Source organism: Streptopelia decaocto (assembly GCF_964273445.1).
Source record: "Streptopelia decaocto genome assembly, chromosome: 5".
Classification (NCBI taxonomy): domain Eukaryota; kingdom Metazoa; phylum Chordata; class Aves; order Columbiformes; family Columbidae; genus Streptopelia; species Streptopelia decaocto.
Genome location: NC_138659.1, coordinates 72203455 through 72273993, shown reverse-complemented (window position 1 = coordinate 72273993; position 70539 = coordinate 72203455). Strand labels below are relative to the sequence as shown.

The following is a 70539-nucleotide window of genomic DNA, read 5'->3' as shown; positions in this document are numbered from 1 at the left end:
CATCACTGCCCCAAACCCAGGGCTCCTCACTCCCCCCCATCACTGCCCCAAACCCAGGGCTCCTCACTCCCCCCCATCGCTGCCCCAAACCCAGGGCTCCTCACTCCCCCCCATCGCTGCCCCAAACCCAGGGCTCCCCACTGCCCCCATCACTGCCCCAAACCCAGGGCTCCTCACTCCCCCCCATCACTGCCCCAAACCCAGGGCTCCTCACTCCCCCCCATCGCTGCCCCAAACCCAGGGCTCCCCACTGCCCCCATCACTGCTCCAAACCCAGGGCTCCCCACTGCCCCCATCACTGCTCCAAACCCAGGGCTCCTCACTGCCCCCATCACTGCCCCAAACCCAGGGCTCCCCACTGCCCCCATCACTGCTCCAAACCCAGGGCTCCCCACTGCCCCCATCACTGCTCCAAACCCAGGGCTCCCCACTGCCCCCATCACTGCTCCAAACCCAGGGCTCCCCACTGCCCCCATCACTGCCCCAAACCCAGGGCTCCCCACTGCCCCCATCACTGCCCCAAACTCAGGGCTCCTCACTGCCCCCATCACTGCCCCAAACCCAGGGCTCCCCACTGCCCCCATCGCTGCCCCAAACCCAGGGCTCCTTACTCCCCCCCATCGCTGCCCCAAACCCAGGGCTCCCCACTGCCCCCATCACTGCCCCAAACCCAGGGCTCCCCACTGCCCCCATCACTGCCCCAAACCCAGGGCTCCCCACTGCCCCCATCACTGCCCCAAACCCAGGGCTCCCCACTGCCCCCATCACTGCCCCAAACCCAGGGCTCCCCACTGCCCCCATCGCTGCCCCAAACCCAGGGCTCCCCACTGCCCCCATCACTGCCCCAAACCCAGGGCTCCACACTTCCCCCCATCTTTGTCCCCAACCCCAGGGCTCCCCGCTTTCCCACACCACAGCTCCCGGCTCCCCGCTCTCATCACCTGGCCTGGTTCAGTTCAGCTGCAGGTGCAAATCTGATTTTCTGTGTTTTAGGGACACAGCTGCACCGTGGCCAGGATGGAAACGCTGCTCTTTGCATACGCGTTTACATTTCACAAGTGAAACACAGCCCCAGAATAGCTGCGCAGGTTGTGCTCCAAATAGGAAGCGGCCATTTTGGGGAAAATGTTACCTCATTTGACATTTTCAGCCCACAGCTGCAATTTAATTGCTTAATACCCACAGCAAGCCATTTTCTTGTAAATTAATAGCATGAAATATATTAAGAAATTAAAATAGCTTTTTTGGCACTTATGTTTTTGTGACTCTTTACTTTCCTGGTATATTTTTAGACCAGTAGATGTTATTGCTCAGGATCTCATAAAAAGGATTTATAATAGCTAATAATTAGCGTATTAATGCACCAGGCTGCAGCAAAATCAATACATGCTTTGTCTGCCTGGGCTTTATCCATCACGACACACTGCAGCACAAAATCAGGCCCAAAAGCAGTGGCTGATGTCCCAGGAAAAGTGAGCTCATGGGGGGCTGGCACAGAGCAGCCCCCGGCACCCCGGACCAGCCCGAGCAGCCGGGGCCGCACGTCACCGGGGACAGCGGTGAGGATGCTCTGACCACCATGGCTGGTGAGGATGGTGGTGCTGAAGGGACTGAGGGACAAATGCTGAACAACGACCAGGTTACACAGAAATCACCTGGATAACTCAATTCTGCTGTGGCACCGCACAGCGAGGACCAGGGGAAAGGGACATGGCCTCGGTGGAGCATCACCAGCACCTGTCCCCACAGGGTGTCCCCGGGGACACCCCGCTTGTGCCTGCGTGTCCAGGGGATGCTCTGAGCGGGGAGGTGGTTCTGCTTCAGCTGGGAAATCAGACGCGGTGATTGACCGCCCTCCGCAGCCCCGGTGCTCGGGGCTCTGCCTGCACGGTCCCGGCTCCTCTCGGGAAGGGGGAGCTGTTTTGGGGCGGAAGCAGAGGGTTTGTCCTGCCCCGCTGGCCCAGCAGCCGGGCTGAGAGCCCCGTGGCAGCGCAGCTCCCTGTGCTGGGCCAAAGCTGCAGGGTCTCCGGGGCTGGGGGGAAATCCGGGGCACAGACTGGCTGCTCTGAGCTGCCTCCATGCCCGGACCCTGCCCGGTGGTGCTTGGCACCGCTGCTGTCTCACTACAAGGTCACACTAACACTGTTCCAAACCCCTTCCCCTGCAGAAGCGCTTATCCCAGAGCTCACAGCACGAGCCGATCCCAGGATCTGTTCTAGGGATCCCAGGCTCACTGCAGCACAGGGTTATTTGTCCTGCCTGTGCTGTTCCCCCATCCACTTCCATCTGCACCGGCACCAAAACCATTGCAACTGAACAGCTCTTAAGCCAAAATCTTTGGCATTCATGTTCACTGCTGGGAGCACTTTGGTGTATGGGTTTGAGATGCTTTATAATCACCTTGGGCGGAACCACGACTCTCAGAATAGTACATATCTGAGCACAGAGTTGGCTTCTAACGAGCACTTGGAGCAGAGCAGCATTTCAGCAGCCGCTGCAGGTGCAACGCAGCCCGAGCGCAGCGGAACCCGCGCCCAGAGGGACCAGAGCTGAAACCCGAGGGACCACCGAGGTCCCCACGGGAGCTACGCTGCTGCGGCAGCTCCACAGCCCTGCTCATCGACCCGCGGAACAGCGGAGTCAGGCAGCTTCGCATCTCCGAGCCCGCTGGGGCCGTTTCGGCAGCCGGGCACCTGAAACGCTTGATTTAAGCCTCAGGTCAAACCTGGAGCTGACCAGCCCCCTGGTTGCAGCACCGCGAAGAGCCCACGCAGCATCAACCAGCTTCTCGCAGCCGCGCAGCGCCCGGGCAGGCTGGAAACCCCCTGTGAACAGGCTGAAAGGACTAACAGGATGTTTTCCTGCACCGGGAGCCTCTTACCCACCCAAATCAGCTCTGGGAAATCGTGACGGTGATGGCGTGGCCGATGGGGCTGAAGGAATTTGTAATGCGTTTCTTGATAAAGGGCCTGTTGATATATTTAGCGTTTTACTGTGCCACAATGCAGAGGGAGCACATTTTGATCCGGGTTTTCATCCCGAGGGCTGACCCTTCCTTCCCCCACAACAGCTCAGTGATCAAAGTCCTGTAACAATCAGCTGCGTCCCTTTGTCACAGTTACGTGATTTCAGACGTTGTCGGAAGATGAACAGCAGCAGAACACGTAGTGAAGAGGCAGAGTTCCTCCCTCTGCTGTGAAAATGCAGCCTGGTGTCATTTCCTCGCTCCTTTTACAGCAGGGCTGTCAGACTCATTTCCACCGGGGCCACATTGGCCTCGCAGTTGCCTTCAAAGGGCCAAATGTCATTTTAGGGCTGTGTAAATGTAACTGCTCCTACCACTAGCGCTGTTTTACCAACAGCTGCCCATACATTTTTTTTTGCCTGCTTGTTTTCCTCCCTCCAACGTGTCTCCATGCCCTCATAAGAACTAAAGTGCCAGGACCCACTGACGGTCACTGTCAGTATTGCACAGCAGCGCAGAGTTGTCCCAGCGCTAAGGGGAGATGGTGTTTGCTGCTCGGGAGCCGAGCAGGGGACATCTGGGTCACACAGACACGCGGCCGCTCGCTGGGAAACCGGCCAGACCTTCTGATCAAGCGCTTTCCAGCTCATCAGCACATTTTGGGTTTTCCCCTGACAGGAGGACGTGCAGACAGCAGCACTTCAGCCCCAGCGCTGCGGGCTGGGCAGGGCGCAGCGGCGGCTGCGGCGCCGAGGTGCTGCGGATGCGGGGCAGCACCGCTCCTGGGCCCAAACGGCCACACGAACCGGGCACTGGCCACACGAACCGGGCACCGGCCACATGAACCGGGCATCAGCCACACAAACCAGGCACCGGCCACACGAACCGGGCACTGGCCACACGAACCGGGCACCGGCCACACGAACCGGGCACCGGCCACACGAACCGGGCATCAGCCACACAAACCGGGCACCGGCCACACGAACCGGGCATCAGCCACACAAACCAGGCATTGCCCACGCAAACCCAGCATTGCCCACACAAACCCAGCATTGCCCACGCAAACCCGGCATTGCCCACACAAACCGGGCATTGCCCACACAAACCAGGCATTGCCCACACAAACCGGGCATTGCCCACACAAACCCAGCATTGCCCACACAAACCCAGCATTGCCCACACAAACCAGGCATTGCCCACACAGACCCAGCATTGCCCACACAAACCGGGCATTGCCCACACAAACCCAGCATTGCCCACACAAACCCAGCATTGCCCACACAAACCGGGCATTGCCCACACAAACCCAGCATTGCCCACACAAACCAGGCATTGCCCACGCAAACCGGGCATTGCCCACGCAAACCGGGCATTGCCCACACAAACCGGGCATTGCCCACACAAACCCAGCATTGCCCACACAAACCCAGCATTGCCCACACAAACCGGGCATTGCCCACACAAACCCAGCATTGCCCACACAAACCCAGCATTGCCCACACAAACCGGGCATTGCCCACACAAACCCAGCATTGCCCACACAAACCAGGCATTGCCCACGCAAACCGGGCATTGCCCACGCAAACCGGGCATTGCCCACACAAACCGGGCATTGCCCACACAAACCGGGCATTGCCCACACAAACCGGGCATTGCCCACACCAGCACGGCATCAGCCACACAAACCGGGCATCAGCCACACAAACTGGGCATCGGTCACACAAACCCAGCATTGCCCACACAAACCCAGCATTGGCCACACAAACCGGGCATTGCCCACACAAACCAGGCATTGCCCATACAAAGCGGGCATCGCCACACAAGCCCAGCACTGGGACACGCCACGGAGCTGTGCCGGCCGGTCTTGGGACGGTCACAGCGCAGGTCAGCGCAGCCGCCAGGGCGGCACGGAGCCCGGGACAAGCTCTGCGGATCACCGACCGGCTCCTCGGCAGCTGGCGGGTGCGGAGCAGCTCCGCGGCCGTGTGTCCATCCGCAGGGTCCCACACTGTCCCGTCCCCGGCTCCCGACACCTCCCGGCGGTTCTGCCAGCAGGGAAAGGCACCAAAGCCACGGAGAGGGTGCACAGGGGACCCCGCTTGTCCTCGGCAGAGCTGGCACTGAGCGGTGACACTGAGAGCCGTGCACACGGCTCTGCTGGAGCTTTGGAAAAGTATGTATTAGGTAAATTCAGTCTTCCAGTGGAAAACCAGCAAGCACAGGAACAAAGTAAAATGTGATGGCCACATCCACAACAGCTGCCCAGCGCCCGTACCAAAGCCTGCCTGGGCAGGGCCCCGTATCCTGCCTTTTTGCTCTCCTATTTTCAGGAAATAGTTTAAATGTTATTAAGTAATTAACTTTCAGAAATCAGTACAGCCATTCATATGAAGGTTCAGTATGTTAATAATAAGCCAGACAGAGGAAACCCAGTAACAACCCCTCTCTGTGTCATAAATTCATCTGGAGTAGAGCTCACAAGTTACGTTTCACCCGAATCACAGAACACACGCACACTTTACCACTTGAGCCTGAGCCTTGTTTTAAGAGGTGGTCTCAATTACTGGGGTGCAGTGTTGGCAAACCTTCTCAATTTCTGAAACAGAAATGTGCTGCACGAGGTCTCCCTTGTAATCCTAAAGCCTTTCAAAAGGTACTTGATTCTACCATGTCCTAAAAACAAAAAGAGATTTTCCTTGTAAGGTTTCACAGAACAGAGCACGGAGCTCCCTGCAGCACCCGCCAGCGCTGCACCGCTCACCTGGGTGATGGGGAGATGCGCGGAGCTCCCTGCAGCGCCCGCCAGCGCTGCACCGCTCACCTGGGTGATGGGGAGATGCACAGAGCTCCCTGCAGCACCCGCCAGCGCTGCACCGCTCACCTGGGTGATGGGGAGATGCACGGAGCTCCCTGCAGCACCCGCCAGTGCTGTGCAGCTCACCTGGGTGATGGGGAGATGCACGGAGCTCCCTGCAGCACCCGCCAGTGCTGCACCGCTCACCTAGGTGATGGGGAGATGCACTGGGCTCCCTGCAGCACCCGCCAGCGCTGCACCGCTCACCTGGGTGATGGGGAGATGCACTGGGCTCCCTGCAGCACCCGCCAGCGCTGCACCGCTCACCTAGGTGATGGGGAGATGCACGGAGCTCCCTGCAGCACCCGCCAGTGCTGCACCGCTCACCTGGGTGATGGGGAGATGCACGGAGCTCCCTGCAGCACCCGCCAGTGCTGTGCAGCTCACCTGGGTGATGGGGAGATGCACGGAGCTCCCTGCAGCACCCGCCAGCGCTGCACCGCTCACCTGGGTGATGGGGAGATGCACGGGGCTCCCTGCAGCACCCGCCAGCGCTGCACCGCTCACCTGGGGGATGGGAGATGCACTGGGCTCCCTGCAGCACCCGCCAGCGCTGTGCAGCTCACCTGGGTGATGGGGAGATGCACGGAGCTCCCTGCAGCACCCGCCAGCGCTGCACCGCTCACCTGGGTGATGGGGAGATGCACGGGGCTCCCTGCAGCACCCGCCAGCGCTGCACCGCTCACCTGGGGGATGGGAGATGCACTGGGCTCCCTGCAGCACCCGCCAGTGCTGTGCAGCTCACCTGGGTGATGGGGAGATGCACGGAGCTCCCTGCAGCACCCGCCAGCGCTGCACCGCTCACCTGGGTGATGGGGAGATGTGCGGAGCTCCCTGCAGCACCCGCCAGTGCTGTGCAGCTCACCTGGGTGATGGGGAGATGCACTGGGCTCCCTGCAGCACCCGCCAGCGCTGCACCGCTCACCTGGGTGATGGGGAGATGCACAGAGCTCCCTGCAGCACCCGCCAGCTTGCGAGGTCACGGCAGGGCCAGTCCCATCCCCTGGGCACTGGGCAGGACTGGAGCCCAGCAGCCTCTAACTGGGCTGGGCTGGGTGAGATGGGCCTGGGGGCCCAGGTGGGGCTGCTGGGGACACCAGGGCTGATCGGTGCTGGCTGTGGCCGCGGGCAGCGAGGGGGTCCTCCCCGTACGCTGCCCTGTGCAGCCTCCCCTGCCCCTCGCTCCGCTGCTCCGGGCTGCAGCGCAGCAGCTCTCAGTCTCCCTCCTCACCAGGCGATCGTGCTGGGCTTTCCCACCGCCACAGCTCTCTTCCAATCGCTCCATCTGGAAGGTGGAAGCCCCGTTTAGCAAAGCAGAAAGTCCGGGGGAACAGCACAGCCTGGCACCGTCACGCAGGGGCACCTTCTCCTGTGAACATGCGAGGTGTAAGCATGCGGTCCTGCAGAACACACCGATGTCCCAGTTTAATGTGATAAACCACTACATTAATGCAGCATGTTCCAAAAGCTCAGTGAAACAGGGTTTATGTATTCTGGTTTTAAGTATCAGACGTTTCCAAACAGCTTATACATTTGCTTCAGAAAACACAATTCTACCCACACACCAGTGATGCAGCTTTAGCTTCCTGAGCATTATTTTCAGCAGATTTGTTGTTTCTTTTGTGCAGCTTTCATTGTCCAGTCTGACAGCTGCTCCTCTGCCTCTGCTCGCTCCTTTTGATCAGTAATCTCTTCTTTGATTTCTGTTTGGGTTTGTTTTTCCCTAAACGCCAGTGGCAGGGTCCCACACGGTCCCGCTGCGGTGGCGGTGGCCGGTGGCACATGCAGCTCACCCTCAGAAATACCTGACCCTAAACTCTCAAAACGTCTAACGCAGACGCCCCCCTGCTGTCTCCGATCTGAGCCCACCTTGTTTGGGATGACGCGAGAAAACGCTTCCGAGCGTCACAGGATTTCAGACTTTTCTGGGAGAACAGACTTTGTCATTTCAGACCGAGCCTTGGTAGCCGGGGCTGGAAGACAAAAGCACAGGAGATGGCATCGCCCTGGCAGGTCTCCGTGTCATGGTTTGACTCTAATGCTGCGGGACGGATAGAGAATGGGCAGCGGAGGTCAGTTCCTGCAAGAAATGAAAGAAGCCACACAAGGGTTAAAACCACAGTAAATACCGTGCAGGTGTTTATTGTGGTGACATGTGAGAAGGAAATCCTCTCGCTGGGCAGCAGAGGAAGCCAGAACATGCAAATACAATAGGTGCAGACAAAGTCCATTTCGCAACAGGACGGTGGTTTCTGGGAGCGCTCATCTCCGCGCTGCAGCACCGGAGCAGGGACGGGAGGACCGGGAGCCAGTGCCCCCAGCACCCAGCTGGGCTCCCCGGCGCTGCTGTGCGCCACGCAGCGTGTCAGCGCCCGAGGAGCCGCTGCTAACGTGCGCACTGATCACTGCTCTGACCACGGCAGCATCTGCTCCGCGCGTTGGGGCTGCAGGAGCCGTTGGTTCCCGGAGGAGCAGCTCGATGTGCCCGGTGGCACGGCCGTCTCCTCGGGCAGGCAGACAACCACTGTCACATGCCGTCGTTGCACCGTGTGGCATTTCCACCAGCAGTGATACGGTGCCAGGCATTGTTACCGAAATTATCAGCTGTTATTCTTAGAAACGTGCCCTCCACAGACTGCAAGGTGCAGCCAGCGGCTGCCGCAGCGATAACGTGACGGGGACCACGGCTCTGCCCATCCTCCTGCAGCCCCCGTGCTGCCCCCGCACCCCCGCAGCTGCGCACACAGACCGTCCGGGCTGCAGAGCAGCATCCAGCCCAGCTGACAACAGGGCAGAGACCCTTCCACCCCGGCAGCACCAGCGCCCGCGCAGCAGAGAGCGACGGCCAGCAGCGGGGCGGGCACCGCAGCCCCTGCCCGCACCGCAGCCCCTGCCCACACCGCAGCCCCTGCCCGCACCGCAGCCCCCGCCCGCACTGCAGCCCCTGCCCGCACCGCAGCCCCCGCCTGCACCGCAGCCCCGCCTGCACCGCAGCCCCTGCCCACACCGCAGCCCCTGCCCGCACCGCAGCCCCCGCCCGCACCGCAGCCCCTGCCCGCACTGCAGCCCCCGCCCGCACTGCAGCCCCTGCCCGCACCGCAGCCCCTGCCCGCACCGCAGCCCCTGCCCGCACCGCAGCCCCCGCCCCACCTGCTGCGGGTGCCCCGGCCCCAGCATCTGCCCAGCGCCCGCACAGCAAGGTCCCGCATCAACTTTGTAACGCTACAACGACAGCGGATTTTGGCCAAGTTCTTTGCCTGTGCTTTGTCAAGCTCTGGGATTCCATCTCAGATTTGGTGAGTGGTTCTCAGCACACATCAGGAAGATCCACTGTTGTTGGTACATGTTACTAGTCATTGTTTTAGCTACTACAACCACAGGTGCTGTTCTTCCCCTCCCTGTAAAGCACTAGGGTAAGCTGAGTCCACTTAAAAGCCCGTCGTTATCTTCCAGTTCCATTGCTAATGTTAACAAGCTTGCTAATATTCCAGGGAGAAGTTCCTTCTTGCGGGGTAGTTCAGCAGCTCCGTGTTTGCCAGCGCTGCTCAGGTGGTGCATCGCAAGCCGTTCAAGCTGCAGATGCTCCCTCTGCAGAGCAGTGCCACCGTGCCTCCTGCTCAACACCGAGGGAGAAACGACGCAGCTTTCCGCCTCCCGGTGCCTTCGCTGGCGCTGCCGCACCGGGGGCAGCTCCTCCCCGAGCACGGAGACGCCTCTGGGCCCGCGGCAGAGGCACCGGCAGGGCCAGAGCCGCATTCCTCCCTCTCCTGTCACCCTCTGTTCAGCTGGCCCGCCCAGGACTCAGTAGCCCAGGCCAGGCCCTTTGCTGGCCCCACTGCTGCTGGACAGAAAGGGGCTTTCAAAGCCAGGCTCAGCCTGCCTAAGCCCTGACTTGGTCCCGGCAAAGCCTCTCCTGTCCGACCCAGCGTGGGGCGAGCAGGTGCCTCTGTGTCGGACGCGCTCACAGCGCCGTGCTGCTCCTGCCTCAGTTTCCCTGCGCCCGCCCCGGCCCCGCAGGGATCACTGCTTTCTCCTCCCGGCACGCAGGGACCTGCCCTGGGCTCCAGCAACGCGTGGCAGGGATGAATTCATCCGGGCGACAGAGGCATTTGCTGTGGGAAATGCCATCATTCTGACATGTGATTTTATCCAAAATTAGGGTGAGAAGTGGAGACACTGAGTAGTTTCACAAGATTTCTGCTCAGGCAATAGCTAAATGAGCTGTCTCGGCATTCTGAAATCTCAGCGTGAAATTCTAATTTGAAACCTTTCATTTCAAAATGCCATTTTAGAAGCACAATTTAGGGAAAGCTGTACCCTCCCGCTGAAACGATCCCAGGGAGAGATGTCTCAACTGACTTTAATACTGAATATGCAAGAGCTAAATACGCAATAACTAATTAGCCTGTGCACAAGTGTGCTGTTCTGCGCCTGAAGAGCAGCTATTTCTCATCTCTCTTCCATGAAGTTCTGTGTAGAAAAAGTAAATTGCAGGGAAATGTGGATGGATGCTATCAGAGAAACCCCATCTGAAATTCAAATGAATGCTCACGAACACTGACTGTGTGCTTTCTAATCAACTCCTATTGCTAAGTTAATTTGTATTGATCAGGAACATCTAAAGCTGGAGATTGACATCAGCCAGTGACCCCAAACTGTGCTGCTCTTGTTTGCAAACAGCTGCTTTTCACTCACAAATCGGGGGATTTTAAGTCCTCAAGGGTAAAAAAATATTTGTAACTAAAGTATTCTGATACATGGGATATTCCAGAATGTTCTGGCATGGAGGACTGGCACGAACAGGCTGTAGCCGGAGTCTGCTCGTGATGCAGCTGGGGAGGAAGGCAGGAGGGGCTGGGGGGCTGAGCGCTCCCCGGGCCCCTCAGGGCATCTTAATGAGCTGGTGGCTGCGGGTGCGAAACCCTTTGCCCTGGTGTGCAGGAGGGCCCTGGGTCTGCAGATGAGGCCCCAGCGCTTCGCACACCCCAGCACCGGCCCAGCGGGTCCCGGGACGTGCCCGGCGCCAGGTGCTTTGCCAGACCTTCTCCAGACCTTTGCCAGACCTTCGCCAGACCTTTGCCAGACCTTCACCAGGTCCTTTGCCAGACCCTTTGCCAGATCTTCGCCAGACCTTGGCCAGGTCCTTGCTCCTGCCACACTCCCACCCCCAGCTCACACTCAGATCAGCGTTTCTGTGGTTTCCAGCTCAGTTTTTCTACTTGGTTTTCCACCTCCTTGCCTGCTACTCCTGTCCTACCCACACCCCGCCTGCCTTGCTTTCGGAGAGAGTACCCAAACCTGCAGCTTCTGCCATTTACTGTCATTTTAAACTACTACTTTGTTAAAGCTAACACAGCAAGGCAGCCAATAACCCCCTGGCACGAGCGTTTCTACCACTGTTTTAAAACTCTGGTGACACAACTCTGCCATCGGCTCTCCCTCGCAGCATCTGGAGGATGCTCAGGAGGCCCCGGAGAGGGAGGGCTCAAGCGCCCAGATCGCGACATGCTGAGGGACACTGTCAGTGGATGGGGGTGCAGGGCCACCAGGGTTGTCCCTGCCCCAGGGTGCTGTCCCTGCCCCGGGATGCTGTCCCTGTCCTGGGGATGCTGTCCCTGCCCCGGGATGCTGTCCCTGCCCCGGGGTGCTGTCCCTGCCCCGGGGTGCTGTCCCTGTCCCTGGATGCTGTCCCTGTCCCGGGGTGCTGTCCCTGTCCCTGGATGCTGTCCCTGCCCCGGGATGCTGTCCCTGCCCCGGGGATGCTGTCCCTGTCCTGGGGATGCTGTCCCTGCCCCGGGGTGCTGTCCCTGCCCCAGGATGCTGTCCCTGCCCCGGGGTGCTGTCCCTGCCCCAGGATGCTGTCCCTGCCCCTGGATGCTGTCCCTGTCCCTGGATACTGTCCCTGTCCCGGGGTGCTGTCCCTGCCCCGGGGTGCTGTCCCCAGGGTGCCCGTGTCCCCGGCAGCACCGCGGCTGCTCTTGGGCAAGCAGGGGCCTGGCTCTCCCCACCCGGCGGGTTTGCAGCCAGCACGGCAGTGGGCTGAAGTTCCCCTGCAGGTGAGCTCACCCGGGGTCAACAGCATCAGATGCATGTGATGGTTCTCTCAAACACACTGCTCGCTTGCTTTATACTCAAACCCAGGAGAAACAAGAAAGTCGGACCAAAACGGTGCCCAGACAAACCAATCCCTACAATCTGTGCTGTGTCACAGCGACGATCACAGCACGTCACCTTCAGCTGCTACTTTGTAGCGGGAACCTCGGGGGCTGCAGCCTCCGCCGGCCCCCGGCCCATGGCGGGGCTGGAACCGAACCGGGCCTCTGGTTCTGCCTGCGCCGGCAGCCAGGGCTGGGCTGCGCACCCTGCTGCGGCCACCAGGGCTGGGCTGCACACCCTGCTGCGGCCACCAGGGCACCCTGCTGCGGCCACCAGGGCTGGGCTGCGCACCCTGCTGCGGCCACCAGGGCTGGGCTGCGCACCCTGCTGCTGCGGCCACCAGGGCTGGGCTGCGCACCCTGCTGCGGCCACCAGGGCTGGGCTGCGCACCCTGCTGCGGCCACCAGGGCACCCTGCTGCGGCCACCAGGGCTGGGCTGCGCACCCTGCTGCTGCGGCCACCAGGGCTGGGCTGCGCACCCTGCTGCGGCCACCAGGGCTGGGCTGCGCACCCTGCTGCGGCCACCAGGGCACCCTGCTGCGGCCACCAGGGCTGGGCTGCGCACCCTGCTGCGGCCACCAGGGCTGGGCTGCGCGCCCTGCTGCTGCGGCCACCAGGGCTGGGCTGCACACCCTGCTGCGGCCACCAGGGCTGGGCTGCGCACCCTGCTGCTGCGGCCACCAGGGCTGGGCTGCGCACCCTGCTGCGGCCACCAGGGCTGGGCTGCGCACCCTGCTGCGGCCACCAGGGCTGGGCTGCGCGCCCTGCTGCTGCGGCCACCAGGGCTGGGCTGCGCGCCCTGCTGCTGCGGCCACCAGGGCTGGGCTGCGCACCCTGCTGTGGCCACCAGGGCTGGGCTGCGCACCCTGCTGCTGCGGCCACCAGGGCTGGGCTGCGCGCCCTGCTGCGGCCACCAGGGCTGGGCTGCGCGCCCTGCTGCTGCGGCCACCAGGGCTGGGCTGCGCGCCCTGCTGCTGAGGACACCAGGGCTGGGCTGCGCGCCCTGCTGCTGCGGCCACCAGGGCTGGGCTGCGCGCCCTGCTGCTGAGGACACCAGGGCTGGGCTGCACACCCTGCTGCTGCGGCCACCAGGGCTGGGCTGCGCGCCCTGCTGCTGCGGCCACCAGGGCTGGGCTGCGCGCCCTGCTGCGGCCACCAGGGCTGGGCTGCGCGCCCTGCTGCTGCGGCCACCAGGGCTGGGCTGCGCGCCCTGCTGCGGCCACCAGGGCTGGGCTGCGCACCCTGCTGCGGCCACCAGGGCTGGGCTGTGCGCCCTGCTGCTGCGGCCACCAGGGCTGGGCTGCGCGCCCTGCTGCTGAGGACACCAGGGCTGGGCTGCACACCCTGCTGCTGCGGCCACCAGGGCTGGGCTGCGCACCCTGCTGCGGCCACCAGGGCTGGGCTGCGCACCCTGCTGCGGCCACCCAGCCGCCTGCCTGGCAAGGGACCCCAAAATCCTTCACTGACTGCCATAAATTAGAAACAACAAGAATTAGTAGCTATCCCCATCCTGTTGGGCTGTTTCACAGCACTCTTCACATAGCAAACAAACCCAAACCATTATTTTCATTTCTAACACAATCAATAGGAAATATCAATCCATACAGTCCAAGGTTCACTGCTCTCAGGCAACCGCTCATAAATATTCATTAGAGAATTAAGGAGCTATTAATAAGGCTAACTGTTGAGGAGCATTCATTAACTGTCTTCCACAAGGAATGAAATTTGCATTCTCTGGTGTGGAAATCCACTTTGGGAAATGGCACCTGCGTGACAATAACATGTGAGAGAAAAGCTGCAGTGAAGGGGAGAAACGCCCGTTGCTGACACAAAGGGCACGTGGACCGCGCAGCCGGGCCCGGCGGTGCAGCCCAGAGGAGCGGTTCTGCGACCCTGACTCAGCGCCGACCAGCTCTCCCGCACCGGACGCACCGAAACTGCCACCCAGTCACCGTGATTCACCCCATTTGCATATCATGGTCACTGCCCCCACATTTCCTCTAATTAATTCCCCAGAAAGACATTTCGCCCTGCAGCGATGTATAATTATGAGGTTTGTTCATATTTATCACAGCACGAGGCTGGTGTCCCCGGCGGGGACGGGGTGCTCTGCGGTGGGTGTCCCCAGGGCAAGACCCCACGTGTCACACACCCCGGGCTCTGCGCCTGCTGTCCCTGTGCACACAGGGGCTCTACTGTCACCTCACACGTGCCACCGCATCACCCCTGAGTCACCCCTAAGAGCGGGTGGGGGCCCCGCGGGTTTTAGCCGAGGCCATGGCCGGCCAGGCTGTTGGGGGGAGCAGAGGGGAAGGGGTGGTTCAGGCTGTTGGGGGGAGCAGAGGGGAAGGGGTGGTTCAGGCTGTTGGGGGAGCAGAGGGAAAGGGGTGGTTCAGGCTGTTGGGGGAGCAGAGGGGAAGGGGTGGTTCAGGCTGTTGGGGGAGCAGAGGGAAAGGGGTGGTTCAGGCTGTTGGGGGAGCAGAGGGAAAGGGGTGGTTCAGGCTGTTGGGGGAGCAGAGGGAAAGGGGTGGCTCTGGGGCCGGTGCAAGCGAGTGGGGACGCCGGCTCTCGCTGGGGACAGCGTGGCAGCCGCTGCACTGGCAGCTCCCGCACCGGCAAGACAAACGGCCCTGCTGTGAAGCTGGTGATTTTCCTACAACTGCAGCAAATGGAAGTGCACAAGGGGCTCCCAAGGGAGGATCTATTATGTACAGCAATTATTTTTCAGCCTGAAAGGCAAGAGAGTAATCACATCCCCTAATGTCTCTCCTAAAGCATCATTCAATAATGAATATTTGCTCCTCAGCATTTGTAAAATAACGGCATCTGAAGATGGGGAAGCCGGGGCAGCCGAGGTTCCCCTCAGCCGGGCCGTGCAGAACCCAAGGGCTTTACCTGCGATGCGCTGGGTTTCGGGCTGGGGTTCCCAGAGCCCTGGGGTGCAGGGGCCCACCAAACACCACCGAAACAGCAGAACTGTTCTCAGCAGACGGATCCGCTGGCCGCCCATGGAGAACTTCTGGGGATCTGCACGGGGAAAGACAGGACCAGCAGCCAACACAAGAGCGGTGCCTGTGCTTGAGGGTTGTTCTATGCTGCAGAGCACTGCCTGCGGCCAGGGGAGGAAATGGGCCAGTGCAGATGTTCCCACGGGGGATCTCGGTGTCCCGGGTCTGGATCACTGCGATGGGCCATTGCTGGAGGGAGGAGGATCCCCTGACTGCTACGAGACCTGCGGAGAACTGCAGGCCCATGCTGCTGCATCCAGTGAGCCACAAGTTACTTTATCAAGTCTCCGAACAGGCATATTCAAAACTGCAAACTAACCAGGGCCAGAATATCTCATATTTCTCTGTAAAACCACAGCAAGCTATATATGTGTGTGTATATATATATATATATGCATACACACACAAACCTTCTTTTTTTAAAAAGCAACATCCGCTGCCACTGTGCGTGTGCTGTGCAGGCAGGGCAGGCTCAGGGTGCGCGGCAGCACCGCGCCCGCTCCGGCACGGCCCAGCGCGGTGGCAGGATCCCCGGGACAGCGTCCGGCGAGCACTGAGCACGGGGAAATGAGGGAATGCAGGTATTCCCCTCCCTCACGGGAGAACGACGGAGAACCACCCGTGCACGTACACACGTGCATTCCGCTCAGAACCGCATCCCTCCCTGGTCAGTTTTCTCCAAGACAAGTTTCAAGGCTCCGTGCTTTTGGGGAACCTCCCGAATGGCTGAGTAAGCCAGAGCCCTGGAACAAAGGCAAAGGAACAAAGCAAACAGAAGGCAGAGAGTTTATCCTGCACTCAGGAAGTTACAAAACGTTTTCTGACTTCAGGAGTGATTCATGATTTTTACATTTACCGGCACGGTTTCAGCCACAGATTACACAGGCAGAGCCTTTGACTCTCATTTTGAAATCCAGGCTCTGAAACTCCATCCCTGACTTACACACGTGGCCTACAGAGCTCTTGTTTCTCCTCTCTGAAGAGGATGTTCATCTCTCTCTGGTTTAGCCAGCAGGAAAACCTGGGAATGGGGGTGACTTTGCGTCCGTCCCAAGGCACGGTCGGTGGCCCTTGCTGGGACGCTCAGGCAGGGCAGAGCCGGCTCCCACTGCCGCACGTGGCACAGCCCTCCCGGCACCGCGCTGCGCTGGAGATCCCTGCTCGGCACAACGCAAACCCTGTGATTACATCAAATCAGAGAAAGGGTAATAGGGTTAGCTTGATTGAATAGAAAGTTTTAACGAAACACGCACCAAAGACGTAGAAGCTAGAGAGTATTTTGCAGATGCACATCCCCGCTCCCCCGGTTCCCACAGGACACGGAACGCGGCAGCAGCCGGTGCTCGGGGACGCCGGCGGCGCTCCCGCTGCGCACCAGCCCCAGGCAGGCACGTGCCAAGGCTGCGTTTCAGATCACAACAGCTCACTAACAATACCCCGGCACACAAGCCTGGCGTAGATTACCTTGCCACGCAGAAATGTGACGCTGCCACTACGATTCACTGTGCTTCACAGAAAGTTGTGGCATCCAGAGGGATTTAGTCTGTTCTTTGGCTACACAGGGAGCGACGCCAGAGATAATCCACACTTTGAAGCAGAGGGTATCGGAGAACACTGCTTGGTTGTGAGCAGAAATCAGGCAATCTGAAGGTATAAATTCAGCTATTAAAGAAAAACTCAAGGTGTCACCAGAAAATGTGTTTCAGAGATTCACCCCAGACCAGACATCAAGATCCAAATTAGAGTAATTAACTCAAAATACAGCACTGGCAGGTGAAGGTCTGTGTGGGGCTGTCGCGTGGCCATGACGTCCCCATCCAGGACCAAGGGCCCTTGCAGGTGGGTGCCAGGCGGCCCCGGGTCCAGGGACTTGGCCGGGAGCATCAGCCGCGGTAACGGCAACGCCGGCTCTGCCCCTGAGCCGGACACAGCACGGGAGGAAGGAATATCATAACTGATTAATCAAGAGAACTCACTGCATACTTCTAATGAGGCATTGTTATCAAACTGTCGGCTGGGGGAGAAAGATCGACTCGTACAAGAATGTGCTGGAATGGAGACCCAGAGCTGAGAACCTGCACACGGGCTCCAGTGAGGGGCATCGCTGTCCTCGCAGGGTTCGGTGACGCTGGTTTTCTTCCTCCTTTTATCTCGTCTTCCGCACCATCAGGCACAGCTTCATGCTGAGCCAGCTACAAGGAAAAACAGCCGTTGTGGAGAAAGCTGCAAGGGTTTCACCCCAGAGCTAGGAAAAGCCCTCACTCTTCAGCTTACAGCTCACACAGAGCTCGGCTTTACAGGTTAGACACAACTTATGTCACACCAACCCAAATGCCCCTCCTAGGCCACTAACGCAGCTGGCAGCAGGTGCTGCAGGTATGGCATACACATGCCTCGGGGTTCTGCACTGCAGATCATTTCCAACCACAGCTTCTGATCTGTGGGGCAGCTTGTAGCAGAGGGCCATGAGACAATTGGTAGGTGTTGTCTTAGATTTAGCAACCTGAAAATTAATTCCAGATACATCTTAGTTTTCCTAAGATTCACTACATTTAAAAATCTTCATTGCCTCAAATGTCACACATTTTGTCCTTGAACAAACCCCTGAATGTCAATAAGCACTAATAAACTTATGCAAAGTCTATAGCCAAACCAATCATCCTTTTTTCTGCAAATAAAAGTGGGAACTGAAAGCTTTTCATGGTAACTAATATCAAGCGTTTGATGCTGCGTGTTAAATGAAACACGTAGGACCATGTGGGCTCTTTGGTTCTCTCCTTCGTTCTGCCGCTGGGATGTGCAGCAGCAGTTTGACATGCAGCAGCAGGAGTGGAGCAGCGAGGGGCCGGCAGAAGCAGTTTGACATGCAGCAGTGGAGCAGCGAGGGGCCGGCAGCAGCAGTTTGACATGCAGCAGCGGGAGCAGCGAGGTGCCGGCAGAAGCAGTTTGACATGCAGCAGCAGGAGTGGAGCAGCGAGGGGCTGGCAGCAGCAGTTTGACATGCAGCAGCGGGAGTGGAGCAGCGAGGGGCTGGCAGCAGCAGTTTGACATGCAGCAGCGGGAGTGGAGCAGCGAGGGGCCGGCAGCAGCAGTTTGACATGCAGCAGCGGGAGCGGAGCAGCGAGGGGCCGGCAGCAGCAGTTTGACATGCAGCAGCGGGAGTGGAGCAGCGAGGGGCCGGCAGCAGCAGTTTGACATGCAGCAGCGGGAGTGGAGCAGCAAGGGGCCGGCAGAAGCAGTTTGACATGCAGCAGCAGGAGTGGAGCAGCGAGGTGCCGGCAGCAGCAGTTTGACATGCAGCAGCGGGAGCGGAGCAGCGAGAGGCTGGCAGAAGCAGTTTGACATGCAGCAGTGGAGCAGCGAGGGGCCAGCAGCAGCAGTTTGACATGCAGCAGTGGAGCAGCGAGGGGCCGGCAGCAGCAGTTTGACATGCAGCAGTGGAGCAGCGAGGGGCCGGCAGCAGCAGTTTGACATGCAGCAGTGGAGCAGCGAGGGGCCGGCAGCATCAGTTTGACATGCAGCAGTGGAGCAGCGAGGGGCCAGCAGCAGCAGTTTGACATGCAGCAGTGGAGCAGCGAGGGGCCAGCAGCAGCAGTTTGACATGCAGCAGCGGGAGTGGAGCAGCGAGGGGCCGGCAGCAGCAGTTTGACATGCAGCAGCGGGAGCGGAGCAGCGAGGGGCTGGCAGCAGCAGTTTGACATGCAGCAGCGGGAGCGGAGCAGCGAGGGGCCGGCAGAAGCAGTTTGACATGCAGCAGCGGGAGTGGAGCAGCGAGGGGCTGGCAGCAGCAGTTTGACATGCAGCAGCGGGAGTGGAGCAGCGAGGTGCCGGCAGAAGCAGTTTGACATGCAGCAGCGGGAGCGGAGCAGCGAGGTGCCGGCAGCAGCAGTTTGACATGCAGCAGCGGGAGCGGAGCAGCGAGGTGCCGGCAGCAGCAGTTTGACATGCAGCAGCGGGAGTGGAGCAGCGAGGGGCTGGCAGAAGCAGTTTGACATGCAGCAGCGGGAGTGGAGCAGCGAGGTGCTGGCAGAAGCAGTTTGACATGCAGCAGCGGGAGCGGAGCAGCGAGGGGCCGGCAGAAGCAGTTTGACATGCAGCAGTGGAGCAGCGAGGTGCTGCAGCGCAGCAGTTACTGTCCCAGCAGCGTGGGGACACACAGGCCATGCAAACGCGTTTCTGCTTTCACAAGAGAGATGGCAATGCAAACACACCAACACTGTTTACACAATAAGAAGGGAGGGGAATATCTCCATTATCAACTAGTAATTTTTCCAGACAAAGAATTCTTTTCTGTGGCGCAGTAATCCTCTTATGCACCAACTGTAGATAATTGACACTTCCCAATTATACACCTACAGAAGCACAAGGTTATTTCTTGTCTAGCTAGTTTTCGAGCCAGTGTGCCAGCTTTCCACATTTTCCATTACTCCACACCTGACGTATTGCTAATGCCTCCGATAGACAATTACAGACACGCAATTACGGCGCCGGGCCTGTCTGCGCAGCTTCTGTCCCGCCGGGCTGCACCAGCACGGCAGCGACGGTTCCTCCCGTTCCCCACGCGTGACCTCCCGCTCAGACTCCAGCTGCAGCCTCCCCGAGCTCACCTTTCCCACTTTCCCCGGCAGGTCCTGCTCTGTGACCCCAGCGCGGCTCCGTCCCTGCCATGGCATTCGCCCCTGGAGCCAGGACCAGCCGGTGTCCCCAGGCTGGGGACGTTCCGCGGGGCAGGGCCCGGCGCTGCCGTCCCCAGGACCAGCCGGTGTCCCCAGGCTGGGGACGTTCCGCGGGGCAGGGCCCGGCGCTGCCGTCCCCAGGACCAGCCGGTGTCCCCAGGCTGGGGACGTTCCGCAGGGCAGGGCCCGGCGCTGCCGTCCCCAGCGCCAGCTCCTGCCTCAGCACCGGCCATCCTGGCCAGGAGAGCAAAACTCAGGTCATGAACCACGAAAGCCCCAACGCCTGGACTGCTGCGGGGTTTGGCACCGCTCTGACACCCCTTGCATGAGAGGGCATTGAAAACACTTGTGAATTCTGCACGGCAGCGTAGCCAGCAACCAGCGCTGTCCCTGCGCCGTGTGTCCGGGTGCACAGGGAGCCCAGCAGCACCCGGCCGAAGGAAACAGGCTTTGTGTCACCCTAACGAAGAACGAGTGCTACGTAAGGAACAAACCCCAGGTTAAAATCCTTTTGGCAAAGGTGCCAGCTCTGGCCTGGCCCTGCGCGCTCACCCGGCGGGGCACGGGGGGTCCCCAGCCATCCCTGCGCCGGCACAGGGCCGCTGCGCACCGCGGCACCGCGGACGCTGTGCTCACGCGCTGGGCGCTCCTCCGGTTCTTTGGGTGCACTTTGCATAGTGAGAGGGGGAAACAAGCACATGCAAAGGTACAAGGGCTTTTGCTCTGGTTAGGAGCGCAGCACCAGGGAGACAGTGAAAATTCATTTCTCCCTGTGAGAGTTACTGGTGGTTTAAACAGATAAATACATAAATAAAGCCAGCAAAACTAAGCTCAGAAATAGTCCTAATACATGTTCTGTAAGTGGCCTGGAAACCAGCTCCATCAGAACTGGTAAAAGCCACTGAAACAGCTTATTCAGCCCCTTCCCCAGCCCTCCACACAGAGCCGAGCTCTGCTGTCAGGGGATTCACACACTGCGGCCACCAGCAGACACCAAGGGGCTCGTTACCTTCACAGGCACTGAGCCGCACTGTGCCACAGAGCCGCGCTGGCCTAAGGAGCCCGGGGTTATTTTTAGTCATTTCTAGATCTCTCACTTTGATCTCTCCCTGTTTAATCTGGTTTTGCACTCCATTCTGATACTAGTGATAAGCAAAGAAATAATCAGATTTACAAAACCCATCTCCAACCCCCAACCTGGCGTGTTTTTGACCACAGCGAGAGTGAAGCAGACACGAGGAAGCTATTTATAGCTCAGATAAACAAGGCAGAGGTTTTGCTTAACGAAAGGAAATGGAAAAATAGCGCTCAGACACAGACCTTGAACGCGCTGCCCCTGCTGGGCTGGGGAGGCCGTGGGTGCCCGCTGTCCCTGCCGGCCCGGGACAGGGACAGGGACAGGGACAGGGCCGGCAGTGCCGGCGCCAGCAGCGCTCTGGGCTGCGAGGGCGTTTCTGGCTCCGCACCAACGCTGAGTGTGGGTTTCGGTTCTGCACTAACCCCGGCCGGGCGAGGGGCCGCGGTCCGGGCGCAGCGTGGGGAACGGGCAGGGGCTCTGACCCGCCTGGGGGCACCCGGGGCAGGACGCCGGGACACGGTTCGGCCAGACCGGCCAGAGAAAAGGGGGCTGTTCACCAGGTGAAACACAGAGAGCGCAGCTCTGTGTCACCCACCTCCCAGCAACCCCAAACACACTAAATTGAACCAGTCCAGCTGAGTTTTCCCGGGAGAAGGAACACACAGCAAATGCGTCTCAGCCAGGGGTTTCCCTCGGCTGCCGCGCCCAGAGACTTGAGGTGTTCAGGGGTTTATTTGAGCCTGTTTTGCATCAAAGAGGCCCAGCTGGGCCAGCTGCCACGGCACAGCGGGGCTGCCAAGCGGGGCCGTGGCGAGGGCAGCCCCGTGGCACGGCATGGCATGGCACGGCACAGCATGGCACGGCACAGCATGGCACAGCACGGCATGGCATGGCATGGCACAGCATGGCACGGCACAGCATGGCACGGCATGGCACGGCATGGCACAGCACAGCATGGCACGGCATGGCACAGCACGGCACAGCTCTGCCCTCAGGGCTCGCACTGACCACCCGCCACCGCGGTGCCGCCCGCCCCGCCCGCGCCACGCCGGCACGAACCCCCGGGGGTCAAGCCCTGGCCCGCGGGCCCAGGGAGCAGCGCTGTGCTCATCCCTTCCTGTAGATTTGCTAATTTGGTTTTTCTTTCCCTGAGACATCAAAGCTGAAGCTGCAGTGGAGAACTCCCTACTCAGCAAGGAGAAAAGGAAATCGCTTCTTTGGGCGGAAGGATACAGAAATACCAAAGGGAAACATTTCCATATTCTTTTTATAGCTATGAAAAACAACTTTAAAGAATGAGTCCTCTAAAATCTACTTTTATCACAAAGAAATGGAGGCTTGGGACCTTTGTGTGTAGTCACCTTGTTATCTGTACCTATAAACGAGAACATCAATGAAATGAGGTGAACTGTAACATCTTTTCCTTGTTCAACATATTTTACATTATTGATTGGAAGAGGAGGAAGGAAGCCGGGAAGAAGCGAAGAGCCAACCCTTAGACTGAATCTCCTGAGCACGGAGTCAGCCCTGCAGGTTCTCCAGGGCATCCAGCTCCACGGAAATGCCAGTTTGGAGCCGCAGGGCCCCACGGCTCACACAAAGGCTGCCTGCAGGACACAGCTGGCCAGATGGGCCTCCAGTGGAACCGCAGCTTCATTACATAATAAATGATCAATGAGTGTATATAGTAGATCTGTATAAGGCTATTTCCCTGCTAACAAACATCTGCCTCTTGCTATGGGCATAGTATTCCAGCTACTTGTTGTTGGGGCTTCTTGCAATTATCCAGCAAATTTTGCCCAGATACACTATGACTGTGGGGACAGCCAGATTTCAGATGTAGTCCAAAACCTGAACTTCAGCACCAGCTAAAGCTCTCATCACAGCCCCAGGAAAGACACGCAAAGCCCCGGGGCCTGTCCGAGGACAGGAGTGGGCCGAGGGACACGTTACTGCACCCGCTGGCAGGGCAGCCGGGGGGTGCGGGAGCAGCTCTGCGGCCGCCCCTGCCCCGGGACAAACAGCACAGCTGGTGCCACTTCCCAGGGGCCACACGAGCCCATTTCCACATTGTTCTGCCCTCGGATTTTATCCAATCCATTTTAAAAGCTATTGCAGCTTCCCGAGCTGGCCTGCTGAGGACACAGCCCCCTGCGCTTGGCAGTGATGGGCACAGGGATGCGGCACCCAGGGACGCCGGTCCCCTGCCCAGCCCCACGGGGCTGTGACACCCGGGCACGCCGGTCTGAAAGCTGCTGGGACACACTTCAGCCTTGCACAAACGCCTGCAGCACCACGGACTTAAACTGCAGTTTCAAACGGCACTTTTCCCCTGGACCCGCACCCTCCACGACCACCTGCTCCGCCTGGCTGGTGCCGGGTTTTGTTGTGGGGCTGCGCACCGCAGGAGGGATCGGTGCTCCTCAGCACAGCACCAGCACCGCCTGTACATCACCCGTTGCTGTCCCCAAATGTCACCTCGAGCCCCGGGTTCCTGCAGCGGCATCCCCGGGCACGGCAGCGAATCACCAGACTGACTGACCCACAGCATGGCAGCTGCTGGCTGCACCGCCAGCACCGCCACCCCCACCACCGCCAGCACCGCCACCACCGCCACCCCCCCCACCACCACCACCACCAGCCCCCCCACCACCAGCACCGCCACCGCCAGCACCGCCACCCCCACCGCCACCAGCACCGCCACCCCCACCGCCACCCCCACCACCGCCAGCACCGCCAGCACCGCCACCACCGCCACCCCCACCACCACCAGCACCGCCACCCCCACCGCCACCCCCACCACCGCCAGCACCGCCACCCCCACCACCACCCCCACCACCACCAGCACCGCCACCGCCAGCACCGCCACCCCCACCACCGCCACACCCACCACCACCAGCACCGCCACCACCGCCACCCCCACCGCCGCCAGCACCGCCAGCGCTGCCACCCCCAGCACCACCAGCCCCAGCACCACCACCACTGCCACCGCCAGCACTGCCACCCCCCGCACCACCACCACCACCACCGCCACTGCCAGCATCGCCACTGCCAGCACCACCACCACCAGCACTGCCACCCCCACCACCACCACCACTGCCACCGCCAGCACTGCCACTGCCAGCACCACCACCACCAGCACTGCCACCCCCACCACCACCACCACTGCCACCGCCAGCACTGCCACTGCCAGCACCACCACCCCCAGCACCGCCACCCCCACCAGCACCGCCACCCCCAGCACCGCCACCGCCACCACCACCCCCACCACCGCCAGCACCGCCACCGCCAGCACCGCCACCGCCAGCACCGCCACCCCCAGCACCGCCACCACCGCCACCACCACCACCCCCACCACCGCCAGCACCGCCACCGCCAGCACCGCCACCCCCAGCACCGCCACCACCGCCACCACCGCCACCCCCACCACCGCCAGCACCGCCACCCCCAGCACCGCCACCACCACCACCACCACCACCCCCACCACCACCAGCACTGCCACCCCCAGCACCGCCACCCCTACCACCACCACCACTGCCACTGCCAGCACCGCCACCACCAGCACCGCCACCCCCAGCACCACCACCACTGCCATCGCCAGCGCCGCCACCCCCAGCACCGCCACCCCCAGCAGCGCCACCCCCAGCACCACCACCACTGCCGCTGCCAGCACCGCCACCCCCACCACGACCAGCACCGCCACCACCAGCACCACCACCTCTAGCGCCGACAGCACCAGCACCGCCACCCCTACCACCGCCACCACTGCCACTGTCAGCACCGCCACCGCCAGCGCCGCCACCCCCAGCACCGCCACCGCCAGCCGGAGCTGCCACGACATGACATTCACCTCTCCTGCTACGACACCAGTTTTCCAAGACTACAGAGGGTACCTAATTGAAACCAGTGTGCAGAAAGGTGCTGCTAATAACCTAAACTGCGAAGGACAAGGGCACGATGCTCGTAGGAAAGTCACACCACATTTAACAGTGAATTAAAACTTTCCTAAAGCAGGAGGTTCACCTGCATACCGCTGTGTAGTTAATTATGCAACGGTGACATTCATTTCTGCTTATCTTACAGCAATATTGTCTCTGATTGCTGCATAAATCCTAAAATTTCTTTGCAATATTTGCTAAGCTGAATGCTTATTCCAAACAAAATATACAGCTGTATAAATTACACATTATTTAGTGACTCACAAGAAAAACTGTTAACAGTGAGGGGTGGCCAAGAAAATAATTAAGTACACAAGAAATCCTGCAAATTGGAAACATCGTGGGACAGTCCCAGCGCAAACCTGAAGGGACCTCGGCACCCCGGGTTTTGGGGGCTGGGACACACGGACACACGGACAGGCTGCTGGATTCCCAGCCCCCCTTTATTCACCAAACCGCCCCCAGAGAGCTGCCAGCTGGAACTGCCCAGGTGTCTCCCACCCATCACACCAGGTAATAACAGTGCGCTGCTAAAACAACCCAAGCAGCCGAACTGCTGACAGGGTTGTGTGATGTCCTCTCAAACACGCTCCTCTGAAACTGATGTCTTTGAAAGCCATTGTCTCCCTGGAGGTGATGGGGCCGTGCTAACGAACCCCTCCCCGTGCTAACGACAGCCGGGAGCCTGGGCATGGGAGGGTGGGCATGGGCAAAAGGCAGAAAAAGGAAAAGAAAACCCGAAATGAAGGAAGAGAAGCCTGGAAGTCACTAACGGGTGTTTCCAGCCACGGGCAGCAGCAGGGCCGGGCTGGGCAGGGTCACAGCCCCGCTGCCGGCCCCAAACCTCCACCCAGCACCACGAACCGTGACAGGAGCTGCTGGAGCAGCCAGGCCAGCACAGCTGAGTGTCAGTGTCACCAGCCAGGCCAGCACAGCTGGGTGTCAGTGTCACCAGCCAGGCCAGCACAGCTGGGTGTCGGTGTCACCAGCCAGGCCAGCACAGCTGAGTGTCGGTGTCACCAGCCAGGCCAGCACAGCTGGGTGTCGGTGTCACCAGCCAGGCCAGCACAGCTGAGTGTGAGTGTCACCAGCCAGGCCAGCACAGCTGGGTGTCAGTGTCACCAGCCAGGCCAGCACAGCTGGGTGTCGGTGTCACCAGCCAGGCCATGGCTGAGTGTCAGTGTCACCAGCCAGGCCAGCACAGCTGGGTGTCGGTGTCACCAGCCAGGCCATGGCTGAGTGTCAGTGTCACCAGCCAGGCCAGCACAGCTGGGTGTCGGTGTCACCAGCCAGGCCATGGCTGAGTGTCGGTGTCACCAGCCAGGCCAGCACAGCTGGGTGTCGGTGTCACCAGCCAGGCCATGGCTGAGTGTCGGTGTCACCAGCCAGGCCAGCACAGCTGAGTGTCAGTGTCACCAGCCAGGCCAGCACAGCTGAGTGTCAGTGTCACCAGCCAGACCAGCACAGCTGGGTGTCGGTGTCAGCAGCCAGGCCAGCACAGCTGAGTGTCAGTGTCACCAGCCAGGCCATGGCTGAGTGTCGGTGTCACCAGCCAGGCCAGCACAGCTGGGTGTCGGTGTCAGCAGCCAGGCCAGCACAGCTGGGTGTCGGTGTCACCAGCCAGGCCATGGCTGAGTGTCGGTGTCAGCAGCCAGGCCAGCACAGCTGAGTGTCAGTGTCACCAGCCAGGCCAGCACAGCTGAGTGTCGGTGTCACCAGCCAGGCCAGCACAGCTGGGTGTCGGTGTCACCAGCCAGGCCAGCACAGCTGAGTGTCAGTGTCACCAGCCAGGCCAGCACAGCTGGGTGTCAGTGTCACCAGCCAGGCCATGGCCGAGTGTCGGTGTCACCAGCCAGGCCAGCACAGCTGAGTGTCGGTGTCACCAGCCAGGCCATGGCCGAGTGTCGGTGTCACCAGCCAGGCCAGCACAGCTGAGTGTTGGTGTCACCAGCCAGGCCATGGCTGAGTGTCGGTGTCACCAGCCAGGCCATGGCTGAGTGTCAGTGTCACCAGCCAGGCCATGGCTGAGTGTCGGTGTCACCAGCCAGGCCATGGCTGAGCATCAGTGTCACCAGCCAGGCTATGGCTGAGCGTCGGTGTCACCAGCCAGGCCATGGCTGAGCGTTGGTGTCACTGCCCGAGGTGCAGGCAATGCTGCTTGGAGAAAAAGAGGCGAAAACGAGTGACAGCAGCTGGGGGCACTGGGACACTGGGCAATACAAAGCGGCCTGGATGGCACGGGCAGGGCCGCTCTCTGAGGCAGCTCTGCAGCTTCACGTCTCTGCTCCAGCCTCAGAAATGTTGGTCGCGACAGCTCTGCCCGTGTTGTGCCAGCACAGCCCTGGGTGGCACCGGCGCCGCGGCCCCGGCAGCGGCACCGCCCTCCGCCGCGGCCTTGGCACTGCGGGGTTAACTGGAACAGCAGCTCCAGCCACCAGAAACGCACACTTGCTTTCCCAAAAGGTGTTTGATGTGTCACAGGCTTGGACATGCTAAGCTACAATTTCCTATCCACCAGCTGGACATTTTTATAGCCGCCCGGGGAATAGGACGGACTGCAGACTCAAAAACACACAGCAAGTTCGTTCTTTTTTTGTAACAAAAACAATGACTTCACTAGAAGCACAATGCGCCGTCTCCTCTGTTGGGAAGTGCCGTGCAGACTCCAGCTACTTCCTGAGTAAGCGCAAACAGCCGTGCGGGCCGGGAGCGGGATGGCCGAGCCGAGGCGCCGGTCCCGCCGGGTGCGCTCGGCAGCGCCGCGGCTCCCGCCGGTGAACACCAGAGCTGAGCCACCAGAAATAGCCACGTCGGTGTTGTTTTCCTCCTCTTTCTCATTTGCTCACATCCACAAGCAGCATCACAGCTATTTTCCCTGGTCTCTAAGCTGCTCTCCAAGGAGCAGCTGCTCCAAGTGACCTGACCGGAGCTGCTGCGCGAGCAGAGCTGACCCGGCAGGGCTGACCCAGCAGGGCTGACCCTCCTCAGCCCTTCAGCTCCTCAGCCCATTCATTGCAATGCACTAAAAAACATCACAAAAATGCATCTGAGTGAAACTGCGTTCTTTTCAAAAAGCCCAAACCACACCTTATGATCACAGCACAGAATCACGGAATCAGCCCGTCCCAGCGCGGGGGTTTGGTCACTCAGATACGACGGGCAGCGCTTGCAGAGCACAGATGTTATTTATAAATGGACATAAAACGATCCAGCCAAAGTTTTTCTTTTCATGCTGGCCAACCTATTTGTTTGGATCCTCTGCACCAGTGAATTCCAGAGAGATGCAACGCTCTGCGGGAAGAACATTTCTTCTATGGGCTCTAAATGTACCGACCTCCCCATTTGTACTTGGCCTCTTGCAAAATACTGCTGGTAATTATTATCATTACTGGATCATAGAAAAAGTCTTGAATTTGAACCATTAAATTTAACCGAGAAAGAAAACTAACTCAAAGCCTTGGAAAACCACATGGATCTGCAGTGCAACTCTTTAAAGACTCATTCAAAACATCTACTTAAAAGCTTGTTCTCATCTTTCAATGTAATTGTTTAGTCCTGGGAAATCAATAGACCACAAAGAAATCACATTTCTATTTTCCACATCTAATGCAGAATATGTGAATAAAAATAATTATCAAGAGCACCAGCCAGGTGGAAAACTCTGTTTGCTTTGTCTCTGCAGTGAAAGCTGGAGTATCAGACACGTTCGGACACACGAGAAACTCATCTCTGTTACGTTCAATCCTTTGTGGTGGCGGAACCACGCACACGAGAGCTGCGAGAGGCAGGCTGGTGTCACTGTCCCCTCGGCGGCACTGACCTCCCGACACACAGCACATCATCGCCCGGGCCACCTACAGCCCAACGACACCACCGCCCGTGGGATCCACCACCAACGCACGTGCGGCAGCGCGAGCGCTTCAGGTACCGCTAGGAACACAAGCAAACCAGGTGGTGCTGAGCACCCTGGTGCCCGGCGGCGCTGAGCGGAGGCGGCGGGGCGGTGGCCCCGATGCAGGCCCGGGACGGCGCCGCAGCAGCGCCAGCCGCGGCTCGGCCGGCTCGGGCTCCAAAGCACAAGCCGCCCGTGGCTGCTGGAGCGCTCGGCACCTCACGTGTGCTCAGGACCCGGCGCTGAGAGGCTGCCCCGCGGGCGGCTGCAAACACGCGTGAGCCGAGCAGAGCGTGCGGGGACGCTCACGCACACGTGTGGCGACCTGGCGCCTCTCCCGCTCGTTTACACGCATCACCAGTACAGAAATCAATCATCCGGAAAGCAAACGCCCCAGCCTCGCGTTCCCCGTGCTGCTGAGCGCCATGGTGACTCTGCCTTTCATTGCTAGAAAAGTCTCTCTTCTGATGTCCTCTGAAAGCAGGTCCTTTGCGCCGCGGCACTGTCGCCAACGCTGCTGATCGTACTGCCAACAGCTGAAAACTGGACATTGCATTTCAAGCTTTGAGGGAAAATTCCATTGCAAACTGATGTGCTTTGAGCAAGATATACCTGGAAACTACCAAATAAAAATCAAGATCTGCAATTTTCCCCTTAGGTTTTCAATACTCTCATACATCTCAGCAGATTGGCAATATTTAGAAATAGCTGTTGCTGCCACTGAAAATAAAAACCACAGTGTGTTTGTCCAAAACATATACATGGCTAAACATAACGCTGATGGAAAATGGCAACAAACAAGGTGGTTATGGCATGGGATAAAACTTTATCCATAAATAAATAAGCAAGTAAATAAAAGGCTGCCACTTTACCAAGTTCCCACAGACTATTTCAAAATAGACATTTCTGTGAGTGACTGCAGAATTTGCAGAGAAAATAGCTCAGGTGTTAAACCAGCTGCTCTGCTGAGGCGCAGGATCACCATGGCCGGGCTCTGCAGCCCTAGAGCCGCTCTGTCCCCATGGCCGGGCTCTGCAGCCCTAGAGCCGCTCTGTCCCCACGGCCGGACTCTGCAGCCCTAGAGCCGCTCTGTCCCCACGGCTGGGCTCTGCAGCCCTAGAGCCGCTCTGTCCCCACGGCTGGGCTCTGCAGCCCTAGAGCCGCTCTGTCCCCACGGCCGGGCTCTGCAGCCCTAGAGCCGCTCTGTCCCCATGGCCGGGCTCTGCAGCCCTAGAGCCGCTCTGTCCCCATGGCCGGGCTCTGCAGCCCTAGAGCCGCTCTGTCCCCACGGCTGGGCTCTGCAGCCCTAGAGCCGCTCTGTCCCCACGGCTGGGCTCTGCAGCCCCAGAGCCGCTCTGTCCCCATGGCCGGGCTCTGCAGCCCTAGAGCCGCTCTGTCCCCACGGCTGGGCTCTGCAGCCCTAGAGCCGCTCTGTCCCCATGGCCGGGCTCTGCAGCCCTAGAGCCGCTCTGTCCCCATGGCCGGGCTCTGCAGCCCTAGAGCCGCTCTGTCCCCATGGCCGGGCTCTGCAGCCCTAGAGCCGCTCTGTCCCCACGGCTGGGCTCTGCAGCCCTAGAGCCGCTCTGTCCCCATGGCCGGGCTCTGCAGCCCTAGAGCCGCTCTGTCCCCACGGCCGGGCTCTGCAGCCCTAGAGCCGCTCTGTCCCCATGGCCGGGCTCTGCAGCCCTAGAGCCGCTCTGTCCCCACGGCCGGGCTCTGCAGCCCTAGAGCCGCTCTGTCCCCATGGCCGGGCTCTGCAGCCCTAGAGCCGCTCTGTCCCCACGGCCGGGCTCTGCAGCCCTAGAGCCGCTCTGTCCCCACGGCCGGGCTCTGCAGCCCTAGAGCCGCTCTGTCCCCATGGCCGGGCTCTGCAGCCCTCTGCACTGTCACAGAGCTGCCCGTCCCCATGGCTCAGCATGGGGACATGGGGCAGGGCCAGCACGGCCAGCACTGACACAGCAAGCAGGAGTTCAAGTGAGAGCAGTAACAGCCAGCAACCCCCGGAGCAGACTCGAGGTGTCTGTGCATCACCAGTGACACTCGTCCTGCCCCGCGCAGGGCACAGCCGGGTTGGGGGGCAGTTGGGTTGGGGGGCAGCCGGTAGCCCTGGCCCCTCACAAGCCACTTGCCCAGCACCCCTGGCAGTGGGGACACACAGAGCTCCGCTGCTGCCACATGTCTGGCGCACTGGGGACATGCATGTCCTGGTACCCTGAGCCTGTTTCAAGCTCACCTGCAGCGGACGGCACCCACAGCGAGCTCAAGGCAGCACCCCTGAGCACCCACCTCCCCTGCAGGGGGTCCCAGCACCCTCCCTCACCCCACACCATGGACACCTGGCCGGGGCAGCGGGGCAGAGGGACACGCAGTGACCATCAGCACTGGAAGCAGAGCTGGCGGTGGCACTGTCACCCAACACCGCAGCACCCGGTCCCTGTGCGGAGCTCTGAGCACCAGCCAGGAACCCCCCAACAAACCAGCGCCTCTGTTTCTGTGCTGCCCATCGGGAGGGTTTGCTGTGGTGCGGGGGCGGCTCTGCCAGCTGGATGGGGTAGTTCAACATCACGGGTATAGCGCACACACAACATAACCACCAAACTCACTGCAAACGAGCATCTGCCTCGGGGAGCTCATGTCCACGGAAGAAGGAACCAGCCATGCAGATCATAGGAGCACAGAATGTGTTTGGTTGGAAGAGACCCTCAAGCTCATCGAGTCCAACCATAACCTAAATCTTGCACTAAACCACGTCATGGCCAAGCTCTAGGTGCCCGTGTCTCCCCGTGCCCCCCACCATGCACCCTCATTTCAGAAACACCCTGGGATGAAGGACAAAGGGCCGGCGAGGGCGGTGGGGGGCCTGGCTCGGGCAGCCCCTTCCCAGCTGGCCCGGCACACAGGCGGGAGCTTTTCACCCAAATGAGCTCTCAGAGCGTCAAATCTCGCACAAAATGCTCGCCCCTCCCAAATGGTTTTAAGGCACTGGAGTATAATAGGTGCTAACAAAAAGCAAAGTGTTTAAACAATCTGACTATAAATCTCTTTTGCTTTCAATAGCTCAGCTTTCATCCCCTGTCATAATTATTTATGGTTTTCTATGCTGAGTTCCTGGACAGACAAAACCTCGGCATCCAACGGAAAAAAACAAGCAGGGAAACAAAAAAAGGCAGCAGAAAATAAAAAAAATCCTTGAATCCTCAATATGCATCATCCAGAAGGAAAACAATGTATGCCCATTCTCGTGGCCCCGGCAAGTCACCGTGCCCTGCCGCAACCTGCTCGAGTCCCAGCAACCAAGTCACCGTGCCCTGCCGCAACCTGCTCGAGTCCCAGCAACCAAGTCACCGTGCCCTGCCGCAACCTGCTCGAGTCCCAGTACGCTCGGCCCTGCCCGTCGCTCCCCCCTGCTGTCCCAATCCTGCCTTCCCACCCCTGCCTTCCCACCCCTGCCTTCCCAGCCCTGCCCAGCCCTGCCTTCCCTGCCGTCCCACCGCTGCCTTCCACCCCTGCCTTCCACCCCTGCCTTCCCACTCCTGCCTTCCCATCCCTGCCTTCCCACCCCTGCCTTCCCACCCCTGCCTTCCCTGCCTTCCCAGCCCTGCCTTCCCTGCCGTCCCACCGCTGCCTTCCACCCCTGCCTTCCACCCCTGCCTTCCCACTCCTGCCTTCCCTGCCCTGCCTTCCCACCCCTGCCTTCCCACCCCTGCCTTCCCAGCCCTGCCTGCCCAGCCCCTGCCTTCCCAGCCCTGCCTTCCCAGCCCTGCCTTCCCAGCCCTGCCTTCCCACCCCTGCCTTCCCTGCCCTGCCTTCCCTGCCCTGCCTTCCCACCCCTGCCATCCCACCCCTGCCTTCCCAGCCCTGCCTTCCCAGCCCTGCCTTCCCACCCCTGCCCAGCCCTGCCTTCCCAGCCCTGCCTTCCCAGCCCTGCCCAGCCCCTGCCTTCCCAGCCCTGCCCAGCCCTGCCTTCCCAGCCCTGCCTTCCCAGCCCTGTCTCTGGCTTTTAATGCCTTGTCTTGCAAAGGCAGCGGCGAGTGAGCTCGGCGCACACCCAGTGCTGAGAGCCAGCGCGATAACCGTGCCCGCAGACCAGGGCTTCCCGTCCACAGCCTCCCTGTTGTGAGGGTCAGGGGTCCGCTCAGCGCGGGGAGGGCAGCGGGACTCCAACCGCTGCTTCCTGAAGAACAACATCCTCCTCTCAAAGGAGACGATAAGCCACTGCTCGCACTCTTTCAAAGTCAATCTTTCAGGTGTTGATGCACAGAAATGTCTTCCCCCTTCCCCAAGTCCTTTTTTCAAACCTAAGAAATGTGCTTATCAGCGCTGACAGGGAGGATAACGCAGACACACCACGCCAGAACCACTCCTTGTCACACCGCCCCTTCCCACACCCCACAACACCTCACTTCTCGGCTACACTCAGCACAGTAACTATGTGCTCATTAAACACAGAGCTCGTTAGGGAGTGTGCGTGCCCCTGGTTCCTGCACAGGGAGCACATGGGGCCGCAGGGTGACACTGACCTGTCCCAGGGTGGTTACAGGGTGAGGCTGAGCTGTCCTGGATGCTGCAGGGTGACACTGACCTGTCCCTGGATGCTGTGGGGTGACACTGACCTGTCCCAGGGCAGTTACAGGGTGACACTGACCTGTCCCAGGGTGGCTGCAGGGTGACACTGACCTGTCCCTGGGTGGTTAAAGGGTGACACTGACCTGTCCCAGGGTGGCTGCAGGGTGACACTGACCTGTCCCTGGGTGGTTAAAGGGTGACACTGACCTGTCCCTGGGTGGCTGCAGGGTGACACTGACGTGTCCCTGGGTGGCTGCAGGGTGATGCCTATTTATTGAGTGGTTTTCCCACCTATCGCCAAGAGCGGGGCCATAAAGTACTTACAGCAAGATAAAATGAACACAGATCTTAAACATAAAGCAAAGGCCAAGCCTCAGCAAACTGCAGAGCAAGAGCTGGGGCTGCCCCAGGTCCCAGGTCCCAGGCCATCCCCGTCGCTGTGTGCACAGCTCATTCTGGGGCTCTCGGAGGAGCCCTTGGGAGCTCGCAAAGCCAGATTACACCAAAGCAAGAGGATTTCCAATCAAGGCACGTCATGCAGGATGCCTGCCCGCAGCTTATCCACCTCTAATCTACCTAGCTCGTCAGCATGCCCCACCTAATTACAATCAGGGCAATCCCGAGGTGGGCAGGAGCGGGAAGAAGACATCTTCTTTTCCGTTCAAATAGGACGCCTTTGCGTTAACCTTCACCACCTGCAGTCAGCGGCTCCGTCACGGACGGTGCAGTGTCCTGGGTATTGGGGTGCTCCAGCTGGACACATCACTGCAGCACAAATCACTGCGGGAGAGCCACAGCACCCCAGCGCTGTGTACACCTGACTTAGTGTCTGACCCCCGAGCCCAGCCCAGCCTTCGCTCCCTCGCCTCATCTCCCTGAAAGAAACGGGGCAAAAAACCCCAGAAGCCCAAGAAGAAGGGCAGGGAACATTTCACTCAAGGTGACAAAGTTTCCTGATTGGAACCTCCAACATTTCAGAACTAATGAAGAGCTTCTGGCTGTTCTGATGCACAGCCAGCTGCCACAGCCTCATTATTCACCTCCTGAAACTACACGTATGTCTATATTGCCCACGCGCACTTTCCAGGGCCCTGGGAGATGGCCCAGGTCACCCCGTCCCTCCCTGCCGGTCAGCGGCTGCCGCCCGTGGATCGCTGCCTGTCACCACGCTCACACCCGGCGTTTGGGACACCTGGCAGCTGCCCCGCACCGCAGAGATGCCCCCAGCTCGTTCCTCCTACTATTTACTGAAGACGACTGCTCTTTTCAGGAACCGTGTCTTAAAAACCCGTGATTTATGGAAGCTCCATATGTGCTCTTGCTTGTGTTGCCCAGGGATCGCCTCCAGCAGGGTTCCCCTCCGGCCCCGTCCCGGTGCGAGAGCTGCCCGGGAGGAGCTGGGCCCGCGCTGCACGTGGGCAGCAGCTTACAGCCTCCATTTACTGCGCTCGCCAAGCAACAGCGTCTAAATTTAGTTCTCCATCTAATACCCTCTTTGGAGGAAGAGCCAATTTTCCAGCGGAGCGGTGCCAGCAGGCTGGCTGCTCGCCCGGGACCGGCCGCGATTACCGACCCCAGCGCCCGCCCCACGGCTTGTCATGGCCCAGCTACGGCTCTCTGGGCAGGGGCTTCACTGCTGCAGCTGCTTAGATATCACCTGCAAACCAGAGGTGCAGCAAGAGCCCACGCTGGTGCCCGAGGAACACCCCCTGCAAACAGCAGCTTCACCAGCAGGACCCAGGCAGGGATTTCTGCAGCGCAGCTCATGTCTGCATTGCGTGTGCTACGGGAGGGTTCCCCCTCTGCTTCGAAACGCGGTCACGAGAACAGCGCTGCTGTTGCTGATGCTCATCATTTCAAAATCTTACTGGAGTTTTCCTGTCAGTCCCAGCACCCCAGGCAAAAACATGTAGTGAAAATGTCTGCCTCAAACAGAGACGTTAACAGCTGGTCTTTGTATGCGACAAGAAGCAAAAGGGACTCGAGCCCACCAAACAGAAACTTGAAGGGCACAACCAAGCCAAATGCACATTATTCAGTCAGTGCACCCCAGAGCTCACGGCTTTGGCCCCGGCTGTGCCGGGCAGCGCGGGGGCAGCTCTGGAGATGTTCCTGGGCAGCACGCCGGTGCTGCGCTGCTGCGCCAGGACGCGGCTCCGGGAGGGGACACGGAGCCCGCGGCCCAGCCCCGTGCCGGCCCACGCCAGCCGCCCTCACGGGCACACGCAGCATTTCACAGCTTTACTGCCGCTGAGCACCCAAAAACCAAAAGCACCTCGGATCACGCGCAGAGCGGCGGGCAGGAACAGCGCCGCCGAGCCGCTGCCGCCAGCCTCCCATGGCCAGGACCCGAGGTGTGCGGGGCCCAGGCTCCGCGCCCCGGGCTGCACGGGGAGCAGCACACGGACACTGCCGCGGAACGACCCCGGGCAACCGCAGGGCCCGCAGAGCCGCAGGCAGCACGGCACACACCGGCTGCACACGGGATCGCACGGGGCCGGCTGCTGCCCTCGCGCTTCTGGAATATTGGCTGTAAATACGCGCAAGGTTACACTGGCTGCTGTAATTGGGAGTTGATTGAGGAGTGATTTATTCCTACTGTGAATAAACGAGGTCATTGCTTCGTAGGGAGCAGCAGACAATTTCTTTTTCCTTTTCTGTGATCTCGGATAACCGAATCTCAGCTGGCAACCGGGCTGCCAGAGGATGAGGTCATTAGACTGGCTGGGCAGGGGGGACAAGAACCTGGAGCTGTCGGGTGTGCGGCTGGGACCTGCCCTGGCCAGACCGGGGGCTGCCCAAGCCGCTCGTGGGACAGCCCGGGGAGCTGGCTCTGGGACAGCCTCTTCCCAGCCCCCTCCCCGGAGAGGCACAGACCCTTCCCTGCCCCCCGACCCTCCGGCCCTGTTCTTCCTCCCCTTTGCCTGCCGGGTCTCCAGCACCCACAGGAACATGTCAGGCAAAGCGGCAACTGCTGCGAACCCGTGGGTCCTGCAAACCAGCCCGACTGCGGCCGGCGGGTCGGCTCTCGCTGGGCTCGGCCCCGCTGACCCGCTCCCCAGCACCCCCAATCCCAGCTCCACCAGAGACACGGGGCTGACCCGCTCCCCAGCACCCCCAATCCCAGCTCCACCAGAGACACGGGGCTGACCCGCTCCCCAGCACCCCCAATCCCAGCTCCACCAGAGACACGGGGCTGACCCGCTCCCCAGCACCCCCAATCCCAGCTCCACCAGGGACACAGGGCTAACCCGCTCCCCAGCACCCCCAATCCCAGCTCCACCAGGGACACGGGGCTAACCCGCTCCCCAGCACCCCCAATCCCAGCTCCACCAGGGACATGGGGCTGACCCGCTCCCCAGCACCCCCAATCCCAGCTCCACCAGACACGGGGCTGACCCGCTCCCCAGCACCCCCAATCCCAGCTCCACCAGAGACACGGGGCTGACCCGCTCCCCAGCACCCCCAATCCCAGCTCCACCAGAGACACGGGGCTGACCCGCTCCCCAGCACCCCCAATCCCAGCTCCACCAGAGACACGGGGCTGACCCGCTCCCCAGCACCCCCAATCCCAGCTCCACCAGGGACACGGGGCTGACCCGCTCCCCAGCACCCCCAATCCCAGCTCCACCAGACACGGGGCTGACCCGCTCCCCAGCACCCCCAATCCCAGCTCCACCAGAGACACGGGGCTGACCCGCTCCCCAGCACCCCCAATCCCAGCTCCACCAGGGACACGGGGCTGACCCGCTCCCCAGCACCCCCAATCCCAGCTCCACCAGACACGGGGCTGACCCGCTCCCCAGCACCCCCAATCCCAGCTCCACCAGACTGCTGCTGCTGCCGCTTCATCAGCAAATGAGCGAAGGCAGAAACAAGCGGGCTCACCTGGGCACAGCTGACCCGCTCCCGTGCGCCAGCCGGCAGGCCCGTGACACCAGGCACACAGAACTGCCCCGGGAGAGTCCCGCAGGGCCGGCCTTGCCCTCTGCTCCAGGTGCCACCCTGCACACGTCGGGCTGTGGTGCGGCAGGACGGGCAGCGGCTCCCGGGAGCACCGACCTGCAGCCCCGGGCCGGCGGGAGCACCGTGCCTGAGGGGACTGCCAACAGCCACAAGGCTACTGCTGCTGCTTGCAATCATGTTAGCCAGACCTAATAAATGCAATTAAAAAGCCAAAACAAAGTGCCTGAAACCCCAAATTTCTAGTAGATAAACAATTAATTTACCTGCGTTGACCAGAAGAACTGAATTACTGGAATAACAGGCTCCCTATGTTTGTCTGTCTTTTAACTTCTGCTGCACAAAAAACGTTCATTGACATAAGTGGCACTTTCTTCTTTCAGCATTTCTGCAGCAGCGCATTAGCGATTTGATTACACAGTGCTACATTCTAAGTCAATTGAGATGAGTGGTAAATTGCTACAGCAGACATGAATACAATTTTTGCATGACTGCAGAATTGGTTTCAAGTCTCCTAGGGACAAGTGGTTTATTAAGAGATCCCTTGCAAAGTTCGGCAGCCCCTGGCCGGTGTGCAGCAGCACCGCCCGCGGTGCCGGGGAGGCACCGGCCGAGCCCAGCGCCGCGCGGCCGGGCCCGCACACGGCCCCGCCAGCCCCGGCGGCGATGGGAGCGCTCAGAACGTGTTTTCTAGACAGGAAACCGGCACAATTGGCCAGGAATGCATTTCTTATTTCGTCCCCACTGCATGACCTCACTCCTCTTCATTTTCGGTTTCCCGGACCCTGCGCACCCCGGGTTCCCGCAGGGCAGCACCCTGCCCGTACCCGCTGCGGGCAGCCCGGGCCGTGCCGTGAGCCGCGTGCTGCCGTCCCGCCAGCGCCCGGCGCCAGAGCTGTCTGAGCTGGGAAGGGGATGCGTGCCGAGCGCCCCGCAGCACGTCCCGCCGCGCCGGCCAGTCCAGCGCCAGCGCCAGCCAGCAGAACCGCACCCGGGCGGCCCGGTTCAGGCTGACACGCCTGGATTCCTCCTCTGCAGCAGCTGCAGAGCACTCCTAAAATGAACGGCCATTGTGCCCACAGATTCCCAACGGGTGGAAGCGCCGGCTCCCGGCCACGCCGCTCAGCCCTCACGCAGAGAATGACAGGCCGGTTCTGCAGCGGCCGATGGCGCGTGCGGGCAGCGCTGGTAAACATCAATTTAAACATCCATTTTGTTTGCTGACTTGTAGCAAACGGAAAAACCCAAAGCCCTGCACAAAAAAATGCTTTTCTAAACAGAATGCTTTTCCGTGCTTCCCAGAGAGACATCGGTGGTTCATAACAAAGGAAACACTACTGACACCAGCCAAAAGAGAGCACGCCACAGCCATCGCCGCGCGCAAGCAACGGATCACAACTGGTATCTGTAATGGGAGTGGGAAAAACATTAACTACAGCTGTAATTAACATCTGTGATGGGAAGAACAGTTTAACCTTGAAGTGAGGATGAATTAAATTGAGGTGCAGAGCTGTCCAGGGGGGAGCAGCGGCAGGAACCTGTCACAGACCCTGCCCAGGAGGTGGCACTGGGACTGGGCACAGCAAGCAGCAAAGATAACGTAATTAGAGGGCAGGTTTAGTTAAGCCAAGCGAGCGTCAGCTTTCCTGCAGAGGAGAGGTGTCGGCGTGCCCACCGGCGAGCTGCCGGCTGCTGCTCGGGCGCTCGGCGCCGCGCGGGCGCAGGCGGGTGCTGCGGCGGGGCAGACCCGCTGGCGGCAGGACGGTGTCCCGCACCGGGACCGGGGCCTCATGTCACCCCTCTCTGCGGCACTACACCGCCAAAAGCAGCTCCTGTGGAAACTTGTGAGCTGGTTCTGCCCGGCGCAGAGCGTGCTGCGCAGCCCCGTTAGCAGTGGAGCGCAGCGGCGGCTGAGCCAGGACCTGCCCACCGCGCAAACAGCTTCTCCAGGGGAGGTTCTGTTTTCCGAGTCTCTCAACGCATCAGAGCTCAGGCAGCCTGGTCCCAAACGCCGGCTTTGGTTCTCCTGCAGGCAGGCCCTGGCTGGGTCACCCCATCGCCCCGGGGACAGCACGCCCCGCCTGCCGGGACACAGCGGGCTCACCGCGCAGGGCTCCGGGCGCACCGCGTTCTCCGTCCATCCCGGGGACAACCGTCCCCCTCCCCGGCCCGGCCAGCCGCCAGCTGTGCCGCCACCGCAGCTGGGGACACGCTCCTCCCCAGGCGCATGGTCCCAGCCCACGCGCTTGCTGCGGGGGGCTCTGGGGAGACCCCCACCTGCGGTTTGTCACCTGCAGCGTCCCCCTGCTCCCAGGTGCCGCAGAGCCGCTGGCACGTGGCCCTGGCCGCTGCCACCACCCTGCTCCGCGTGTCCCCAACCCGCAGAGCCCTGCGGCCGGACGCGGTGCCGGAGGGAACGGCAGCGTCAGGGAAGTGACGCTCACAAACCCTGGTGTTACAGACTCCCTTCTCTGGGGGAGAGGTTCGCAGACGGAGGCCGGGGAGTTTTCTTCCCACCAGGAGTCAATTTTTAAGGGTGAAGTTCCATTCGTGTAGTTTTACAGCCCTTTGTAAGTCACCCCAGGGACTGTATTATATGGAACATTTTTTTAATTTAAAAGACTTTTTCAGGAAGAGGTCGTAGATAGAAAGGTGAAACAGATGTTTCCAAAGGCAACTCCTGTCTAGACCCCTACTCCCATTTCTTGAAATTGCTGCAATTATCATACCAAGAAGTGTTTCATATGTCAGGGACAAACCGGCGGGGCTGAGCCGGGCTGCATTTATTAGCAGCTGACAACATCCAGCACCAGGGAGAAAAAATTACTTGTATTAGTATATTACAATAAACTTCATTAGTTCAAGCCACAGTGGAAAGTGCCGCTTGGGAAAGTGCTGATACAGGTTTGGTGCAGACACAGAAGTAACCACGATAGAGCAGGATCTGCTGACGCGCTCTGTGCGGCACCAGGTCCCGCTGCAGACGTGCTCACCCAGCGCTGTGCTCCGGCGGCTCTCCCGCAGCCACCGCCCACCGGATCCAGCGCACACCTACTTACACCGAGCTATTCCCCCAGTTAAAAGCATCTTCACATAACTGAAATTCCATATGGATCTAACTCGGGAAAGCAGCACAGGCTCTCCAGTTTGTCTGTGTGCCTCAGGACGCGCTCGGGAGCCGCTCGCGCCCCCGCAGGCAGCCCGAGCCCCCGCGCCGCCCGCCGGGAACAGACCCAAACGCTAAAATTATCCACTCAAAATGAGCATTTTCTCGGCCCACTTTGTGTCAGCAGTCACTGAGTAATTCGCAGCAGATCTAAGATTAGCTAACGAAGCGCAGTGACTCATCGGCCAAGCCTCCGCGCCGCTGGGAAAATTCAATTTTTCATTAGCAACGGAGCTTCGGCTGTGGAAATTATAAATAATAAGGACTGGAGAGGCTACAGCAACACGAGGATTCTCACTTTGATACAGATACTTGTGCCTATGGTGCCCTTGTGCTAATTGCACAGCGCCCGGGACTGCGGCAGCGCCGCGGTGCCGCGGGACGGGGGCACGCGGTGACAACGCACCGACCAGCACGGCCTCATTCCAAACCACTCATTAGCCCACGCCCGTCAGCAAATTAAAACCATGCCGAACCATTACAGGCTTCTGCAAACGGCTTGTTGAGCAAAATGATGGGGTGGAGCAAAGTGACACTCGGAACCAAAGCAGAGGATCCCCACCCCCACACCGGTTACGGGACACAAAACCAGCCCAGATCTCAGACCTGGGGTCACCCTGTGCGCTGGGGCCCAGTCCCCGTGCGCCGGGGGGCAGGCAGGGCCCCCAGGCCCCGGATCGGCCCTGCTCCAGACTGGGCCACGGGGAGCAGCAGCTGCACCCCGGCACGGCCCCCACGTGTGACACCGACACCGAGGGGCTCCAACCGAGAACCAACCCTCCTCCCACCGGGCCCGTCCAAATCCAGCCCAGCTGTGCTCGGGGTCCCCACTTCAACTAGATTCTGTTTCAAGCCACATTAGGCTTTGGTTATCAAAGCCAAATGCTTCAGGTTTTGGTGTCTAATGAAAAACAGTTTGCAATTCCTGTGTTTTTCCTGAGAAATTAGTTTTAAAAACAACAACTTGCCCAACTTTGTGTTTTATAATATGCACTTCAAAAAAAAAAAAAAAAAAAAAAAGGAGTTTAGGGGAAACAAAATCTTTTCCATACAAGGCAGATGTTTGATGGGATTAAAGCAAGCTTCGCTTTTAATTAGGCCGGCTGGAGCACGCTGCAGAGGCAGGCGCCGCCTCCGGCTCTGCGCAACGCCCGTCAGCCCACGACCCCGCTACTGAGCGGGCCGGTCCCTCCTGACCCCGTCAGCCCCACGACCCCACTGCCTGCCCAGGCCGGTCCCTCCTGACCCCGTCAGCCCCACGACCCCACTACCTGCCCAGGCCGGTCCCTCCTGACCCCGTCAGCCCCACGACCCCACTACCTGCCCAGGCCGGTCCCTCCTGTGTGTGCTGGAGCTCAGCTGGGAGCACAGAAACTCGGGTGGCCCGGAGCTGGGGCCGCAGCAGCCGTGGGTCGCGGCCCCGCTGGGATGCTCGGGGTGATGCTCGGGGGTCTCTGCTGAGGGGTGGGCTGCACAGGGACACCCCAGGTCCCCCAGCTACCAACACTTGGGGTCCATCCTCGCTCTCACTGCAGAGCTGTCAATCCCTAGACACAGAAATAGAAAAACACATCAAGGCTGCTTAGAAGCCCTCTGCTATGAGCAGTAAGAAAAAAGGATAGCGTTAGTAATCTTAAGACCTAGCAAGATAAGAAAATTACCACCTATGAGAATAGCAGAGATTTCTTTTGCCAGCATAAAGCTACTTTCATCTCTGAAAGTTCCACTTCCCAATTTCTCCCTCCTCCTAGGGGACACCGCAGCCCGGGCAGGGTCACTGTGGTAAGGCTGCCGCCAAGCCAGGACAGATCAATGTCAAATCTAACTATGGCCAAAACCCAGCACGTTTGGCTCTACGGGCAGTTCTTCCCAGAGGGGGTGACTGAAAACCCTGCGAGAACCAGACTGGCGCCAGCAGCGACCGAAGCGCACCAAGAGTGACAAAGGGTGACGCTGCCGACCCAGCTGCCCCGACCGGAGAAGGAGCTTCGGTCAACTCCGGATTTCTGGGCGACCCCCCGAGCTGCTCTGCCCTAACCCACCTGGCGGGGCCTCGCTCCCACCGCCCGCCTGCACCCCCCGGCCCCGCACCGCAGCCACGGCCCCGCACCGCAGCCACGGCCCCGCACCGCAGCCATGGCCCCGCACCGCAGCCATGGCCCCGCACCGCAGCCACGGCCGCGCCTGAGGGGGGTGTGCGAGGGCAGCCCCCTCCTCCTGGCCCAGCCGTCTCGTGAGGCAGGAACAGCGGGGAGGCTGCGCCCGCCTGCCCGCTCACCACGGCTCTGAGCACACGGGAACCGGTGGCCACGCTGGCCCAGCACGGCCACAGCTGGGCCAGAGGGCCGTGACCAGCCCGTGAGACATGGCTCTTGTCCCCAGGGATCCCGCTGGCTCCAAGGCCGCATCCTGCACCTGCTGTTGGGATGCCCTGGGCCAGCCAGTGAACACAGAGCTTAGAAGCAGCAACATCGGGTTTCCAAAATGCCAACGCAGGGAGCACCCCAGGGTGCTGGAGAACTGAGTGTCCAACACTCATTTCAGGAAGAGAATTGCAGCTGCGTTCCCTGCTTGCTGTTAGGCTTTCAGCTTAATATTTTACCAGCCTGCTCCAGCACAGGGCACCGGGAGGGCCGGGCTGGCGCCCCGGCGACCCCCCCGCGCCCTCCGGCTGGGCAGGCGCAGAGCGGCTGCTCCCCACAGCCTCCTGTGCCCACCGCGCTGCTGCTGCTCCAAGTGATGCTACCACCGCCTCTAAAACACACACCAGCATTGGTATGCTTAAAATGGCTTGAGATGTCAATATTCTTAATGCTACAGCTTTGTCAGGAAAGGGGAAATAAGGAGAAACAGTTAAAAATGACGAACTTACAGACACTGCTACCGGTTGTTGAGAAGCCTCTCCCCGGTGCAGCCTCACGGGCCTGTCGTGAATGAAAAGGTTGTTTGGGAAAGGGATTTTCACCCCATTCGCTTTACAACCACGGCTGGATTCTGCAGGGCTGGCGTGCAGGAGATCGGTGGGAGCCGAGGCAGAGCCGAGCGCTCGGGAGGAATCCTCCAAATCCGCAGCCCCGAGCAGCGCAGGCCGAACGAGCCTCCAGGAGCACGACATGAAACGGCTGAGAAAGGCTCAGCCTGCCCCAGTTTGAAGGAATAAGGAGGGAAACCCTAAAAATCAAACAAAAAGTGAAATTTCACAGCACACAGGAAACAGTTAATGACACTCAGTGGTAGCGCAGAACATATTACAGGGAATACTAAAGACCATTTACCATTCCTGAACGTTGCCATTTCGGGTTTAACCCAATGGAGCTTCTCCTCTGACAGAATAAAAGACTAAAGTAAGCCATTCAAACTTCACATTATTAAAAATGACATTTAGAAACTTCTACATTAGCTTTTTAAAACCACTTAAGAAATGAAATGTCGCTGTGCTCCTGGTTTATGCTTTTGCATTTGCTGAGAAATTATTTTCATTTATCTGCATAATGGCCGAGGCAAAAAAAGCCATTTGCTACAAGATTTTTGCTGTAAGCCTTGCCAAAACCGAGAAATGATCTTGTGACCCAGGGGAAGTGAGTCGGCTTCGCCAGCTCCCAAGCGCAGACGCGAAGCTGTGCTTTCTGCTGGGATGCTGGTCTAGGCTGGCGTTTAAACCCAGCCCGGCGTTTAAACCCAGCCCTGGCGCTGAGCCGCCCATCGGAGCAGGATCCAGCGTCCAACCCCCCGCGTGCCCCCTGAGCACTGTGCTATCACGGCTTTACCGACACTCTCTGCCTCCTGGGCACTGTGTAATCATGGCTTTACCAACACGCTCTGTAGCAGTTCTTAGTAAAATGGCAAAAACGTGGTGACTCACCTGCAGCGCCTGAACCCCGCTTGTCATGCTTTAAGCTGGGGTTAACACAGATACTCGTGCCAGGCCATGGGCGTCCCGAGGGTAAAGCAACCAGAGTCCCAGCACATGGAACCTTCCAGTTCTCTTGGCAGGAGGGTCCTCCCAGCGGGACACAGCAGCAAATCAGTTCTTGCAACCATCCTGCTGCTGATCCAGGACCTGCCCAGGACCTGAGTGACATTGATCCTTTCACCTCCACACTGGCAAGGGGCATTGGGCAGCAACAGCCCATTGTTTGCTTTCTGAAAGGCCCAGCGATGTCAGGAATGTCACACGTCCAGGTGTAAGGACAGCAGGAACTGCCAGGACACAGCAGGAACTGCCAGGACACAGCAGGAACTGCGCCCCTGGGGACAGGGGCTGCAGGACACAGCAGGAACTGCGCCCCTGGGGACAGGGGCTGCAGGACACAGCAAGAACTGCGCCCTTGGGGACAGGGGCTGCAGGACACAGCAGGAACTGCGCCCTTGGGGACAGGGGCTGCAGGACACAGCAAGAACTGTGCCCTTGGGGACAGGGGCTGCAGGACACAGCAGGAACTGTGCCCTTGGGGACAGGGAGGTTTCTCGCAGGGACACCGGGTGACAGGGGGCAGACAGGTTTCCACGCCGCAGTCACACAGCTGGCTGACCACGTTGATGCGCACCAGGGGTTTTACTGCAGAGCCAAATTATCATGGGAAAGCTCCTGGACATGCCCTCTGCTACACGCCATCCTGGCGACCGCAGCCAGCGCTAGGCCAGACGCTGGACCTGAGCCCACCTTCTTGGCCCACGTGAGAGGTCCCAGGACTCGCTCCGCCCCAGACCCAACGCCTGGTTCTCAGGCTGCTCCTGCCCCTTCAGGGACGGAGCGGCACCGGCAGCCCCAGGGCCAGCCAGGGCGCCCCCGCAGGCCCCGGCAGCCCCTCGCCCGAGCCGCCCTTCGCCGCGCACCGGAGCACGAGCAGCCCCTCGCCGCGCACCGGAGCACGAGCAGCCCTTCGCCGCGCACCGGAGCACGAGCAGCCCCTCGCTGCGCACCGGAGCACGAGCAGCCCCTCGCTGCGCACCGGAGCACGAGCAGCCCTTCGCCGCGCACCGGAGCACGAGCAGCCCCTCGCTGCGCTCCGGAGCACGAGCAGCCCCTCGCTGCGCACCGGAGCACGAGCAGCCCCTCGCTGCGCACCGGAGCACGAGCAGCCCTTCGCCGCGCACCGGAGCACGAGCAGCCCCTCGCTGCGCACCGGAGCACGAGCAGCCCTTCGCCGCGCACCGGAGCACGAGCAGCCCCTCGCTGCGCACCGGAGCACGAGCGCTCCTGACACTGGGGGGACTAGGGCTTGGGTACTTTTGTTTTGCTCTTCTTTAATTTCTTATACGAACAGAAGGCTGCTTGTAACTCCTTTCAGCCAACTGCTGTAAAGCTACAGCCAAAAAGCTGGCAACGATTTTTGGCAGGGATTTTGTACAATAAAGAACTCTGTGAGCAGAAAACACACAAACCGCCTCACATAGCCATCAGCTAACCTTAGGCCTAGCTCAGGAAGATGCTAGAAGAAAACAACCCGCAAGGAAACTCCTGCGGACGGACAGAGGGGCTGAGAAAGGCAGAACTGTGCTGTGCACAGGAGCGGCCGTGCCAGCGGCCTGCGCTGGACGCGGGCAAAGCGGAGCCCAGGTAAACAACGGCTTCACAAGGGGCTCACACAAGGCGCAGGAACACATCCCCCTGCTGCATACTGCTGTCCTTCTTAGACTTATTTTTGGAAAACAGGAACCCTATTGATTTGTTTGCAGAGGTGGCCAAAATTGGTCCTGGGAGACAGATGTCCTATTTCAGCACTGCACTTTGGTCTGCATGTTTTATACCACAGTCTTCCAGCTATTTGAAGGGGAACATATTTGACTCATTGTATGCTCTGAGACTCAGCAGAAGGGTTTTTTGGTGTTGAACTCTTCTTTTTCAATTTTGTTGTTTTTAAACAGAAAAGGAAAGCTCTGGCCCCTCTTGCTGACATTCAAAAGACCACAACACGAACCAGCGCGAGCCAGGAGAACACAAGCTGTATGTTTTCCAATCCACTTGTTCGTCCAATGTGACCAGAGCTCCTGCCGCTGCTTGCTGCGGCAGACTGAGCACACGCGGGACGCAGGGGCTGCGCGCCCGCCCTGCGCTCCAAGCTGATCGTCACCTGCCAGGGACAACTCTGAACTGTCTTCTCCAGCATCACAAGTACCAGATCATCACAAATTAATGTTTCCAGACCGAGGGAATTCAAGGGAAAGCTAAACTAATGCAAAACCAAAAAAATCAACCCATACGCTTCGAAAAGCTTGTCCGCAGGTCCCTTTAGTTTGTAAACCATTTGCACTCTCAATCTGGCACAAAAGCTGTAGGTTGTTTTCTGCTTTTTAAAGACTGCTGGCCATGTGTAAGGATGAAGACCCTTTCTATCCAACAACACGTGTTCAAGGGGCCTTAAATTATGCTGGTTGACTAGATGTGAACACGATAGTCCAAAATGTGAACGGTCTCTGCAGCCGGAGCAGCCGGGCTCAGCACCCACCTCTGCGCAGGCAGCACCAGCGAGACACGGCTCCTCCGGGCGAGCTCAGCGCACCCGCGCGGGACACAAACCCAGCCGAGGCACCGGGTGACCGCTGGCTCACGGAAAACACGAGAAAGCTTTAACACACGCAATGATGGCCACGTAGCTGTGTGTTGCACATTTTCCAAGTTTTAATAGACACAAAAGTGAGTCCATTGTACTTAAGACACTACAATGACTTCATTCTATTGCATGTCTTGCTCCAATTACATTTCTCAGAGTACAGTACTGAGTAAAAGTTTGGTAGCTTTAAAATTAACAAGTGTGTGAAATCTGTAAGTAAAATAAGCAGCAGCAATAATTTTTGAGATTTTATCAAGAATAGCTAACTTTTAAGTAATAAATACATTCCAAGTTGTGGGTTTGCTGTTCTCCTAGTTCATTGCTGTATGACTTGTCAAATTCTCGTTCTAGGGTAAGGTATGGTTAAGACCTTCCTGCCAGCCTCACGCCAGAAGAGCCTCCTAACTCCGCGTCCCGGTGCCCGTCACCTGTCCCAGATGGAAAGCAGCGCAAGCTGACAAGAAACTCGCCGTCCCGCCGTGCGCGGGGGAGACGTCGGGGTGGTTACCGCCTCCGGGACCCTCCACAACAGCTGCGCTCTTCTCTTCGGTTACCTTGAAGGAAGCGAGAGAGGGAGAGGTTACAGCAGGGAACGGGCTGGCGTGAGCGGCGAGGCGCACGCTCCGCTCTCCCCCAAATATAGCCAGTTCTCCTGCTCCCGGCAGGAACAGCAGCGGCAGCAGCTATGGCTTGGGAGGAAACTCGTCAAGTTTACAGACCCAAAATGAGAGCGGGAATTTTCTCCAAGATAGACACATGCCATGAATTTCAGTGACAATAATACATCTTTGGTCTCTGGCTTAAAGACTTTAAGTCGCAGTTTGAGGTGGGTTACTGTAGGTTAATCTGCCACGAGTCCCTGCGGAGAGCACCACGTGAAGAGCATCTGCCTCCACTTTTCAAACGCAATCTATAAAATGGGATTATTTTCCCCTTGAGAGCAAGCCATGCAGCTTTCCTGAGTCCTGAAGCTGCTCAACGCCCACTGTCGCAGTGCCCGTCCCAACGAGGGAGCAGAGCAGCCACCCACCTTCTGGCTCAGCCTGCAGAGCCCCCAGCCCCACGGGCTCCCTGCGCCAGCCGCGGTTCCGGCAGCGAGGACGTGTCCTGGCCGCGCTGCAGAGCCCCGGGACGGCCCGTCCCCGCACAGGACCACGCGGCCGACCGCAGGCGCCGTGACGGAGCGCACCGAGCCCCAGCCGAGCAGCCTCGGGGCAACCAGAGCACACGAGACTTGCTCCGAGTTCAGGAGAGCAAACCAGCGTCCTGCAGAACAGAGCTGCCAACAGGCCACGGAGCTGCCCGCGCTCCATGTGTTACGCGGCAGCCACCGCGGCTGGGGACAGATGACAGGCCTGAACGGACACATCCACTGGACATGGATGTGCCTGTCAAAACCAACAGCTCCCAAAGTGAGGAGTCCCCACCTGTACCCCCATGTGCAAGACGGCCTGGCACTGGCCCTGTAAGCCAGGGTACCGAGTGGAAGCCTTGGAAGAGTTCAAAGGGAGCAGCCAGTCGTCTTCAAGTTCAAGTGAAGAAACCAGAAGACATGCGAAACGACTCAGTGATACGGAAATGAAGAAAAGGCACGGAGATCTACCCTTACACGTTCCAATCGCAAAAGCATCCCTGCACCACACTTCAAACACAATTCAGGTTGGGACCAGCCCTAACACATGTCCGTGCCAAATCAGCTAACGTGGAACAGTCAAAACCACAGGACACGCATGCTTGCGTCCGTGTTCCTGACAAACAGGATTAATGCTACAAAGCAAAAGATCAAAGACCTTTAAAAACCCCTCGCAGTTGAGGTTTGTGACTTAAGAAGGACAGGGCAGAATAATCCAAGAACACTGTCCCTGAGCGCAGGGGGACGATCCCATTCCCACCGCTGCTGGAAAGGCAGCGGCGCCTCTCGTGCGGGCGCGGAACCCACGGTGACGGGCTGCCCGGACCTGGCACCCAGGCTGGCCCTCAGCACTGCCCGAACCACGGAGGCTCCAAAGAGCCGACCCAGGGCACCACGAACATCTGCCCTAAAACCTGCACTCGGAGGACTACACCCGGGTCTCATGAACTCGTGCAGTGTTCAGCAGGAACCAACCTGCTCCGAGCAAACTGGGATGTGTCACGACGAGGCCCTGTCACCTGCAGTCAACAGTGTTTGTACTTAACCTGCAGGACAATCTATTCATTCGCTTTCTGATGAATGCTGAGATTTTCAAGAGAACAGAACAAACTCATTTGCAGGCTTATTATCTTACACCTACCAAACCCACAGACTTGGCTCTTGCAAAAACCTGACCCTTTAGAGACAGATTACAGACTGACAATACTTGGCCTAAACAGGAAAAAATGCATTTCCTGGATGGGGAGGTCAGAGCAAGCCCCAGGCCGGCCTGGTTCCCTGCCATGTGCACTCTGGGAGGAAGGAAGCACGGCGGCCGCACAAAGACGGAACACCGGAACACCTCCCAGCGACGCTGCTGCCGGCCGGGGACGGGACCGGGGCTGGACATACACAGCCATGGGACGGGACCGGGGCTGGACATACACAGCCATGGGACGGGACCGGGGCTGGACATACACAGCCATGGGACGGGACCAGGGCTGGACATACACAGCCATGGGACGGGACCGGGGCTGGACATACACAGCCATGGGACGGGACCGGGGCTGGACATACACAGCCATGGGACGGGACCGGGGCTGGACATACACAGCCATGGGATGGGACCGGGGCTGGACACACAGCTCCACAGCCATGGGATGGGACCAGGGCTGGACACACAGCTCCACAGCCATGGGACGGGACCAGGGCTGGACACACAGCTCCACAGCCATGGGACGGGACCAGGGCTGGACACACAGCTCCACAGCCATGGGATGGGACCAGGGCTGGACACACAGCTATGGGACGGGACCGGGGCTGGACATACACAGCCATGGGACGGGACCAGGGCTGGACATACACAGCCATGGGACGGGACCGGGGCTGGACATACACAGCCATGGGACGGGACCGGGGCTGGACATACACAGCTATGGGACGGGACCGGGGCTGGACATACACAGCCATGGGACGGGACCGGGGCTGGACATACACAGCCATGGGACGGGACCAGGGCTGGACATACACAGCCATGGGACGGGACCGGGGCTGGACATACACAGCTATGGGACAGGACCAGGGCTGGACATACACAGCCATGGGACGGGACCAGGGCTGGACATACACAGCTATGGGACAGGACCAGGGCTGGACACACAGCTCCACAGCCATGGGACGGGACCGGGGCTGGACATACACAGCCATGGGACGGGACCGGGGCTGGACATACACAGCCATGGGACGGGACCGGGGCTGGACATACAGCTCCACAGCCATGGGACGGGACCAGGGCTGGACATACACAGCCATGGGACGGGACCGGGGCTGGACACACAGCTCCACAGCCATGGGATGGGACCAGGGCTGGACATACACAGCCATGGGATGGGACCAGGGCTGGACACACAGCTCCACAGCCATGGGATGGGACCAGGGCTGGACACACAGCTCCACAGCCATGGGATGGGACCAGGGCTGGACATACACAGCCATGGGATGGGACCAGGGCTGGACACACAGCTCCACAGCCATGGGATGGGACCAGGGCTGCACACACAGCTCTGCAGCCATGGGACGGGACCAGGGCTGGACACACAGCTCCACAGCCATGGGATGGGACCAGGGCTGGACACACAGCTCCACAGCCATGGGACGGGACCAGGGCTGGACACACAGCTATGGGACGGGACCAGGGCTGGACACACAGCTCCGCAGCCATGGGGATGGGACCAGGGCTGGACACACAGCTATGGGACAGGACCAGGGCTGGACACACAGCTCCGCAGCCATGGGGACGGGACCAGGGCTGGACACACAGCTCTATGGCCATGGGGACGGGACCAGGGCTGGACACACAGCTCTGCGGCCATGGGATGGGACCAGGGCTGGACACACAGCTATGGGACGGGACCAGGGCTGGACACACAGCTATGGGACGGGACCAGGGCTGGACACACAGCTCTGTGGCCATGGGACGGGACCAGGGCTGGACACACAGCTCTGCGGCCATGGGACAGGACCAGGGCTGGACACACAGCTCTGCGGCCCTGGGGACGGGACCAGGGCTGGACACACAGCTCCGCAGCCATGGGGACGGGGTCACCTCCTGCCACAGCTCAGGGCTGTTTTACACACCCCTCAGCACCCCCAGGAGCTTTAAACGTGCGCTCAAGAGGAGCAAACACAGCGACAATCACTCACTTCATCACTGGAAAACTTCAGATTTCTTTTCAGAAAAAAAAACAAACACAAAAATCTTCAAGACGGCGCAGCAGCTCAAACATCACGTTCTGGACATCACTGTGGCCTCGGTACACATGAGTAATGAACACAGAACAGACTGACTCAGGACAACAGCGTGATCTCGCAGCCTGTGCGCGGAGCTGTATGTCAAAAGGAAAGCCAAGAAAGATCTCCTGAAGCCAAGTGCTTATTCATAATAAAAAAATGAAGCTTTGGATCAAATAAAGTCATTCAGAAATTCAGATTTAACAGCTGCAGAGCGCAGAAAGCTGATTTATCTTCCGAGATGACTGCATCCCAATGCGCTGATGTGTGGGACCCTGCTCAGGGTCCTGTGCCTTGACCCTTCAGGCGGGACAAGCGCAGGACATGCCCAGCACCGCTCCGCGCACGGGGAGCACCCCGACCCTGTGCCTCTAGGGGCTCCGGGCGTGCAGGGCTGTGCCTCCCCGGCACAGCTCAGAGCGGCCCCAGGGGAAGGCCAAGGGACACACGTGCCCAAACCAGAGGAACCCAGCTCCTTCAGATGGTCCCTCTGGAGCGCTCGGAGCTCAAACCCTCTCGCTCCACGTGTCCCGGCAGGCTGGGCAGCGAGGGCAGCAAGGAGCACGCCCGTTTTTCCACCCAAGACCCACAGCGGGGTCTGGGAGCTGTCTCCAGCTCCCCAGGCATCAGCACCAGCTGACGGGAACGGGCTGCCAGCTACGCTCTCCAACACTAAACTGGCTCATCCCAGCACCTACATGAAAAAGCCTGTACCAGGTTCGAGGGTTTTCTGCTTTTACAAAGTGTTTCCTGCTGCATGAAAAGGCTCAAGTTATTGGCTTGAGTCAAAATAGAGCAAGACATCATTCACAAGGGAAGTTAAACTAGTAATTTTGCTACAGCTCATTTCTTTGTCTGCAGAGAGCACAGAGGAAATATGCTTCATAAAGAAAACAAGTCTGTCTGATCCAACAATAGCAAGAATCTAATGCAGATTAAACAGGAACTGGTACTTCAGTTAAAGGCATTCACTACTTCAAAAACTAATCAAGTTAATGAAAAAAGCCTTCATTAAAAAAATGCCCCGCTCCTCCCTCCAGAGAGACACACGCCCCGTGCCCCAGAGCCGCTGGCTCACTGCGGCAGGGCGGCTGACGGGCGCGGGGGAGGCCGGGGCGCGCGGTGCCGAGCGCTCGTCACCCTCCGCGGAGGCCGGAGCAGGTACCTGCTGGACCTCCCATCCCTGCGCCTCTGCGGGGCCAGGGCACCGGGACACTGGGGACACGGGGACACAGTCCTTGGGTGCAGAGGCTGCAGGAACGAAAAGCACAAGCGCTCCAGAACTAGAGGTGTTAAGCCCCATCTCTGTTATCACTGCTGGACAAGAGAAGCCTATTCCAGATGTACATAATCTCAGGATGTGTGAGTTCCCAACCTAGCTCATGCAAACCCCATATATTCTGTAAAGGTATATACAGAGTGCAAAACACATACATCAAGCAGATTTTTAAAAACTCAGCGAGGCACCAGCCCATCCTCATCCAGTTTGCCAGATACAGGCAAACAGCTTCCTTAAGTCTTTCACTGGGCAGAAGTTAGGAGTTTGTCATCAGCCCGCACACCCCCATTCACCTCGATCCCAGTGCCAGCGATGGGTACTTATGGATAAAACAAAACACGTATAAAGGCTGAAAGACAACGGTTTGCCAGCTTTTCAACACTTAAAAATCTTCACATCAATTTTTGGGTTCAAAGCCCTGCCTTTCATACCTAAGCATTATCATGGGAAATAGCTGTGTCACCTGCTGTGTCACCAGGCCTCAGGAGCCCAGCACTGCATGTGCCACCAACACATGGCTACTGCACGAGGACCTTGTTCATCCCCCTCCTCCGGAGTAACAAGCACCCTTCTCTACACAGAGCTACCCCCAAGCTCCCAAAAATCCCTGTTCCTCCCTGGCCCAGAGTGGCCTTTCTGTCCATGCAGCCTGGCGGTGCTCAATACTGCAAAGATCTGCTCCACCGCAAGAGAAACAGGGAGAACTCTGGAGTGTTACCCAGAGGGGCCAGAGGATTCCCTTGGGACGGGCTCACCCCTCACTGCCCAGTGTGCCCCAGTGCTGCCCAGTGCTCCCCAGGGCCCCGCCACGCACCCTGCCTGGCGTGCACAGGGGAACCGCAGCTGCAGTTTTAGACACCTCGTTTCAGCTCTACAAATTAAACAAATAAATGCAATTCAGGAAAAGCTACAGAAGGCTCATTTTTACATTACTTGTAAAAGTTTTCAACAAAACAAGTTTCCAGGCACCACCCCTCAGCACACAGCCCGTCTCTGCTGCCCCGGGCAGCGGCGCTGGGGACAGGGCTGCTCTGCGGAGCCTGCGCCCCGCAGGCTGCTCCGAAAGTGCCCGCCCCGGCGCAGACCCTGCCCGGCACAGACCCTGCCCCGGCACGGCTACAGCCACCGCCGAGCCACAGCGGTGGGGACACTGCAGGAGGACAGCCAGCCCTGCTCAGCGCAGAGGGACAGCCAGGGACAGCCAGCCCTGCTCGGCACAGGGGGACAGGCCAGGGACAGCCAGCCCTGCTCGGCACAGGGGGACAGGCCAGGGACAGCCAGCCCTGCTCGGCGCAGGGGGACGGCCAGGGACAGCCAGCCCTGCTCGGCGCAGGGGGACAGGCCAGGGACAGCCAGCCCTGCTCGGCACAGGGGGACAGGCCAGGGACAGCCAGCCCTGCTCGGCGCAGGGGGACGGCCAGGGACAGCCAGCCCTGCTCGGCGCAGGGGGACGGCCAGGGACAGCCAGCCCTGCTCGGCGCAGGGGGACAGGCCAGGGACAGCCAGCCCTGCTCGGCGCAGGGGGACAGGCCAGGGACAGCCAGCCCTGCTCGGCGCAGGGGGACAGGCCAGGGACAGCCAGCCCTGCTCGGCGCAGGGGGACAGGCCAGGGACAGCCAGCCCTGCTCGGCACAGGGGGACAGCCAGCCCTGCTCGGCACAGGGGGACAGCCAGCCCTGCTCGGCACAGGGGGACAGCCAGGGACAGCCAGCCCTGCTCAGCGCAGTGGGACAGTGAGGGACAGCCAGCCCTGCTCGGCACAGGGGTACAGTGAGGGACAGCCAGCCCTGCCCGGCGCAGGGGGACAGTGAGGGACAGCCAGCCCTGCTTGGCGCAGGGGGACGGCCAGGGACAGCCAGCCCTGCTCGGCGCAGGGGGACGGCCAGGGACAGCCAGCCCTGCTCGGCACAGGGGTACAGTGAGGGACAGCCAGCCCTGCCCGGCGCAGGGGGACAGCCAGCCCTGCTCGGCATGGGCACGCAGGGCCAGCAGAACCCGCAGATGCCCATGGCCGCAGGTGGGGCTGGGACACCCCCAGGCCGGAGCAGCTCGCTGTGCTTCCCAGGGAGCTGCTAAGCCCCTCGGCTCACGCAAATCTCCTTCGGCAGCTGAAGTTACAGCTCACGTAAGCAGATCGCGTCCTTGGGCATCTGCGCAGCTCGTGTGCAGTTAGAAATAGCACAATGTATGGCCTGCTGGCATTTCCAAAAAACACGCCAGGGAACAGAGGGACAGCATACGGCACAAACAGGGAGAACCAGCGCAGATTGAGGTGTCTCCAAAGGCGGTCGCAGTGGTCACGAGCCAAAAGCGCAGGCGCTCTCGGGACAGGAGATGCCCCGGTGCAGCTCCAGCAGCCAGCGCTGGGGCACAGACATGTGCAGCGCCGTCTGCTTTACACTCGTTCTCCCACTTTGCATTCGTATGCAGAGACGCTGACTCCGAGCTGCTTGGAGGAAGACTGAGAAACAGTAATTAAGCTGGATGCTTGGTTTTAGTCGACTGAACCATCTAGAAACCACGCCAAGAAAAATCTCAAGCATTCATCTCCTGGGCTGAAATAGTTCACGTGACCTGGCAGGTGTTTTTAAAAATTTAGCTATCACAGCAATCAACACCACAACTTTATATCAAGTTATATAACGTCTTTGTGCCACTGGTACAAGAGGTAAAAGGAAAAAGAAGAGTGATTTATGTTGCTTCATAAACTGCTGGCAAGCAGTACCGGCTACATGCACATACAAAGCCCTGAACATCTTTGGAGATGAAGTCATAACCCAGTGTTCCAAATTTTACGTTAGAGCTTACTATATATAGCAAGCATGCAATAAGCTTTGATTTTGCTGTACATAGTAGCAGTGTGCTTTTTGTGATGAATGGCTAAGTGTACTGATACTGAGGGCCTATTAAGCTAACAGCAGTAAAATTAAACCTTCAAAAGCCAGCATTTTCAAGTTTAATGCTCTGCAGCCACGGCTTGGGGGTAGAGGGGATAAAGAGAGAGAAGACGAAAGGATTTTCCAGACTGAAAAAGCAAATGAATATACATACTGTAAACTTGTTTCACACAGAGATGTGTATGAAAATGTACGAGCAGCTTTCATAGGAAGTTTCAGCGCATGAAAGGGCTGTGGGCAGGGAGGGCGACGTGCCACGAGGAGCCATCCAGCGGGGTCAGAGAGCAGAACAGCCCCGTCCTGCGGCAGCGCGGGGCTCGCCAGCCTGCCCAGGGCCCGGCCCCGCACACGACGCGCAGCACGCAGCGGGGCCGCTGAAATCCCCCATCCCACCACGCGCCGTGTTCCTGCAGCAGGGACAGGCAGCCTGGCGAGCACTGGTCTCCTTCCCTCCAGCGCTGCAGCTGCGGCCCTGTCCTGCTTGTCCCCAACCAGCCGTGTGTGACACCAGCCCGAAGGGTCTGTCCCTGCCCTGTGCAGGGTCCCCTCCGGACCAGCAGCACACTCAGCACGCCGTATCGCTCGCCCTTCCATCGCGCCTCCAGCAGCCACACGCAATGCCCGGGCATGCCAAAAACCCTGCCACAAAACCAGAAACGAGCTGGGGTGCCCCTCACTGCAAAGGACGAGGGAAGAGCAGCTGCTTGGCTCCAGGAATTTTAAGTTCATGCAGCTTCAAGTTTAAATATGACACGATCATGGAAGTGAACACAAAGCAAAATGCAAAAGCACCAGAGATGTTCTTGTTCCCGAGAACAAGAGACGGGGTGGGAGTGTGGAACAGCAGGACCAGCGCTGGGGACAGGCCCCGCGCACGGCTCCTGGCCCTGCCCCGACACCGGTGGCGCCGCGGGCAGCCGGCGCTGGGACACGCTGGGACAGGCCCCGCGCGTGGCTTCTGGCCCTGCCCCGACACCGGTGGCGCCGCGGGCAGCTGGTGCTGGGACACGCTGGTGGGGACAGGTCCTGCACACGGCTTCTGGCCCTGCCCCGACACCGGTGGCACCACGGGCAGCCGGCACTGGGACACGCTGGTGGGGACAGGCCCCGCACACGGCTCCTGGCCCTGCCCCGACACCGGTGGCACCGCGGGCAGCCGGCACTGGGACACGCTGGTGGGGACAGGCCCCGCACACAGCTCCTGGCCCTGCCCCGACACCGGTGGCACCGCGGGCAGCCGGCGCTGGGACACGCTGGTGGGGACAGGCCCCGCACACGGCTCCTGGCCCTGCCCCGACACCGGTGGCGCCGCGGGCAGCCGGCGCTGGGACACGGTGGGACAGGCCCTGCACATGGCTCCTGGCCCTGCCCCGACACCAGTGGCGCCGCGGGCAGCCGGCGCTGGGACACGCTGCTGACCCCGGAGCCGCCTGCAGGCAGGGGACCTGCGGCCACGGAGGGTGACGGACGATGAGCGTCCGTCCGGGCCCGCAGCACGGCCTCACCGCAGTACCCGGGCACGGGACGCTGCAGGACGAGGGGCAGCAAACCCCCAAAACCCCAGCGTGGGGCCAGGGCTGGTCACAGCTCCTGCTGCCAGCAACAGTCACAACAGCACCGCGAGCGAAGGTGAGACAGCGTCCGGTGCTGTACCAGCAGGCGGGCGTCGCGGCGCGCTGCGCGGCACGGCGGCGTGCGCAGGCTCCGCTGGGACACAGCCGCAAAGCGGCGGAAGGGGACACTCAGTGGGCACCGTTCTCCTGACGCTCCTCTAAACCAAGTGTCTTACAAATGGTACTTCTAGTCTGCCTGTTGTTTTCCCAGAAACCTCCTTTTACCAGGCAGTTAATGACGGGGCTTTAATAAAGTATTTTCTTTGCTAAAAAAACCCCCACATATATATATATATATATATATATATATAAGGACAGAATAATAAAACCATAAAATGCTCATGGTAGCTTTTCCAACCCAAACCAAGCTGGTTTTTTAAATGCAATTGCTTCCAGTTTTATGTACAATCACAAATTACCCGAATTGTTTGCACCTTTTTTCCAGTAACTCCCCTCCATGCTTTGCAGAACAGTGTCACTTGCCAGGAGCCAGAAAGGGCCAACGGCCACATCCTGCTGCCGTGCCCAGGACCAGCACGGCCAAGCGCTGCCGCTGCAGGCACCTCCTGGGCTCTGCTCTGGGTCTGCGGGTGACAACGAGTCCTTGTGCGGCTCCCCACGAAGTCACCGCACCGGGATTTCACAGTGGCAGCGCTACCATCAGATGCCTGCTCCTAGAAACTGCTTTAACAGGTTGTTCTGCCTCGAAAAGGCCTCAACGCGTTCAGATATTTAACTGTAGCTCAAGTGCCACTGTGGCCCTAGGACTCGGGAATCACAAACATGAGTGAAAGCTTCAGTTGCACCTTCAGGAAAGGACAGTCCATGAGCAACCGCTCAGAACGTTTCAGCTCCACCTTAGGAGAATTCAATGAAAGCAATAAAATTAATTCCTCCCGAGAGAATTAGATACAGGGCAAGTCTCTGAAATAATGAATTGTTTTATAAAGGATGTACCAGAACACTAGACATGCTGGTCTGCTAGGGAATCTCAGTAAACGCGACACATGGAGCATGGGAAGTTCTGGGCAAGTGCAGTTGTTTATCCAGCTATTCTATCACGTCCAGTGAGGCGGGCGGGGCTGGCAGCTCACCTTAAACACGTAAGGCAGAGAATCACCCTGGGACAGCCAGCTGAAGGCCAAGGGAATGGCGATACACGTCACTGTATCTGTACACCCATACACACACGCAGAGGTCTGGCCAGGGAGAACAGAGGGAAGGAAGGGTCTGACCTAATCCAGGCTGTCCCATCATTTTCTTCTCATTCTCAACAGTTTCTCCTTTCCCGCAGTTTCCAGGCCCGCTCCATCCCCTCTGCACCTGCAGCTCAGACACAGCAGGCCTGTGACAGCCTGCGCGACAGCCGCCCGGGCTGCGCACGCAACACCGCGCACGAGGAGGAGGAAGCTCTGCCGCTCCTCTAAATAGAGCACACTCGGTACGGGAGCGATGGATGGCGACCACGGCTCCTCCGCCGCGCAGGACAGCATATTCCGGGCACCAGGGTTATTTATACTCAGATCTAGCTCACAGAAATTTGGGTCCAATCCAAATGCTCTTGACATACTAAAGTCTTTAGCCAGAGTTAAGTAGCATTTGAAGGGGTGAGATCAAGGATGAGGCTTAAATGCTGCTGCTGCAGTTACACATTTCTACTTGAACAAGTGTCCGGTCGTGCAGACACCCGGGCACCCAGGGCAAACATGCCACACTCCATCACTGACCCCAGCCAGGCTTGCTGAGATGGAGCCGCCCACAGAGCGAGCCCTTTGGCACACTGCAGCCACCGGGCAAGTCCCGTGACACAGGGCACAGAGAGCAAAACGGCCTTTTCCCCTCAGCATCACACGGGCACCAGCACCGCAGGCCCACGCAGAACGGCTCAGACGGAGAGGAACAGCCAGTCTGCAGCAGGAACACTGCCTGGAAGGTTGAGAACTGATTCCACAGCTTATTCCAGCGGCTGGGTTTCGCCACGGACTCAGCTGAGGGCACTGCAGTGGGAAATTGCTGCTGAAATTGCAGGTGGAATTGCTATTCCCAGTCACACCACATCCTGTATTTTTGGGTACTAAACTTTCATCCTGGGCAAAGTTGTTTGCAACCAGTAAAAGCAAAATGTGGAGGAGTTACAAAGAACCAGCTCCCACGTTTATGTTCCCACCTGTCTTCCAACAAAGGGGTTGCAGGTGAAACCCAAAATCATTTCACTTGATGATCCAGGCCATTCCCCAGCATCACAGTGACACCTCGGACAGGAGCCAAGCCCCGAGCACTGTGAGAAACGTTGCAATACTGGTCCCCACTTAAAGTCAGTTTTTCATACAATCGTTTTGAAAGTGACTTTCTAAGAAATCAGTAGCAGAGCGGTCAGAGGAACCGCAGGGGAGCAAAGGGCCTCCAAGGCCCTGCGCTGCCATGGGTAACTGCTGGCCATCGGCACCTAGATAGAACCACCTCAGTTCCAAGAAGAGTTTTAGTTCTCTGAAACAAAAGATATCTCAAAGAAACTCAAAGTCTAGGAGCCATTAGCTCTCCAGTCACACAGATCAGCTGTGACGCAAGCGAAGCGCCCTCAACACTTGCCACATCCTCGCTGTAAACGGCGCAAATACGCAACTACCATTTTATTAGCTCTTGGAACAAGCGGGGCTTGTTTCCTCACGATGTCAACTGCTTTGCACTGCCCCTGGGAGCAGGGGCTCCGTTCCCATGGTGCCCCCCATGGTCTGGAAATAAAGGTTCTTACCACCTCTGAAACTACCACCACCACCAGCCAGCGACTTCGCTTTTATGGAAAAACAAATGCAAACAAGCAGTGGATTGTAGCTTAAAAAACACAAGGAGTTTTCTCACGGGAAGCATTAGTCCAGCAAGCACTCACCTGATACTGGAGGCAAAGTTATGTCTCAAACTGCGTTAAGAGATCTCTTATTTCTGGAGTCAGATGCTCTACTGCCTTTGCAGCTTCTGTGATTGCTTTCCGATACATCCCTTTCTTCTTGCGATTAAACCTCAGTTTGAAAAATTCAGAGAAAGGAGCAAGTTTTGAAACAGATAAGAATGAAGTCGTTGGAGAGCCAAACCACGACACTTTAGCTTCTCGCCACGAAGGTTCCCCGTTCTCCTTCTGGCTAAGGTTGATGTCAAGAACACGTGCTGGCCACCATGGAAAACCATGAATTTTACCCCAAACTATGTCCCCCACCGAAACAGTTCTTCCATCTTCCGTGACACATTTAGACACACTTTGGGTATGCAGTCTAACTGTTAGTGGGGGCACGATTTTACGCTCATCTTTTGAAGATGAAGAGACGGACGCATCATCACCAGGCAAAAAGTCACATATTTCTGGTGATGTTACTTCTGAACTAGAAGACTTGGATTCGTCTAGACTGTCATTACTACACACCGATAAACTAGAAGAATCTGCTTTTCTTTTTCGATAATTCATAAGGAAAGCCAAGTTATCATGTCCATCTTTAGCCTGCGGAAACCGTTTAAAGTCCTCATCTTCACCTGAACTCCCTGAAGATATCTCAGCTAAACTTCTGTCTGTGGATTCATCATTGTAAAACGTGCCGGGATTGGGCTCCCGGCTGTTCTGAAGGACGTTTATCTCATCGATAAGTTCTGCCTTATAAATTGAAACACTCTGACCATCATTTATGCGATGGGGCTTCAGCCGTATCTTTGGGGGCGGGACGTCCGCGCTGGAATGCAGGGGCCGCGTGAGCTTCAGTTTCGGAATGGCGGCGAGCTGGCTGCCCGCGGACTTGTCCAGCGGACACCGGGGCTCCCGGCAGCGCTCCGAGTCCGCGGCCTCCTCTTGGTCCTCCCCTCCGTCCTGCAGCGCTCGCTCCGCACAGAACGGTTTGACCGAGCCGTGCACCCGGGAAGGGATTTTTACCACTTCGCCTTTCCCTTGCGGAGTACTGTAGGATATTTTTATAACTGGCGTTCGATGCACTAGTTCCCCAGTAAATCTGTCATCCTCTCTCTTTTCTCTTTTGTTCCTCTTCTCTGCGTAGTCAGCGTCGCTGTGCTTTTTCTGCTCCTTGTCCTGGATGCTCAGCTTCCTCCTGGTTTTAGCGTTCTGCCGCGCGGCGCCGGCGTCCTCGGGGTTCAGCGTGTTCTTACACTTCTCGCAGAGCACCTGCCGCGGCCGCAGCCTGATGGTGCTCATGATGAGCCTGCCCGGGTCCCTGTTCCGCGCCAGACGCCTCCTCGTCCTCTTTATAGTCCGTGGCGGCGGCTGCGGGACCCACTGGTGGTAGGTGTGCCGGAGCCAGAGCGGCTGCGGGAAGGGAGCGCCCTCGAAGTACGGGGGGTACGGGGGCAGGCTGCCGGGCGGGGGCGCGGGCAGCAGGGGCGGCACGGGCTCGTCGCCGTGTCCCTTGGCAGGCTGGTCACCGCGCGGCTCCGTCTCGCCCACGGCGGCATCTCCAGCAGCGGCAGCTCCGTTGGCGCAGACCTGGGCAGGAGGGTCCTCGTGCCTGGGGAGGGAGGGCGGGAGGCAGAACAACCCGGATCTGAAACGGGGCGAGAAGGACAGGGAGGAGAACGTCAGGAGGTTTGAAAGGTGCCTCTCTGGCAAGACACTGTGCAACAAACATGCTAGTTTCCTTAAAACAAAGAAAACCCTAAACACACCACCAAAAAAACAAACCAAACACCCCCCCGCTCCCCGCTTCCACAATTGCCACATACTAAGAACACAACATTTTCACTTCTAAGGCAAGGCAGCATTTCAAAATTGATGAAAAGTGTCCTACTATTCTGCCAGAAAAGGCACAGAGATCAAAACCTCTATTCCCATGAGCTCTGTGCGCAAAGTTTTGTTCTAAGAACTTTTAAGTTTTATCGCGCAAAGCACTTTATTTTATCGACAGGCTGGCAAAGGCGGGAGGGCTGCGACACGGACCCCACGAGCCCCGCGGAGCTGCAGAACCAGCCCTCCTCGCACTGTCCCGTCCTCACCCGGCCGACTGCTCCGCTGCACCCCAACAGCCCCAGCGGGGGGTAACCCTGCATTTGAGCGCAGGCTCACCCCTACACAGCTCTGCTCCCCTCGGCTCTCCCTGCCTGACTGTTAAAACAAGGAATACACCACTACTTGGGAAGAGCAAGATCACAATGACGATGTACTACTGCTCAGTGCCAGGTCTCAGGCAACCAAAGTCTGGATACAGCATCTTGCAGAGATGCTGGCAAAAGCAGACCCGCTGTAACACTGGAACTCACAACTGCAATTCATGTCTCCGGGTCTCTGCACCAGAATTTATGCCCTTGGCCTGACATAGAAATATGATGCTAACACAGCACTTGGACAAATATTTGCCCTGAAACACTGACTCAGAACGCGCAATGCTCACTGTCTTCACTCTCCAGAGACAGCTCTGTGGAGAGTGCACCAGCAGTGAAGCCTCAGCGTTTGTAATAACAACAAAATGCTGTATGTGTGAGCCATGAAGAATCCACAAAGAGATGCAGAGCGGTACAGACCAAACTCCAGTTTTAGTTTCGGATGCCGCGTTGCCCGTTGCCCTCCCAGCAGCCCGGTTCTCTCTGCAGGCCTGGGGGGCTGGAGCCAGGGAGGAGTCTGCTGGCGGAGCTGTGGAGCAGGACCCGGGCAGCCCCCGTGCAGGGCTCAGGAACCGCCCCAGACCAGACAGAGGAAAGAACGGAGCTTTCTGAGCAGCTCACAGAACGGGGAACACAGATGTCATTTAACACTGCTCTGACCCACTGGCTTCATCCCCTCGTCTCACACAACCACAGACTGCATCCCCCTTACCAGATTTCCATGTGGGCTCCCACCAAGTTTAGAAGGAAAGCCTGCAAAAACTAAGCAAGCAGGAATTCAGCTGATTCTGGTACCAAGTCCCTGCCCTCCTCTGAAATCAAAAGAACCACTGAGCTACCTGGGCTCTGAAAAGTCCTTTCCCATTATACAGAGTAAGAGGGCAAGAACTTGGTGTTCAGATGGCACTTTAGTTTAACTGGGAAGCTCCAGGTTCAAATGTTAGTGAGTCAAGAGGATTAAGCTGCTGAAACCACACAATTTGGAACAAAATGTTTTTGTTCCAAGAGCTGTTTTTTTATTTTAAACAGACAACTGAGGATGTAGGTGTCTTTCAAATGACAACCAAAGCCAGCACAGTTTGTACAGCCAAAGATGTCAGCATCATTCATAGAGCAACTCAAAGTGCTATCATTTCCAAAGCTCTGGCTATGAATTGTGGTTATTGTGCGCAGCGAGACGTGGGCCGGGGTCACCCAACCGCGGGGTCGCCGGGAGCATCCCCGGGGACACGGGGCACACGCCTGCGCCGCGCGGGCAGCTCCTGACGGGCTCCCTGTCACAGGGGCCGCTAAGCCACGTACCCAGCAGCGTTCAGACGTGCTGCAAAACCACCCTGTGCGCGCCCTCCCAGCCTGCTGCTCCTCCTAAGAGGATTTGGCTCCGGTCTTCCCACCCTCTGCAGCAGGAGGAACGTACCGGACACACCGCACCCCCCAGGAGCAGCTCACTTCTGCCATAAGGACGGAGATCAATTTCACCAGCCCTCCCCACATCCCCCAGGCTTTTTTGCACAAATCTGGATGTAGTTAATCTATTTCTTCTATGCACTTACTGTCAGGACTGACTCTGCATATTTAAACCCATTCAACTAAGATGAAGGTGCCTGAGCTCCCGGGCTGGGGCACGAGCACATACGCAGGTATTACAAGCATCAGGAAATACTGCAGAATAAAATTTCACCCTGTTCGTAATCCCTCTTTCTGGGGCAGATGTAGCCAAGTGGACCAAGCTACCTCTATCCAAGCTCTGCTTGGAACAGAAGACACCGTCCTCTGGTTTCTGCTCACGCATAATTAAAAACCAACTAATTATAAATTCAGCTGCAACAAAATTGCCAAGTCTTATTATCAAAAACACTGTAACTGCAGTCAAAATGCATTTAAATCCCCTCATCAGCATGGATGCTGTGTAGCTTACTGCCCAGAGAGTGAATTCAGTAAAAGCAAGTGACGGCCAGTCACTGGACACCCCGCAGCGGTGCTCGGGCAGAGCGGGACGGCTGCAGGCACCCAGAACCCGTCCTTCGGGCCTTCCACAGCCGCTGGGAAAGCCAGGGGCATGTCTGACCACGGCCCCGGCTCCCGCAGGCGGGGGGCCGGCGGGGGGCCGGCGGGGGGCCGGCGGGGGGCCGGCAAGCACCTGCCCCCAGCCGCTCCTGCCTGCAGCCGAGCCCCTGCACACCCAGGCAGGTGGGTCTGGGTCCAAACCTGCAGCTGCTTCTTGGTGCCTCAGGTAACAGAGGTCCAAGCGTGGCAGGTTGACAAAGGGATCCCTGGCCTGCCTCCTGCCCAGCTTCCCACAGGACCTGCTACAGCTTTGGAAAAGCAAAACAGAATTGTGCTGTATGTAACACTAAAACCAGTTTAACACACAAAAGAAAGCTGAAGAGCCCCATACAGGCTTTCCCTCCCTTTTAGGGTTCCCCCTCCTTTTGTGCAGACACAAGCACCTCCTGTAGCTGCTCCCCTCCCGCCAGTCCCCTCCCACCACCCCGCGTGTCCCCTGCTCCAGCAGGGTGGCACAGACAGGGCGCACGGTGAGCACCGTTCCATCGCCGCTGCAGTGGCAGGGCAGCGGGGAGGAGCAGGGAGAACATCTGCCGTGTCCCTGGTTTGAGGCCTTCAAAGTTCAGCACCAAGCTGACAAATTCCTACTGCCTTTGGGACACATCTCGGCCTTCACCTTCCAACCACCAGCAGAACAGCTCCTGTCAACGTGGTGGGAAAATCCCCTCTTCCCTCCACATCCCACATTCGGGGTGGCTGCAGTGGAGGGGGCGCTTCCAGCCTGCTCCCCACGCCCCCTGAAGCCACCAAGGTCCAGGAGCCAGGTGCTCCCCTCACATGTGACACTTCCTTCCTCTTGACCGGCCATGAGTCGGTCACCACGTCACAGGCTCCCCGTGGTCACTGTGGGCCAGCCCGCGCCGGGGCCCCCACGGAGGGGATGTGGCCCCAGCAGTGGCTCTGCGCAGCACCTGTTGGAGGAGCCCCCCGGCCCCCGCACTGCGGGGACTCACGGGAGCCCAGTGGGTCCCCCGGGAGCCCAGCCGGTCCCCGCAGGCTCCTGCAGCGGCGTGCTCCCCGCAGCCAGGCCTGCCGCGCACTGCCAGGCGGCACACGGAAGCCAAACTGCTTGTCTTTGCGTTTCCCCACCCAAAGCAGCGCTGCCACCCCACCAACGGGCTACGGACCTGTCCTGCTCACAGACCTGAGCCTCTTCTAAGGCAACGAGAGGGAGCAGCAATGCCACCCTGCGTAACCTCAGCGGAAAGCCGAGCCCATCCCAAGGCTTGTTTTCGGCCACAAGAAAGTCTGACCACCAGAGTCAATAATCGCTGGGGCAGACGGGAGGAGACAGGGGCATCTGTCCTACTCACCAGCTAAATCGCACCAGCAAACCCCTTCTTTCTGCCCTCCCCGCTGCACTGGAAGCCAGAGAGGAGGACGCTGCCTCAGCATCCCCAGGCACAGATCTCTCAGTCGACGGGATGGCAGTGGGAGGGGCACCCAACCCTGGTGACAACCTCCCTCCCCAGCAGAGACCAGTGTCACCTGCAGCAGAGCCAGGGCACCAATGCGCTCCAGAAGCACCTTAAAGCCTGGGAGGAAACACCCGTCTGGTCATTTCTATGATTCACTGGGGAGGGGAAAGAAAAAAATCATGGAGAAAGGCTGGGGGGGAAAAAAAAGGGTCAAAAAAGTGTACGCTGTCACTAATGAGGAAGAGAACTGGAATGTGAAAAGATAGGAACAGCTGGTTTTCTGAACTGACTGAAGAGATGCCGACCGCTCACTGTTTTGGCTGGAACTAGACACCAGGCGAGGTTTATAGACTCTTAATAGAGTTAGATGCCTGAATACTCTTGAAAATCTGTCTCCAATTTTCCGGGATAGCCACGTGAAACTAAATAAACTACGAAAATTAAGTTCAGAAGTCTCGCTTCATACGTCTCCCAAGAAGAAGCAGAACGGTGAGGCTGCCCGTGCTCCGACCTGACAATTCACCTATTGAGCCAGAAACCAAACCCCGCTCAACTCTAAGACTGCGCAGAGCGCGGCTGCCCGGCTTTGTTAGTCCTTGGGAGGGCAGAACCTGTTTAAAAACGCTTCAAAAGTTTAAACCGCTCCGAAGCGAAGCGCCCGGGGCACCGACGCTCCCCTGCCCTTGAGGAGAACGGGCCTCTCATGCCCTTCATCGGTGTGGCAGAGGGGACCGCGACCTCTGCGGAGCCGGGCAGCGGGGACACCAACGGGGCCACATCCCCGACGTCCCCCGGGGCTGCAGCGGCGGGACGGACCCTCCCCCTTCCCCCCCCGGCCCGGGCCGCTTTGTTCCCACCGGGCGAACAAAGGGCGAGCGGGGGCAGCGGGGTCGGCCCGGGGGGCGCCGCGGCCCGTCCGGGCCGCGGCGCCCCCCGGGCCGTCCCCGCTGCCCCCTGCGAGCCCCCCGCCGCCGCGCTCCCGTTCACCCCCCCCGTACTTCTTGGTGCAGTCCAGCAGGACGCCGGTGAAACGGCGCTCCCCGCAGCTCAGCGTCACCACCAGCGTGTCGTTCACCATCTGCTCCACCAGCACCGGCAGCCACGCTCCCACCCGCGGCGACTCCTCCGCCGCCGCCTCGGCCATGCTGCCGCCGCCGCCCCCCGCCGGGCCGCGCCGCGCGATGACCTCACGGAGCGCGCGCCCGCCGCCGCCGCCGTCGGTAAGTGACGTCACGGCGCCGCCCCGCCCCCCCTCCTCCGCCCCGCCCCGCCCCACCGGCACCGGGGCGGGGCCCGCGGGACCGGACGCGACGCGCCGAGCCCGCCCCGCTCGCCCCCTGGCGGCCGCGCCGGGCGCAGACCCGTGGGCACGCCCCTTTCGCCAGGACACGCCCATTGCGCCAGGACACGCCCCCTTCGCCAAGCCACGCCCACCGCAGTGGGTTTTAAACCCGGACGCGGTTTAGCGCGCAATGGAGAAAGTGCGGTGGCGCTGGGAGTGTTACACGCGTGGGAGGTTATTGGTGCGGCTGGTAATCACAGGATGTCAGGGACTGGAAGGGACCTCGAAGCTCATCCAGTGCAATCCCCCCCCCGCAGCAGGAACACCCAGGTGAGGTTACACAAGGTGTCCAGGTGTCTGTTCAGTCACTGCCTCTCATTGATCAGCTGTTAATTCAGACACACGCAAGACAGATGTCCCTGATGTGTTTGGAAGTGTTTCCCCTCTGCCAGGGGAAATTGAGGCTGGAGATTAGAAAGCAATTCTTTACAGAGAGAGTGGTCAGGCATTGGAATGGCTGCCCAGGGAGGTGCTGGACTCGCCGTCCCTGGAGGTTTTTAAACTGAGATTGGACATGGCACTTAGTGCCATGATCTAGTCAATGGACTGGAGTTGGACCAAGGGTTGGACTCGATGATCTCTGAGGTCTTTTCCAACCCAGTCGATTCTGTGATTCTGTGATTCAGCGACATGTCACCCAGGAAGCAAGAAAGATGTTCAGGAGCGGCCACAAACCTCCAAATGCAGCAGATCCCCCGGGATCCGCCAGCGCAGCCTTGGAACTTCAGAGAGATGAAGGTCAAAGCCGTGAAAAAACAAAGTCACATCCTTCTTAAAGTGACTTTTGGAAAAAAGAAGTAGGGAAGGTATTTTTTAACCTTGCATTCACTAATGGCTTACACAATGTGGTTCCGTAACGTGCCAGCGGTGCTTCCCGTGGGCCGAGCGGGATCGCGGTACATCAGTTACGCCGGCACTGGTCACTCCCCGCAACCTGCGGTGGAGCCGGGCGCAGGACTCGATCTCACCGCTGGCCGCCGTGACCATCGGTAACGTGTGTTTGACTGGCGTTTCACAGAAGGATCACGCTGCTCTCTGCGTCCCAGGGCAGACGAAACCACGCCAGGTTAACAGTGCTACTGACTAAAGCTCAGTCCTCATGGGCCACAAAGGACCCAGACCCAAACACAAACTGTTTAAGCTTAATGCAGGTTTCAAGTAGAGACTTGACAAAAAGGGCTAATAAACGTTCACTCACATGAATAGTACCACATGTTATTTTCTCTGCTAACCTAGACAGAAAAGTAAACCCAACCCCCCTGAATTGGTATTTGGTATTATTTATGATGGAAAGTTTTAATGTTGCAATCGCAGTATCTCAAGGACAGGACAAGCTGCAGTTCGGAGGCAGCCTTGACTTTCTGCAAAACCTTGGAAATACACTGAGAGGAACACGTAAGCGTAGAGGAAAGTTCTGGAGCCATCAGGGACAGAGAAATCAGTACTAATTTTCAGAAGGAAAATGACTTTTTGAAGCATCATCCAAACATTTCACAGCAAGTGTACCTGCCGAACTGCAGAAATCAGTAAGGCAGCTGCTGCTGTCACACGCGCTCGTTGAACCCAGCCCATGCACGTGCCAACGTTTAAATACGTGTATGTTTAAAATACCTGAAAACGGGGGGGTTAATCCCGTTAGTGCAAACACATGCATCAGGCAGTTTGTAGGAATAAAGAAGCTGTTGATCATAAAAGGTCTGGAAGCATTAAACTCAACAGATTTTGAAAGCAATAGACAGTAATTACATGTACTGCTAAACTTATTGCCGATAAATATATTTGTGAATAGTCTCAACTATGTATGTACTTTTTACCAGATTAAAATTCATGTTCATTCACTTACATATTTCACAAAGCTGTAATAAACTTGAAAGCTGATGGGAGTTCAGTAAAACTCTTACAGTCTTCATGAAAACATTTCGCTTTTTAAAAATACAGCCAGAGATTTTAAAACATTCTCTCTTTTATTATTCGGTATACGGAACGCAATACAGTCTTATTCAAAATACAGTAGCCCTGGGGTTCCAGGGTACCGGGAAGGCGTCGTGCCACGTTCCATACGCAAAGCTCCTGGTGAAGCCCGTGAGCCGGTCTCCGCCGGCTCTGGCTCCTGACCGCCCGTCCCACCGCCTGTTCTACAACAACTTGACAGAACTGAGCACAGTCAGGCAATAGAACGACAGGTGCATGGTGTGTGCGGGGCAGGCTCTGCGCCGCGCTGGCTGCCAGCTCGACGCTCGGCGCACTCGTGGCACAGCGCGGCTGGCACTCACTCGGCTTTGGGGAATCTGGGGTCTCCTGGTAGCCCCAAGGCTCCCAAATGTCTGCTTGGGCAGGCAAGGGGCACCCGGCCCATCCTGGCGGGGCTGGGACAGCAGTGTCACCCTCCCCGAGTGACGTGGGACAGACGCACAGAGCACGAGGAGTCCCCTCTGGACGTGGGGTGACATTGTCACGCGTGACCCTCATACCTGGCTCGAGGAACCAGCTCCATGGGGAGCGCAGCTGGCGCGGTGCTGAGCGCGATGCTGTGGAACGAGAGGGACATGGTCGTGTCAGAACCGTGTCACGCGTCCCTGGTGTGGGGACAGGCGCTTGGCTCCGTGTGTCACCTGCTCTCCAGGGCAGGGGTTGTGGTTCTAGTGCATCACATCACTCCGGTTTGGAGGCCAAAAGATGCTTGAACGGAATCAGGGTTTCTTTTTTTGGAAAGCACCCGTGCTGCAAAGCGCTGCAAACACCACACAGACATAAGGCCATGAAATGCACAGTATTGACGCGGTCAGTTCACACAGCGACAGCCACGTGTGGCTGCTGGGACCCCAGGGCCCCCGGCAGGGTCCGGGCTCAGGTGGGTGGCTGCAGCAGCCACACGTTGTCACCACCGCACGAGGAGCAGCTGCAGGGGTACGGTGTTTGGCGGACTGCTGCTCCTCTTCGAGCAACCAAAGGGTTTTGGAACCATTTCATATTCCCTCTGCGTTATAAAAGGGGTTTGTTTATCTCTACGGCATAGCTCTTTACTGGCAAAAGGCTTTACCAAGTTTAGTGCTACCAGCAGTACCTCAACACCTCATTGAAGGTGATTTCTTGCTTCATGAGAATGCACGGTACCTTCACAACGTGCCGTGCATTCTGACACCCACATAGACCGTTTGTACTTGCTCTGCCCTCAGGAAACGTATTTCTAAGGCCGTTTGCTTTTGTGAATCTGCTGCAATCGTCACTGGAGCCCCTGTACCGAGCAACCTCACTGAGCAACCTCTGCTGCACCGAGCAACCAGTGGGTTGTATCAGCCAGAACAAACTGCCCGTGTGAGCAGCCCGGGTTCTGCAGGGCCAGGGGAGATGGAACGTGGTTCAGACCCCTGATGTGAGGTGCCGCCGTGCCCCCCGACACCCCCGGCAGTGCCTCTGGTGGGCTGTGACCCCGGGCAGCCCCTGCTCGACAGGCTGCAGGGCAGAAAGGTTCTTCTCCCAGCACTGGTGCGTTTGGGAACATAATGTGGCTTTCTTCCAAAATTCTGAGGTTAAAAAACCCACCACCAAAACCCCACAACAATAAAAACCCTGGTAATGTAGAAGTGTGGCTGCTTTGGGTTTGCTTCTAAAATAGA

General features: G+C 58.9%; 1 protein-coding gene and 1 long non-coding RNA gene across 6 annotated transcripts; one reads left to right on the top strand and one right to left on the bottom strand.

The window, feature by feature from the left end:
* Positions 1–15797: 15797 nt before the first annotated feature.
* PWWP2B (PWWP domain containing 2B) lies at positions 15798–66804 on the bottom strand. Of its 5 annotated transcripts, none has more exons than XR_014184190.1 (4): positions 66579–66804; positions 59895–61542; positions 16448–17175; positions 15801–16161 (listed from the first exon to the last, which is right to left on the bottom strand). XR_014184190.1 is itself a non-coding variant. In XM_082054005.1 (3 exons), exons 1-2 carry the CDS (start codon positions 66722–66724, stop codon positions 59913–59915), a joined length of 1776 nt encoding a protein of 591 aa, XP_081910131.1. In that variant the 5' UTR covers positions 66725–66804; the 3' UTR covers positions 15798–17175; positions 59895–59912. The 5 variants fall into 5 exon arrangements, 2 of the variants coding, with proteins under 2 accessions (XP_081910131.1, XP_081910130.1); XR_014184191.1 differs by having other exon boundaries at positions 15801–16627; positions 16960–17175; XR_014184192.1 differs by having other exon boundaries at positions 15801–16627; positions 16967–17175.
* LOC309440227 lies at positions 27156–29379 on the top strand. Its single transcript, XR_014184150.1, has 3 exons — positions 27156–27355; positions 27534–28047; positions 28358–29379. It is a non-coding gene; the product is annotated as an uncharacterized lncRNA (long non-coding RNA).
* Positions 66805–70539: the final 3735 nt, after the last annotated feature.

Bases quoted from the DNA above. Each gene is read 5' to 3' on its own strand.
- PWWP2B (XM_082054005.1), bottom strand. From the start codon at position 66,724: ATGGCCGAGGCGGCGGCGGAGGAGTCGCCGCGGGTGGGAGCGTGGCTG. The intron at 61,543-66,578 runs GTACGGGGGGGG...GCCCCGTTTCAG, and splicing joins CTGCTGGACTGCACCAAGAA to ATCCGGGTTGTTCTGCCTCC.